The sequence below is a fragment of the Phocoena sinus genome, chromosome 7 (genome assembly GCF_008692025.1).
Source record: "Phocoena sinus isolate mPhoSin1 chromosome 7, mPhoSin1.pri, whole genome shotgun sequence".
In the NCBI taxonomy this organism is placed as follows: domain Eukaryota; kingdom Metazoa; phylum Chordata; class Mammalia; order Artiodactyla; family Phocoenidae; genus Phocoena; species Phocoena sinus.
This window is the reverse complement of record NC_045769.1, coordinates 50,910,314-50,982,402: the sequence shown is the minus strand read 5'-3', so window position 1 is coordinate 50,982,402 and position 72,089 is coordinate 50,910,314. Positions and strand designations below refer to the sequence as shown.

The 72,089-nt window shown below is 37.0% G+C and overlaps 2 protein-coding genes across 4 annotated transcripts in view; both read left to right on the top strand.

Moving 5' to 3' along the window:
- The window catches only part of DUSP19 (dual specificity phosphatase 19), a 22,134-nt gene extending 19,919 nt beyond the window's left edge, over nucleotides 1-2,215 (top strand). The window contains exon 4 of the mRNA XM_032638657.1: nucleotides 1-2,215. This exon is cut by the window's left edge and continues 1,457 nt beyond it. The gene's annotated coding sequence lies outside the window, so the exon portion shown is untranslated.
- A 16,185-nt stretch (nucleotides 2,216-18,400) lies between these two features.
- NUP35 (nucleoporin 35) lies at nucleotides 18,401-54,796 on the top strand. Of its 3 annotated transcripts, none has more exons than XM_032638262.1 (10): nucleotides 18,414-18,504; nucleotides 21,243-21,277; nucleotides 21,705-21,875; nucleotides 23,909-24,036; nucleotides 26,818-26,878; nucleotides 48,225-48,366; nucleotides 51,006-51,075; nucleotides 51,828-51,956; nucleotides 53,018-53,182; nucleotides 54,147-54,796. In XM_032638262.1, exons 3-10 carry the CDS (start codon nucleotides 21,716-21,718, stop codon nucleotides 54,222-54,224), a joined length of 933 nt encoding a protein of 310 aa, XP_032494153.1. In that variant the 5' UTR covers nucleotides 18,414-18,504; nucleotides 21,243-21,277; nucleotides 21,705-21,715; the 3' UTR covers nucleotides 54,225-54,796. The 3 variants fall into 3 exon arrangements, with proteins under 3 accessions (XP_032494151.1, XP_032494153.1, XP_032494152.1); XM_032638261.1 differs by lacking the exon at nucleotides 21,243-21,277 and adding an exon at nucleotides 20,368-20,473; XM_032638260.1 differs by lacking the exon at nucleotides 21,243-21,277 and having other exon boundaries at nucleotides 18,401-18,504.
- The last annotated feature ends 17,293 nt before the right edge of the window (nucleotides 54,797-72,089 follow it).

Below are 72,089 nucleotides of genomic sequence, written 5' to 3'. Positions count from 1 at the left end.
ACACTGAGCACATCTGTGCATTTGAGAAAGCAGGCTTTCTTATGCTGCCAGGAGCAAAAACTAGAGGTGATAAATGCAAATTATGTTTCAAGATTGCTTATAGCCTGACAAGATGCCATCATATGCAAAGCTATGAACTTTGCTTCTATTAAGAGGCAGCATAAATGTAATCAACCTTCTGTGAGCTGTTTGAAGCCTAACAAGGCAGACAGAATCCTCTTAAATACGAGACTGGTGTATAATACTGTATTTATGGTCAATATTGCTGAGGGTTTGCTGGGTGAACCTTTTCCATTCACATGAAAGCATTTATTTAAATACATTTTCCTTTGTTATTGCTGTTTAGTTTTCAGCCATTGAATGTTGTGAATATGAAGCCTTAAATTGAACTTATTCCTTATGGATAGTTTATTATTTTTGTCTGCAGTTTGCATAGTTTTTTCCTGTAGTGATCTGGTTACAGTACAAACATGTATCTTCTGTATCATCTACAGGAGTGCTTTGAGCATCAATTTTGTTTTCTCTTAACTGATAATAGTTTGCTGTATGTAAAATAAATCAGTAAAGGTAATTGTCTTTTAAATTAGGGGTACTGTGTAAGGCAATGATGGGTCATACATGGAGCATGTTTATTGGGCTTCTCATGGATATGTCACTGTGTCATACCTAGTTATTTATAAAAAGGAACTTTATCATTATGATTCTCTGTCCCACATATTATAAACAGATCTCAAATATTCATCTGTTTCAAGGAAGTGGAAAAAGTATTTCAAGGATTTTTGGCCTCTATATTAAAATAGATTTTCCTATTTTAGAAAGTCCCCTTCAAAGGTAATTTCTCCAAAGATTCTGGAATGTAACAAGTATAAATCAGAGTATTGTCTTAAAACCTTACCCAGTGAATTAACTCAATGAATTAACACCTTTATAAGCAAAACCACAATACGTTAAAAAAAATCAGAAATGTAGCACAGAGAATTAATTGATTTTGCCAGGTGACTTTAACTAGTTGCTTTTTCTGCCCAAATCATCCTGAACATATTTAGTCACCCTGTAGTTATTTAAGAATTTAAAGCAGAAGATTTTAAAGTTTTATATTCTTGCGATACATACAGTGACATTTTATGATTAACGCATTTATGGTTCGTTTCCTTTGATATACTTTTAAAAAAGCTTATAGTTAAGCTTTTCTACTTCAAGTGAAACTTTGACTTACCGTTTTGTATCCATATTTATAACGTGCCCCTTATTGTTTCTAAGTATTGATATACTTTAATAAAAATAATAAATTTACTATTTCTCCCATTAATATCTTTAATTCTTTGAGGTTATTTGTTTTAAAAGACAACAATTATTTGCTGTTAAATCCTGGATTAAACAAATCTGTTGGCAAAACACAAAATTATACATTTTGGAATATAAATTAGTTTAAGGTCTGTGGAAATTTGATCCTCCAGCCATCTCAAGAAGTGAAAAGCTAAAGTCAGATCTTGTAATTGGAATTACTGTGGATAAATTGGCAGTGAAAATTCAATAGAATATTCTAGTAGTTTAAGTCAAGAGATACTGAATTACTCTCAGACTAAACTGAGATTTACTATCTTAGTAAAGCCTTCCCTGACCACCTTATTTCAAATTGCTCCCATCCCTAACACTTATATCTACCTTTCCTGTTTTATTTACTGTATATCCCTAATTTTCCCCCAAATTTTATATATATATATATATATATATATATTATTATTTATTTTTATTTTTTTTTGTGGTACACGGGCCTCTCACTGTTGTGACCTCTCCCGTTGCGGAGCACAGGCTCCGGACGCGCAGGCTCAGCGCGTCAGTTTTGTCAACAGTTTTGTTTTGCCTGGCATCCTAGAGGGTGGATTTCCAGCAAGTTTTTCCATATCTCTGCCATTCAGTGAGCCATAGCTTCACTCTGCAACAAGATCCAGATTTCAACCCTGGGAGTCTTCTTCCTTGAACACTCATCCCCAGGGGTGGTGGCTGCTCTTTCTGTCTGCTATTCCTGTGTTGTTTACTTCCCCCTTTCTTACCAATCCCTCATTACTCCAAATCCTATTATGGTTAATAAACTTTTATATCAAGCTTTTCTGGCCCAAGTTATTGTGTGGTTTATCTCTCCTGATTGACCCAGACTGTCTAGCCTATAATTTACAGTCACATTTTTTAATAATTGTCCTTGTGGAGTGTTTCTGATAGCAGGTCAAGCTATGTTACAACCATACAGATTATGTAATAAAAGCTGAAATGGCAACTAATGTTGTCGGTAATTTTTTGAGAGTCTAATTCTATCAATATAAACAGTGTTCAGTGTAAAGTATAAACACAATGACCTGATTTTGTTAATGCTTCTTGTCTACAGAGTGATGAATTCTTCAAAGTTGAAAAAAAAGCACACAAATAGTGCAATTTGCTTTTGTTCTTATGTTTTCACCCACTCTTCCCATTTGTATATCATACCAGCAGGAGAGGAAATTGCTTTCTTTGCTTGCGAGGAGTTCCCACTCCCCTCTTTCCACAGTTCAGTTATTCTACTAAATTTGTGAATCTACTTAATAATAGTTGTAATTAGTGCTAATGCAACTTCATGAACTCTGGGGGGTAAATGAAGACAGCTAATGTCTCACCACTAGAGATTTGTTTATATTTACCTCTTATAAAAGCAAATGCAAGCTTTTATAAGTGCTCACAAACAAAAAGTTCCCTATATTTTCCCCAGGATTGGCATACAGCTTGCTGTGTATAATTTATAGCATTCTCCCTTTCCCCTTTAAAAAATCTGGTATAATAATTGCCTATCTTCAGTTTTATGACACTCTAACAGCATGTCTTAAATATGACTGATCTTGCTTTGGGAATATCATTAGCAGTTTTTCTCAGTATTTCTTCAACGCATAAAAAGAACTTTTTTTCACGCTCAGGGGCTCCCCTGAAGGCTCTACTTTTTTATGCAACAACTATTTTTTTTTTTAGCATCTTTATTGGAGTATAACTGCTTTACAACGGTGTGTTAGTTTCTGCTGTATAACAATGTGAATCAGCTATACATATACATACATCCCCATATCTCCTCCCTCTTGCTTCTCCCTCCCACCCTCCCTATCCCACACCTCTAGGTGGTCACAAATATGCAACAACTATTTATTGATCATCTACTACATGTCAGACACTGTGCTAGGTGCTGGGGATATGAGGATAAGCAAAACAGTCAAAAATCCCTGCCCCCATGGATCTTGCATTCAAAGTAACACCACTGTGTAATAACCAGACATATCTGCATTGCTCTCTCAGTCTTCTGCTGGTTAGGTTTTCCCCCGTTTTAAAATGTCTGAACCACGGAGGTCTTTCTTAGGAGAGATGGGCAAATGGCCAAGGGCAGAGTTTTCTAAGGATCTCCCAACACGACTGCTCCTGGTCCTACTGAAGTAAATAGCAGCCGTAAGAAGAAGTACAAAAACTCCTCCTCACTAGCATCTACCTACAATGATAACATTAACAATAAATCCCAAAGTTTAAAGAAAACAATTTCCTAGAAATCACTAGAAAAAATGTTGTCTACAGATACCAATTGTGTATTCCTTTTGTTATAAGACAGAGTCCTAAAATCATATTTTAAAAACTTCCTTCCCCAATGTGCAGCCTATTTTTTTTGGTTTTCATCAAGCTACACACACACACACACACACACACACACACACACACACACACACACATTCCTTTTATAAGTGATTTTCAAAGACCTTTATTCTTTTTCTTCTTTTTGGCCGCACCACGCGGCATGTGGGATCTTAGTTCCCCAATCAGGGATAGAACCTGTGCCCCCTGCTTTGGAAGCACAGAGTCTTAACCACTGGACCACCAGGGAAGTCCCAAAAGACCTTTATACTTTAAAAATATTAATCAAGCTGATATTTAAGGAAATAATTGATACTCTTTTCTGTTCTGTCAAGGTATAGGGTCCTTGGATGACCATATCTGTATGGGTAAACTGTTAACTGTCCTCACAAGAAAGTTGAAAGAATCAGCAATTGAATGTTTATAAACTTTTTTGTTTCTTTGAAAGTTGTTACAATTATTATTACAATAGGATTAAGTTGCAAATGTTGAAGAAGTTACAGTGATAGCACCTAGCTTAGTAGTGGGCACTTGATTTAAATAAAAAATTGATGTACATTTCCGAATGATGAGTAGCTTAGAAATGAAATTATCTCACTGTATAGTCCATATCCTTGGAATAGGTTAAGCACTTATTTGTATTTCAAGAAGGCTCTTTTTTTTTTTTAGTAAGTACTAATATATTCTACAATTCTCATTAATTCCAGACAAAAGAAGCATTCATTGAAACTTTACTTAAGAAGTAAATTTCCTTTTCAGTAGGGTTAAGAAATTGGGAAATCACTAGAATTCAATTCTGTGATCTCTTTCCATTCAGCAAGGATGGACAGCTGTGGACCTTGTTCACAAATAATACAACAAGCTGGCCAAATGCCACAAGTGTATGGCTCCTTGACATTGCAAATTCATGGTCAAGTTGAGGCTCAACTCCACTCAGACCGGTCAGCGATTGGTCTTCCCATTGCACTACTTTGGTCAGAGGAACCTGGAGCAATTAAAGTCATTGTCTTTTATTATCTGTTAACTTTTTTTTTTTTTTTTTGCGGTACGCAGGCCTCTCACTGTTGTGGCCTCTCCCGTTGCGGAGCACAGGCTCCGGATGCGCAGGCTCAGCGGCCATGGCTCACAGGCCCAGCCGCTCCATGGCACATGGGATCTTCCCGGACCGGGGCACGAACTCGTATCCCCTGCATCGGCAGGCGGACTCTCAACCACTGCGCTACTAGGGAAGCCCATATTATCTGTTAACTTGATATCATCTCTCCTAATCAATGGCTCTACAACTGAGCTGTATGAAAATGTGTTTTCTAAAACTGTATAGTGCTATACTAATAATATTATTATTTTGTTATTCTAAATTGGTCAGGAAAAACATTTTAGTCATTCTGTACATACTTCGGAAACTTCTCTGCTTTTGTAAAATATATGTTGATAGCACAGGATGTGTTAGTCTTCCCCTGTAACACAGAACATACCAGCCTCTCCTGATTCTGTAGCACAGAGTGTGCTAGGTCTCTCCTAGCCCATAGCACAGGGTGTATCAGTCTTCCCTCAGTCTGTAGCATGGAGTATTCTAATCCTCCCCCAGTCTATAGGATAGTCCCTTGAATTATCTTTACTTTAAATGATAAAGTGTTAAGTTGTATAATATAATTCATAGTTAATGAACATGCAGATATTCCAAACAACAAAAAAGTTTTTTGTTATTAGTGTTAGAATTTTATTTTCTCTTGTAATTTATAGAACCTCATACAATGCAACCCAAAGTAGACTTAGAACTAATGCTCTTAACAAATGCTCTTAATAAATTTTGGGCTTCTTAGGACTATTGGGTTATGCTTAGTACTACATACATACTATTTGAATGGATCTCAAGTAGGATAAACTGAAAGAAATACACACCAGGACACATCATAATTAATCTTCTGACAACTAAAGGCAAAGAAAAATCCTTGAAAGCAGACAGAGAAAACAATTTGAAATGACAATTTGAAAAGCAAACAAAAGAAAAGCAAGACAAAAGAAAAGCAAACAAAACAAAAGCAAACAAAAGCAAACAAAAGAAAAGCAAAAGAAAAGCAAACAAAACAAAAGCAAGACAAAAGAAAAGCAATTTGAATGACAACAGATTTCTATTCATAAGTCATGGAGGCCAGAAGGACATGGCATCATATTTCTCAAAAGCTGAAGGAGAAAATCTCTCAGCCTCAAATCCCATACCTGCCAAAAACACCCTCTAGGAATTAAGAGAAAATCAAGACATTCTCAGATGAATGAAAACTAAGAATTTTTGGCCAATTGAACTACCCTAAAAGATTGGCTTAAAATAATTTCTCTGAACAGAAACAAAATGATAAAAGAAGAAATCTCAGGAAAAAAGAATATGATAAAAATATGAGTGAATACAATAAACTTTCCTTCTCCTCTTGAGTTTCTACATTATATTTCATGGTCGAAGACAAAATTATATCAAAATCTGATATGCTTCTAAATATATGTAGAGAAACAATTATATTATAAATGGGTGAGGGTAATAGCTACTTTTGCCTGATAAAATGGTGGACTTTACTGATTGATTTTCAAATGTTGAGCCAAGGCATAAAGGTTTCTATAGTTCATTTGAAATGGTAACTTATGTCAAAATTTAACACCCATTTAGCATACTCCCAGAAAAATAAGAAAAAGAGAAAACGTTCTCAACTTGATAAAGAGCAGCCATAAAAAAAAAACCTATGGCTAACATTATACTTAATGGTGAAGGACTACATGCCTTCCTGCTAAGATTGGTAGCAAGGCAAGGATATGCATTCTCACTATTTCTTCAACATATTGCTGCAATTTCTAGCCAGAGCAATAAATCAAAAAGAGAAAATTAAAGGTATACAGATCAGAGAGGAAGAAATAAAAGTGTTCCTTTTGCAGACAGCACTATTGTCTACATAGAAAGTTCCTAGGAATCTACACAAATCTATAATTAATAAGTGAGTTCAGGAAGGTTGCAGGATACCAGATACACAGAGTAAAGTCAATTATTTTTCTACATACTAGCAATGAACACTTGGTCACCAAAATTAAAAATACAATATTAGTTACAATCACTCCAGGGTGGGGAGAGAGAGAGAGAGGGAGGGTGATAGAGGAGAAATACTTAGTTGTAAATGTAACAAAACATGTATAGGACTTATATGCCCAAAACTATAGAATGCTGATGAAAGAAATCAAAGATCTAAATAAATGGAGAAATATACTGTCTTCGTGAATTGAAAACTCACCATAGTAAAGATGTCAATTGTCCCCAAGTTAATATACAAGTTTAATGCAATTCCTATCAAAATTCCAGCAAGAATGTTTATAGATATAGATAAGATTATTCTAAAATGTATATGGAAAGGCAAAGAACAAGAATAGCTACAACAATTTTGAAAAAGAAGAATAAAGTATACTTTATATAAAGTACTAGCTATAGTAGTATTTATGGCATAGCTAAAAGACATTATACAGCTACAGTGATCAAGACTGTGTAATATTGGCAGAGAGATAGGCACATTGATCAATGGAACAGAATAGAGAACCCAGTATTATACTCATGCAAACACTCTAATTTTTAACACAAGTTCAAAAGCAATTTAATGGAGGAAAATAGCCTTTCAACAAATGCTGCTGGAGCAATTGGACATCTGTATTTCTGTAGGGAAAGAAAAAAAGACAAAGAACCTTGATGTAATCTCATACCTTCAACAAAAATTAACTCAAAATGGAGTATACACTTAAATGTAAAAGTATAAAACGTCTAGAAAAAAATAGGAGGACATATTTGCGCCCCAGGGCTAGGCAAAAAGTTCTTAGACTTGACACCAAACTCATGATCCATAAAAGGAAAAATTTATAAATTGGACTTAATCAAAATTAAAAATTCTGCTCTATGAAAGACCTTGTTAAGAGGATGAAAAGATGAGCTACAGAGTGGAAGAAAATATTTGCAAACCACATATCCAAAAGAAAAGACTAGTATATAGAACATATTAAAAACCTCTCAACACTCAACAGTTAAAAATCCATTTAATTAGAAAATGGACAAAAGACATGAAGAGATATTTTACAGAAAAGGATACACATATGGCAAATAAGCACAGGATAAGATGTTCAACATCATTAGCCATCAGAGAAGTGCAAGTTAAAATCACAACCAGTTATCACTACATACCTATCGGAATGGGTTTTTTTTTGCTTGTTTTGTTTTTAGAAAATTGTTTCCATACCTTATTTTATTTTATATTTTATTACTTTTTGGCTGTGTTGGGTGTTCATTGCTGCGTGTGACCTTTCTCTAGTTGTGGCAATTGGGGGCTTGTCTTGTGGAGCATGGGCTCTAAGTGCGGGGCTTCCATAGTCGCAGCACACGGGCTCAGTATTCGCAGCGCACGGGCTCTAGGACACGTGGCCTTCAGTAGTTGTGGTGCACGGGCTCTAGAGCACAGGCTCAGTAGTTGTGGCGCACATACTCTGTGGCATGTGGGATCTTCCCAGACCAGGGATCAAACCCGTGTCCCATTGATAGGCGGATTCTTAACCACTGCACCACCAGGGAAGTCCTTGGAATGGTTAAAATGAAAAATTGTGACCACACCAAGTGTTGGTAGGGATGTGGAGAAACGGAATCACTTATATGTTGCTGGTAGGATTTTAAAATGGTACAGCCACTCTGGAAAACAGCTTGGCAGTTTCTTTAAAAAGTAACCATTCGACAACCATATGGCCAAGTAACTGCAATCCTGGGCATTTTCCCCAGGAAACAGATGATGTATACTAATACAAAAACCTGTGAATTTTATTTGTAGTATCCCAAACTGTAAACAACCCAGATGTTCTTCCATGGAGGTATGTTTAACCAAACTGTGGTGCATCCATACTATGGAATATTTATTACTCAGCAATAAAAATGAACGAACTACTGATACTGCAAAAGCCTGGATGAACTCCAGAAAATTATGCTGAGTGAAAAAGCCAATCCCCAAATATTAACACTGTGTTATTCCATTAATACAGCATTCTGATATGTTGTATTACATATGTATCTACAAAATTATAGAAATGGAGAATAGATTAGTGGTTGTCAGGGGTTAAGAAGGTGGTTGCAACAGAGGGGAAATGGGCGTGGTTATAAAAAGGCAACAGCAGAGATCCTTGTGAAAATAGAAATATCCCTTATCTTGATGTATCAATATTCAGTATCCTGGTTGTGACATTGTACTATATAGTTTGGCAAGATGGTACCATTTGGGGAAAGCCAGGTAAGGGGTATATAGCATCTCTCTGCATTATTTTTTACTTCTTGTGAATCTACAAACATCTCAAGATAATAAAGTTTAATTTAATAAAAACCTTAACAAAAACCTCCAAGTACCTGACTTCATGAAGCTTACAAGCAGGGGGGGTTAGATAATAATTTTTAAATTACAGAAGTATATAATTCAAACCATAACCTTGTCTAGTTATAAGGGAAAACTTTCCTGACTTTTGAGTGATGTTTGAGATCAGTGCTGAAAGATAAGTAGGAGTTAACTGAGCATGGGGGAGTGGGTTGTTGAAGATCTTCCAGAACTGAGGGAAGAACACATGTAAAGACGCAGGGGTGGGAAAGAGCATGACACATTGGAGTAATGAGAAGAAGGCTGAGAGGCTGGAGCGGTGAACAAGAGGGTGTGAGATGGTGTCAGATGAGACTGAGTGGTTAGTCCAGATCAAGCAAAGGCTTGTGGGCAGTTTCAGGATTTTGGTCTTTTAGAGCAGTGGAAGAAATGGAAAGACTTTAAGCAGGAGAGCAATTTGCTCAGATGTTATTTTTAAAGGATAACTCTAGCTGTGCTTTGGGGCGTGGATTAGGGAGGGGGAGTAAGACTAACCAGGAAGCTAATTCCAGGTATCAGATGGTAAAGCTGGGATTTGGTTAAAGCAGTAAAAGTGGAAAGAAGTGGATGCACTTGAAAGGTATTTAGGAGGTAGAATTCACAGGATTGGATTGCTGTTGTAAGGGGGTTTTAAAAACCATTTCAAGATTTCATTCTTTAAAAGCTAGATGATAGCTGGTGGTGCCATTCTCTGAGATAAATATTCAGGTTTTACATTAAAGACCACAAGTTTGGTTTTTTTTATTTGATTTTGAAGTGCCTTTGAGATATCCAAGTGGAGATGTCCCATAGACAATTGGATATATAAATTTGGACATCAGAGAATGATTTGGGTTGGTGGTATGAATTGGGAGTCAATAGGGCAATGGATGTGAATGCCATCATATAGAGAAAGAGTTTAGAGTAAGACCAGATCATAAGACTGAGCCTTGGGAACAACATTTCTAGGCTAGGTGGGGGGAGGATAAGCCAAGAAAAGAGACTTAGCCACATGGTCAGAGAGGTAGGAGGGAAACCAAGAGAGTCAAAGAAATTAGGGAGAATTTCAAAGAGTGTTTACTGTTAACTAATGCCACTGTGAACTAATGCTGAAAATCTTGGATTTAGCCTTATGGAGGTCTTTGGTGACCTTGGCAAGAGCTGTCTGGTGAACTAATTGGGGAAGAAGACAAGTTAGTTTGTTAAAAGCTATGTAGTAAGCTGAATGACATATAGGAGCATTAGGATAAATTTCAGTTATTGAATATATATTATATATAATATATATCACTGTGTGAATAAGTCAATGCATTGTAGCTACTATTATTTCCACTATTCAGATTAAAAAACTGAGTCCTAGAGATGTTAATGTCATATAACTATTAAGTATTTAAAGTCAAGATTTGCACCTGTCCTCAGCAAAATGCTACTTCTCTAAATGAAGACATTATCAAGTAAGGAAAGATTAATTTTTTCATTGATTTTTCACTCTTATGTTTTCCAATAAGCTGGGACAGAATGTATGACCTTTGAATACCCTAGAATTTAGGCTTATTGATTGAAAAAAGAATTTAATTATGGAAAATGTAAAAATACACAAAATTATAAAGAATACCATAATCAATTAGCCATCAACAATTATCAGTTCATGGCTTTTCTTGTTTAAAGGATACCCTCAGCTATCATGCTCCTCCCCTGCTTCTGCTCTCCCTTATCTCAGTAGATTATTTCAAGGAAAATCCGAGTCAAAGATTTTTCTAAAGTCAATCCTATTTTTTTTCAGTGTTGCCCATTTTTCCTGCTGAAACTTCCAAGGGGCTTTCAAATAACCAGTTAAGCCTATCTGATAGTTCAAATATAAAAGCAGAAAATAAAATTTTATTTATAACATATTTATACTTATAAAATATAATATATACCACCTGAAAGTTATGTTTTTTAGAGCAGTTTTACATTAATAGCAAAATTGAACAATAGGTACAGAGATTTCCCATAAACCTCTGCTCCCACACATGGTTAGCCTCCTCCTTTATCAACATCTCCCTCCTTTATCAACAATGGTGCACTTGTTACAAGTGGTGAAACTACACTGAAATATCATTATCACCCCAGATCCGTAGTTTACATTAATTTGTATTCACTCTCGGTGTTCTACATTCCATGGGTTTGAACAAATTTATAATGACATGTATCCACCATTATAGTATCATACAGAATAGTCTCACTTCCCTAAAAATCCACCATGTTCTGCCTATTCATCCCTCCCTCCCAAAGTTATGCAAGTTTTGATGTTACCTTTTTACTTCCAACCGGTGACAAAAACCATTTAATTGATTAATAGACAACAAGTGAGTCAGCTAAACTGATGTATCTTTTGATGTTTCATACACCCTTTCTGCCAGCTGTTTATTGTAATGAAATGATCAGAAAAAACTCATAAGTTTCCAAATGTATTATTTATTTTAACTTATAAAGGCACAGCTTTGGTCATCATTACTTAGAGCAGTGAGATAATGCTAATAATGAATAATGGATTTGTATTTTTCTGGGTACAATCCCTACATCTTAAACACCATGAAGCTCTTTTGGAGATCACTTGTCCATGGGTCCTAGGAAATCATGATTCCTCTGTGTGCTTTATGTGACATCACAGTCTACATGATGGACAGCCCATGCTACATCAGCTGCCAAAGGCTGAAATGATCAGAAAAAGAGTGAGAAGATGTCGCCTCTCCTCGCTCTCTTTACAAAGGTGACAAACTCTATTCTTTCTCTAAATTCTTACCAAAGGTGGATACTGTTTTTCTTCACTTCAATTAAAATAATTCTTTGTTTTTATTTTTAAAATAGTCTAGGAGTGGGATTTAAGAATTTAGGTTTATATACAAATACTGCATATTAATAGACATTTATAAATAGGTTGATGAGTATTCGGTATGTATGATAGATACACAGCGGTTTGACTGAAAACATATCAAATATATTGAAAATAAATAAATTTTGAGATTTCACATATTTCTCACTTTTTAAAAATTTGTTTTGTGTTTAGAAGAAAGTTGAAATATATATAGCCCAGAGCTAATTTTCAGGTTGGACTCTCTATAGCCCTAGGTACTTTACCCAAGTGTTTCAGGGGTTACTTGGAGGCGACAGTTGACAGTTTGGGGGTAAGAATACTGAGTTAGTGGGGCTTGCATTTTTCCTGTTTTTTATTTTTCCCCAATCAGAGTGGCTCTGTTGTATGTATTATCTGCGCAATACCTTGTTAAGTGAAAGCGTTCTCCATCTAAGCTTGAAAATCAGTGGTCTACAAAAATAGCACTTTGATGGAATCATATGTCACTGGAAGGCAGCATTCAGGGAACCACAAATCCAGAATAGAAATAGGGAACAGGTGTTCCACTTTATGTGACATTTTATTTACTATGTTCAGAAAAGAAAGTAGGAAAACAAGTATTGCTGTTAAGATAATAATATTCATGTACAGAAGACTATGATGAACGTGCAATATTTCTGTAGAGTGTAGTTTAACAAGAAACACAAAAAGGTAAAATGGTGCCATACAATGTTACTCAGTCAAGATAATCCAAGTTATAAAAATCTCATTTTACCAGAAAAAGGATAAACAGAGCTACAAATAGGTCTTCATTGTATAATATATATAAGCCCTTCTAATAGAATTAATGTGCAAAATTATTATTTTAAACATCTGAAAACATGCAACATTGCATCAAATATGTTATATCATATAATTACATTTTATTCAATGTTTATTATTATTAATTTAGAGCTTATCATTAATTTGTTCATTTATTTACTTTTTCAACATAGGTTTATTGTAAAGTGACAGAAATACAGAATAGAAAAAGTTATGATCCTGTCTCCAAGAAAATTCATCTAACGGGGCTGAAAAGAAAACTTACAAAACAAATATCTTGGAACAAATGAGTTGCAGAAATGTGTTGTACATTTTGAAATGAAATGATGATTGAGGGCTGGCAGGGCTGGGGCAAGTTTCATGGTGGAAGAGAGCTGCTACTTGTGAGAAGGACAGGGATTTGCAAATTGTGGTGGAAAGCAAAGGGATGCTAGGCAGGGAGATTGCTGTGAGCAAGGAATACAGTGTGAAGATCTTTCACAAGAGGCTGAAGGCTTGCAGGGGGGAATGATGGGAGCATTGATTGGAGCAGAAGGTTAGGGTGAGAGGGTGAAGAGACTATTTTCAAAGCCATGGTTCTCAACCTCCCTTAGTGAAGGCAGGGTGACAATGTATATTCCTTTTAGGGTACCTATTGAAATCACTAAAAAAGATGCTCCTACCCTCCTCTTTCAGTTTGTTCGGGCTGTTATAACAGAATACCATAGACTGGGGGACTTATAAACAACAGAAATTTATTTCTTCACAGTTCTGGAAGCTGGAGAGTTCAAGATCAAGGCACCAGCAGATTTGGTGTCTGGTGAGAGCCTGCTTCCCGGCTTACAGACAGCATCTTGTTGCTATATCCTCACATGGCCAAAGGGGATGGGGAGCTTCTGGGAACTCTTTTATTTTTTTAAATAAATTTATTTATTTATGGCTGCGTTGGGTCTTCGTTGCTGCACGCAGGCTTTCTCTAGTTGTGGCGAGCGGGGGCTACTCTTCGTTGTGGTGCACGGGCTTCTCATTGCGGTGGCTTCTCTTGTTGTGGAGCATGGGCTCTAGCCGCGTGGGCTTCAGTAGTTGTGGCATGCGGGCTCAGTAGTGTGGCTCACGGGGCCTAGAGCGCAAGCTCAGTAGTTGTGGCGAACGGCGTTAGTTGTTTCGCGGCACGTGGGATCTTTCTGGATCCGGGCTTGAACCCGAGTTCCCTCCATTGGCAGGCGGATTCTTAACCACTGTGCCACCAGGGAAGCCCATGGGAACTTTTTTATAAGGGCACTAATATCATTCATGTGGACTCTACCGTCATGACCTAACCACTTCCCAAAGGTCCCCACCCCCAAATAACATCATACCGGGGGTTAGGATTTCCAACCTATAAACTTTGGGGGACACAAATATTCAGTCTATAGCACTTTCCACCCCAAGAGATTCTTTATTTTTTAAAAAAATTTTTTTTTGGCTGCAGCCGGTCTTAGTTGTGGCACGTGGGATCTTCATTGAGGCATGGAGGATCTTTCATTGCAGCACGTGGGCTCTTGGTTGCACCGCCCAGGCTTCTATCTGGTTGTGGTGTGTGGGTTTTTCTTTCTCTATTTGTGGCGCGCGGGCTCCAGGGCGCCTGGGCTCTGTAGTTTGTGGCACTCAGGCTCTCTCGTTGAGGCACACGAGCTCAGTAGTTGTGGCGCCAGCTCAGTTGCCCCATGCGCGGCATGTGGGATCTTAGTTCCCCGACCAGGGATCGAACCTGCATCCCCTGCGTTGGAAGGCGGATTCTTTATCACTGGACCACCGGGGAAGTCATCCCATCCCCACCCCCAAGAGATTCTGATTTTCCTCTTTCATTGCTGCCTGGGTGAGAATGTATATGGTGTAATGGAGGACACTATTGGTTGGCATGTGCTGCACACGTGAAGTTTGTGGCGTTGGGCTGCTGTAGGGAAGAGGAAGTCAGTGAGGGTTTTGGACAGCTGACTAATGTGTACAAGGAGGGGAGCATTGGCTAGTGGTGTGTTAGATTTGGTGGGAGAGACTGAAGGCAGGGAGATGTTAAGAGTTGACTGCAATTGTCTAGGCATTGAGGAGAGAGAAAGAATAGGATTTGGTATTTGAATGTTTGATGGAAGGGAAGGTGGAAGCCAGGAAAAGCAAAGTGGACCAGGCACTGTACTAAGCATAACCACCTTTCAAAGTAGGTATTGTTTCTATTTTACACAAAATAAAATCTATAGAGAGGTAATACAAATTGAAGTAATACAGGATTTAAGTGGGAAAGTTAGGCTTCGAATTCAGGTCCGTCTTACTTTAGATTCTGCTCTAACATACTGTGCTTTTAACTTTGGATTTCTGAGACTAATAGAAAAAGGGACAACTGGAATGGGGATGATTTTAGGGATAAGATGAGCTTGTTTTTGAGGTTTGATGTGCTGGTAGATTGTTCATCAAGCATCTGGAAAAGTATCATTTGGCTTAGAGAGAGCTGGGGCATATAATATTTGGGACTTTTTTCATAGATGGGACAATTGATGAGGACTCCAGGAGAGACTATAAAGAATTGAAGAAGAGAGAGAGGACAAAGGCTTGACTACTAATAATTAAGTGTCCAGGTTAGAATGAAGTAGGATCAGGTATAGAAAAGCCAGAAAAAGAATAGAAAGTTATGAGGTGAAACAGAAAGTGTAGTACCACCAAAAACAAGGAAAACACTGTATAGAGGAAAAGATTGTCAAAGCTGTTGAATACTGCAGATGTCAAGGAGACAGGCTTAATCTAGCCATTAGGACAAAAATAGTTGGGGTCAGTAGTTTCAGAAGAGGATTCACACAGGAGCCAGTGTGTAATGAATTAAACACTAAGATGGTGAAGTTAGGGAAATAGATCATCTACTAAAGTCTGTAGTCTCTTATTTTGAGATACTGAGAAAAAGAGAAAATGTGAGAGGAATTAGTGTATGGTCACTAGAAAAAAGAGCAGTGTCTAGGGAAGGTTTTTTGATAGGGAAAACTGGGCATCTTTATAACTCGGTAAAGAAAGAGACAATTGAAAGAGTAGAAGTTTGAAAGGCAGGTGAAGAGAGGAAAATGACTTTCTTAAAGGAAAAAAAAGTTTTCTTTGAAGAATACTAAAAATAGTAAGTAACGCCTATAATCAACCACTAAAAATTATATAAGGTAAATTGAAGGCCCTTCTTAAGTCCTCTAATTTACAAAGCCCTCTCCCATTTTACCTTCCCTGTTAGTGGTTTGGCAGAAATATATTCTAGGTTTTTCCTTTATTTAAACAAGCATCTGCCTTTCTCTTTGCATCTGTTCCCAAAAGCACACTTTTTGTTAAATTAAAATAAAATGATGCTGTATAATGTTTTCAAATTGCTTCTTTCATATCAATCATGGAGATTTTTCTAGGTCAATACACACAGTCACATACCAAATCCATTTTATTCCTTTTAACAGGTGCATAATATTCTTTTGTTTGGCCAGACCATAATTTATATCAAAATCCCTTCATTGATGAACATTTTTTGGTACATTATTTCTAGAAAGCGGGTTGCTGGGTGTGGTGGGCTGAATGGAGCCTCCAAAGATATCCACACTCTAATCCCAGGAATCTATGAATGTTACTTTGCAGATATGATTATTAACTTAATCACTGCAACTGGATATTGCAATGGGGAGATTATCCTGGATTATTTGTGTAGGCCCTAAATGTAATTACAAATGTCCTTATAAGAGGGAGGCAGAGGGAGATTTTACTATAGAAGAAAAAGGCCATGTAATGACAGAAGCAGAGAGAAGCAGTGTCAGAGAGATAGAAGATACTATGCCACTGGCTTTGAAGCAGGAGGAAAGGGCCAAAAGCCAAGTAATATAGTTAGCCGTCGGAAGTTAGAAAAGGCAAGGAAACAGATTCTCCCCGGAGCCTCCCGAAGAAACCAGCCTTGCTGAAACCTTAATTTTAGTCCTATAATACTCATTTCAGGTTTCTGGCCACCAGAGCTATAAAAGATAAATTTGTGTTGGTTTAAGCCACCAATTTTATAGTAATTCAGTATGACCTCATCTGAACTTGATTACATCTGCAAAGACCCTATTTCCAAATAAGGTCATATTCATATGTATTGGAGGTTAGGACTTTAACATATGTTTGGGGGGACACAGTTCAACCCATACACCTGTTAAAAAAAAAGTCAATTCATCTGTAAGGGTTTTACATTTTGATTTCTGGGAACTTGTCATTTAATGCTGGAATTATTATTGCCTCACAGAAATTACACAATTCTTGGCTGGATTTGGGATTTCACGAAATCCCGGAGGGAATAGGGAGGATGGGTGGGTATTTTGAGGATAATGAGTCTGGTATGGATCAGAGAGTGTCTCAGAATATATACATGTAGCACATCACTTTTATAAAATTAGTGAGCAAAACAAAACAACATCTTTTTTCCTTTCATTTATTCTTGTTCGTTTTTTAATTTTTATTCTATATTGGAGTATAGTTTATTAACAATGTTGTGTTAGTTTCAGGTGTACAGCAAAGTGATTCAGTTATACATATACATGTATAAATTCTTTTTCAAATTCTTTTCCCATTTAGGTTATTACAGAGTACTGAGCAGAGTTCTCTGTGCTATACAGTAGGTCCTTGTTGGTTATCTATTTTGTTTTATTTTATTTTATTTTTGGCCGCCCCACACAGCTTGTGGGATCTTAATTGCCCGACCAGGGATTGAACCTGTGCCCTCTGTGGTGAAAATACAGAGTCCTAACCACTGGACTGCTCGGGAATTCCCTATCTATTTTAAATATAGCATCTATTTTAAATATAGCAATCCCAAATTCCCAGTCTATCCCTCCCCCCCTACCCTTTCCCCCCGGTTACCATAAATTTGTTCTCTAAGCCTGTTTGTCTTTTAAATAAGTTCATTTTAATCATTTTTTTTGATTCCGCATATAAGCGATATCATATGATACTTGTCTTTGTCTGACTTACTTCGCTTAGTATGATAATCTTCAGGTCCATCCATGTTGCTGCAAATAGTGAAATAACATATTTTCACACACACATATATAGAATATGTGTGTGATATTTGAATACGCTCTAAAGAAAAGCAGCAAAGTAGGGGGAGGAGGACAGTAGGGATGGCATAGGGAGGAATACAGAGGATTCTGCAGCGTGGTGACTTCACGGGTGTTTATTATTAGCCTTCATTATTTAAAACCTTTTGCATGTATTAATATATAATAAAACAGCAAGTATGAGTTAACGCTTTAATGTAAAATTGTGCCTATATAACACAAAATTTTAAAAAATGGCATAGAGATGGTAGAAAATATGTTTTGAGAATTGAGGTTCATGCAACTAAGGCCGGAAATCTACAATGGAAAGCGGCACATCTGTTTCTTCAGGCCAACTTTTCCAGGTGGTACTTGGAAAAGCTGACGGATGACAGAGCACTGGGTAAACTCACGCTAATTATGAAATCGTGAGTAAAATAACCTGTGCTTCTATAAAACTCAAGCACCAAAAAATCAGGAGGCTCACAAGGTGAGCAGAAGAATTCCCAGAACCGCAGTTTCCACATTGTTTCATCACCCTACCAGTAAAAACCCTCTCGGAGATGTCGCGTCTCCGAAAAGACTGTTTCCCCATGCCAAAATGCCGGCTCCGGCGTCACAACTTAGGTATAGCGCATGTCCGGAAGTTACGCAACCCCATAAGGCAGCGCGCCCCTATCCGTGGGGAGAATTTCCGCCATTTTTGAAAATCGGGGAGGTGCGGGGCCAAGTGTCGCTGCTGCTGCGATGGCAGCGTTTGCTGTGGAACCCCAGGTGCCCACGTTAGGTGAGTAAAAAACTGCTTTTCCTCCCTAGGACTGCGATGCACACCGTAATCTTGGAAGCGGGCAAGCCTGAAAGGCAGTAGTCATAGGGCTCTCGTCTCTAATTTCAGCCTCAGAGGGGCAGCCTCTGGCTCGCACCCAACTTCTTAGTCCGCCCCCTACTCGAGGAGTCTACACCCAGCCGCTACCAAGGCGGCTCCGGGAAAATGCGGGCCCCGAGGAGGGCGAAGAAACGGCGGTCTTGTGGTGACTCAGCTGTTTTGTGCCCCCTTACGCCGGAGCCAGACCTATCCATACCTGGGACTCCGCCAGCGCGGTAGACGCGATGCTAGGTTCCGGGATCCGGGGAGAAGTTGGTGGGAAGGAACTCACCTGTGAACACCTGGGTGGGCAGTGCCCTGGAGTGTGGTTACCTTTCACCGCTGTTTGGTCACCTAGGCTTCTAGTTCCTGTTTGATTCCTTCCTTCTCCCGGGCTTTGCAGAAGAAATATGTTTTTAATGGAAGCTTGAATCGTGCGACATTTAATTAACCAGGTGATGCAGGCATTGAGATATTAGCCTTAATAGGAGGCCAGGAGTTCGCTCGATTTCCCCCGGCTTTATCTTGGGAAAATGACTTAAGTATTGTAGGTGGTCTTTTCCTCTAATCGGTCACGTCATGATTTTTAAAAAAAAATTCATTACCATTATTTAATGGGGGCGGGCATTGTTGAGATGTGTTGTCTTCAGAAAATCTTGCCAAGTTAGCAGGATGTCGATTTTGTGTGTGTGTGTCTGCTGAGTTTTGTGAGAACCGTTGAATATCTTAGAACAGAAAATAAATCGTCTACTGTCATAGAGATGTATTTGAAAGTTCGGTTACAACTTTATGAGTTTGAAAGGAGAGCAAGCAAGCAGGTTATGTATCTGTAGAATGAGTTTTATTAGAGTTGAAGGATATATAATGCTTGCCATGTTTTGTGCAGAATAAGTTTCTTTTGAGAATAGAGTAACGTGTTTTAGCATTAGTTATAAAAAACTAAATGCATAATATCAACAGAGATACTCAGCTACATTTAAAGTTGGTCTAGGTATTATGTCTTGTATTATTTTAGAGGTCAAAAAACTTTTCGTTTCCAGTTCCAAAGTTTTCTACTCAACAAAAACATTTTGGAGTGTATGTTTTTTTGGGTTACAAATATGAATAAACCTTTGGTCAGAAATCTGACATTAGTTGTATTAATTGTTCAAGTCCACATATTGCAGATATTCCAGACGAGGAATGAACGTTTTCCCAGCACCTAATGGTACAGTAAAACTAATGGTTACTTCAACAAACAATGCTAGCTGAGTAAGACACTGTACTTAACATGTTAGGAGTACAAGACTGAAATGGAATTTAAGACTTTCCAGATCCATTGGTATAGCTCTCTAAGTGAAAGGGTTGGGTGGTAAGTAACAGTTCAGTTAAGAGCCCTTTGTGCCCTCCTCACTCTGCTGCTTTCTACTGTATCACAATATACATTCGGATGTGTCAGAAATTTTCTTGACTTCATTATTTCTATACTTGCCATATATGTATTTTTTTTCTTTTGGGGCTGGGAGAGTGAATGTAGTTGGTGGTACCTAAAGCTTTGTAATACATTTATTACTATGGGTTTATAAATATATGTTCATAATATGCTTTTGTTTAGATTTTTGGTTTGATTTTAGTGGTATGTTCTTTGGAAATATGTAATAGTACTGTGGTAACATTGTAACTAGCACTTTGAAGTAATTACAATGTAGTATAGTTCTTCACACCTTATTTCAGTATTTGCTTTATTCTTTTCCTGAATTTCTTTTCCTTTTTCCTTTTTTATGTGTTTGCATTGTTAATATCTAGGTCTACTATGATTAGAAATAAGAGGAAGAATAAATAATTGACAGCATTTGGATAGCAAGAAACACATTTTTGAGGCTGTTTAGAAGTTAAGGAATAGTTAATAAAGGTAATATAAATAACATACCAAATGTTTGACCTTTCTGAGTACCATGAATCACATTCAGGCTTGTCAGATAGTTGAAAAATTAAATTTTCATAAGCAGAAATTGCAAATTCTACATGTACACATCAGTTCCTCAGTTTTGGCTATTGTAAGATACTATTAGAATAATAATAACTAATATTTGGTGAATACTTACTGTATGTTAGGCACTTGAGATAAGTGCTTTACTTGCCGTAAGTCTAATCAAAGCTCTTTGGGTGGGTACTACAGTTACGTCCATTTTACTGAGACTGGAACCGAGGTCTCTTGACTCCAGAGCCCATGTTTTCCTTACTGGGCTATTTTGTTCTGAAATTAGAGGAAGTTATAGCTTCCTTATTTTTTCGTAGTTGGAATAATAATAATACCTACCCTATAAATTGTGAAAAATAATTTTGAATTGATGATTGTGAAGTATCAGTTCTTAAGTTGGTTTTATGTTGGGGAGACTTTTATTGGTTATTCTTAACTTTAAAATGAATGGTTTTAAAAATGACCCAAAACATAACCTTTCCAAATCTTTTCAATATAATTCTTAATTGGTATGCCAATCATCACATTATTTCATATGTGCTTTAATGTGTTCATGATTACACTTTTATTACAAAAATGACTGACGGTTGTATATGGGGAAAGAAAAACGGGACATACAGCACGCTAAACCTGTTGTGTTTGATTTGCTTAGACTTTGTGTAACTAGTGCACCTTGTTCTTGTTTTCCGTTGTTACATAGTAGAAGCTGATCCAGAAATGGAAAGAAGTTATTCTGTATGTATTAGGGATTTTTTTTTTTAGATAATAAGCTAAAATTTTAAAATTTAAAAGTAAGTGTTGATTCTTAAATCTATGAAGTAATATAAACAAAAACAGCTGTCAAATATTATTTGGTTAATACAAAATGTTTCACATTTTTCTAGAAATAATTTTTATTGGTTTTTAAAATAATAAAATTAACTATGGTTCTGTAATACTTAACAGTTTTGATTAAATTCTCAAAATTGTTTATGCGGAACATATGTATATGTATAACTGATTCACTTTGTTATAAAGCAGAAACTAACACACCATTGTAAAGCAATTATACCCCAATAAAGATGTTAAAAAAATTGTTTATGCTGGATTCTTGCATCTTTTTGTTAGATATTGTTACATTAAAGTCCTTTCTTTGTATTATTTTATTTTCTGATTCATTTAGGATCTGAACCAATGATGCTGGGTTCACCCACGTCTCCAAAGCCAGGGGTTAATGCCCAGTTCCTACCTGGATTTTTAATGGGGGATTTGCCAGCTCCAGTGACTCCACAACCTCGATCAATTAGTGGCCCTTCAGTAGGAGTAATGGAAATGAGATCACCTTTACTTGCAGGTAGGTAAATTGCTTAAAATAGTTGTATAGTACTATCAATACATGTACAAGAATTTTAAAAAGGGTAGTGATGCAGCGTTCACCCTCAAACCACATTTATTTAAAAAAATTAAGCAGTGTCTCTATTTTTTATTTTAAGATTATTGGAATAGAGGTGTAAGCAATATAAGTTACTATAATTCCAAGAACCACTCACTAAAAATATGCATACTACATTTTATTCAATCTAAGATGCCATTGATTGTAAAACTCACCATTATTATTATTATTTTTTTTTTTGTGGTACGTGGGCCTCTCACTGTTGCGGCCTCTCCCGTTGTGGAGCACAGGCTCTGACACGCAGGCTCAGCGGCCATGGCTCATGGGCCTAGCCGCTCCGCGGCATGTGGGATCTTCCCGGACCGGGGCACGAACCCGTGTCCCCTGCATTGGCAGGCGGACTGTCAACCACTGTGCCACCAGGGAAGCCCAAACTCACCATTATTTTAAGTACCACTAAGAAAGAAAAACACTAAATATGATAGAACAACATTTGCCAGTTTTTGTAAATTGTCCCTGTTTCGGAGATGTTAGTGTGTGTGGGTGGGGGGAGGGGAATATGGTCGTTTAACTTCAGCTGAATTCAATTTAAATAATACATCTTAAATGTAATAATAGCAAATAGTCAAAAGAAGTGTAATTTGAAAATCTGTAGATAATTCTACTTCTAGTCATAGTGAATTAAGAGTCTCACTTATAGTGTGTTTAGTGAAAGGACTTACTCCACAAACTATGATTTGCAGTTGCCAGCACAAAATGTTATGTGAATGAAACATATCTTTTACAGGACTCTTTTAGCAAACAAATATTGGAAAAGATAACTTGGAAGTTTTGACTGTGAGTAGTGAGAGCTACAAAAATGATTGAATTCCAAATGTGAGCTAATATCCTTTTAATAGATGTTTAAATGAAAATTCTTCTTACTTTAATTGTCCTTAAGGTATTATTTCAGTTAAAGTGGTTTATTATCATTTTTTTTTTTTTTTAGGATTGATCAGGGAGAATTATAAGTTATATTTGAAGTGATTCACTTAAGAACGTTATTCTGGACAGATTTTTGTTTTTTACATATTTCAAGTGTATTATTTTATTACCGTAGCTATCATATATTGAGTGTTTATGAGCCAGGCAGTATGCTAAGCATTTTATATGTTATTTTCATTCTTTTATCAGTCTTAAAGGGTAGTTAGTAGTATCCTCCAAAAGAGGAAGCTGAGGCTAAATGCAGTATAGAACTTGCTGAAGCTCACTGGTTAGTGACAGCAGGAGGTTAAAGCCCAGGTCAGTCTTGTTCTATAGCCTGTGCTCTAATCTAAATACCTTATGCCATACTGTCTAGGCTCAGACATTAGTCTTACAGAGGGCCTGGACTGCTTTGCTACTTGGCATTGTTGATTCTCTGACTTAACGAGGATCCCTTTGTATCCCCCAAAGTTGGTCCTTTTCCTGTATGTTTATTATGTACTTAAATATATTTCTACTGTGAGAAACAAGAATAGGAATTTGACAGCCAAATTCCACATTATGAGATTATATTCAAGTGTATACAAACTGGAGCTGTTTAATACCTGCTTTCAAGTGAGAAATAGGATCAAATTTTATATTGAAATGTTAAGCATCTTAACATCTAGAGAAAACAAAAGAAAAGCATCTAGAGAAAACAAAAGTTGCATGTGTTTACTAAAAACTAAAATTTCTATTTACTTATTCTGGAACCTTTTATTCAAAGTGCAGTCTGTGGATCACCAACATTGGCATCACTGGGAGCTTGTTAGAAATTCATAGTCTCAAGCTCCATCTCACATGATCTGAGCCATAACCTGAATTTTAACAAGATGCCCAGGTGATTCTTCTGTGTATTAAGATCTGAGAAGAATTGCTGGGAGACAGGAATTTAAGTCATTATTTTAAAAATATTAATTTAAAAGATCTTACCAGAAAGATGGAGGATTTCTTTATTTTCTCACCTGTCTATATTTTTTGTGCATTGTTAGGTGGGTCACCACCACAGCCAGTTGTACCAGCTCATAAAGATAAAAGTGGAGCTCCACCAGTTAGAAGTATATATGATGACATTTCCAGCCCAGGACTTGGATCAACACCTTTAACTTCAAGAAGACAGGTGATACACATATCCTCATTCAGGACCATACCTGTCCTTATTTCATGTTTTCATGTGGTTTTACAGGGAGGGTCAGTAATTTGAAGTGTTTGCCTGAGGTCTGTTTTAGTGTAATTCTATTGCACAGAATAAGCATTAGGGATAGTTATCCTAGAGTCTAATTAAATTGTGTTTATCATGAAATGTACTTAAAAATGTGATAGAACTTAGATAATTTTCTCGTATAGATAATTCTGTGGTTTTTAAAGGTGTGCCTATTCACCTGTCCATGCCCCCAACCTCCTTAATAAACATGTAGAAATGATTATCATTTAAATTGTTTAAAAAGTTCAATATTTATACATAATTTTGTGAAAGAACAAGTGAAGGTTCGGGGTTTATCCAGATCTAAGGCACCTTGTAATGATTTGAGGTCTTTATTTTAGGGATGGTTTTATTAATATAAGACCAATATCCTTTTAGAGCTGTGTTCACTGTTTACTTATTTTACTGAAAACGCTTCCTTCTGCATGTTTATGAGCTGATGGTTTAGTGTGTTCCTGGTGTTGGTGTTCTGATGGTGATGTTAAATTTTGGTTGGTGTAGATGTAGGTGTTCTGATGGTGATGTTAAGTTTTGGTTGGCGTAGATGTAGGTGTTCTGTTGGTGTTATTTTCAGTCAGATTATACAAGGTAGAGATTCTCTGTTTTAATGGTACTGATAGAACAAAAAAGTATGTAATATTTATGAAGTACCTACAGTGCACATGGCCTGATCTTATAACTTCTCATGTATTGTCTCATTTAATCCTCACAGTGAATCTGTGAGGTAGCTCTTACGAGCTTTATTTTATCATTGAGGAAACTAGGACACGAAAAGCCTAAGTAATTTGTCAAGGGTAAGGCAGCTAGTCTAGCAGAGCCAGATTTTAAACCTAGCAATCTTGAATCTAGAGCCAGTGTTTACAAGAGCAGTGTTCTGCTAATACACACTACTGTGATTTCTCTTGATTGTCAGTTGAAAGGTAGTGTGGATTTTTCTTTTAAGTAGGAAGTTTAGTAGCTTTTATAGTCAAAAGTTTTCTCTCCTATTACTATTAATGCCTAGAAGGATATGTAAACAAAGTGTATCAGCTAAACTGGTAAGCTCTTTGTATAACGACATTTCTGCTGTTTGATTTGGAGAAATATTTTATGGCCTTTCCCTAAATCAAATATAGCATATTTTTTGCCAAGTTTAAGAAAAGTAGAAAAATCTTTCAGTAAATTTTGATTATAGGCTTGATATGCATGGCATACTAGGCCTGTTTGTCAAGCAAGGCAAAATTAATTCATTGAGTTAAACAGATTACTTTCTTTTTCCATCACTTCTACACGTGCCCTCCTGTCGAGTGCAGTAGCTACTAGCCAAGTGTGGCTGTTGACACTTGAAATGTGGCTAGTCCTATACTGAATTGAGGTATACATGCATACTATAAAATTAACAGCTGCTTGTGTGGCTTGTGTCATATGTGGACAGTAGTGTTATAAACTTAACTATGTCCATGGGGCTTCCCTGGTGGCGCAGTGGTTGGGAGTCCGCCTGCTGATGCGGGGGACGTGGATTTGTGCCCCGGTCCGGGAGGATCTCACGTGCCGCGGAGCGGCTGGGCCCGTGGGCCATGGCCGCTGGGCCTGCGTGTCGGAGCCTGTGCTCCACAACGGGAGAGGCCACAACAGTGAGAGGCCCGCATACCGCCAAAAAAAACACAACAAAACTTAACTATGTCCAGAATATTCTGGTCTGGAGTATTTTTCTAAAGGTTGATAGATAAATCTGATGTTTAGTTTGATATGAGGATCTCTGGCTTATAAGTTTATGCCAGTTTTCATTACCTCTCTCATAATACATGAAAAGAAAGGTAGTTTATAGTTATTGCTATGTTCAAAATGTTTAAAAATCTTGTGGGTCATAATTTGTAGAGAAAGTTTTTGATTTGAAAGTTGGTAAGAATGTTATTAAAGTCCAAATTAGTTTTGCCACCTGACACTTTGGTTAACCTCTCTCTAATCAGGAAAGAAGTTATCATTAAGAATTGAACAATGCATTTTGTATCCCTCCTAACAATCTCTCAGCATTTGGTCTGGTTGCTGGATAATAGCCAGATTTTAGATTTTCTTAGTTCAGTCAGAATCTGTTAAAAAATTTTCTCTCTATATGTTTACTTCTAGAGAAAGAGTCTGTTTCTCATTCTGGATTAGATATTTCTGTTTTTGTTTATAGGAGGACTTTTAACTACTTTAATCTCTAGTTTTCTCACATTTAAAGGAATTAGTCTTTGTTACTTTCTACTAGTAAAGGCAGAGATATGCTGTCTTTTACTGTATAGACTGATTTGAATCTATAGTATTTCATGGTTTGTAAATGTCAATTTAGAAATATAGTTTTGCCATCTATTTTTCAACGTGAACTTGATGATTTGAGGAATCACCATTATCTCTGTTATTTCAAATATTGTATCTTAGGAACTAAAAACAAATAGCAGTGTTACTGTCTACTAAAAATAATGTCTTTTTATCTAATGCAACTTTTCTTATATTAAACATATAATATGCTAACAAGTCTGGCATTTTAGATTAATACTGTTCAGCTTAAAAAAAATAAAAAAACTTAGAGAGTACTCTTCAATTGTGAGCTAATAGGCATTTCCAATACCTGGTAGACATTCAGTTGTCTGTTGAATGTAGTTTTTCAACACTTATTGTGTTTGTGTTATGGTTAGAACTTTGCATTTTTACTTTAACACTTCTGTTTTCACGTAGGCAAACATTTCAGTAATGCAGAGTCCTCTTGTCGGAGTTATGACAACTACTCCTGGAACAGGTAAGCAATGTCTTTTAACACCAATGACTATTCTTTACTCTTTGAATGAAGATAATATAAGACCTTTGTTGGTCATTGCCAAAATTTTGTCTTTTATATTTCAAACTTGGAGACTTTCTCAAATGTCAATAACTTCCTTCAGCAAGGAAATATTTATTTGTATATTATTATTTTCTGAACTTATAGATGAGATATTTTACTGAAAAATATTTAAAAATTTAAAAATTATGTATTTAATAGTGTCTCCTGAATTGTTAACAATTAATTTTAAAAAAAGTAGTTGCAATTGAGAAGAAGAAGAATACAGAGACTGAATAATAAAGATGTTTTGAGAGATATTAGTGCATAGCTATAAATCTAAATGTCATTGACTACAAACAGCCACTGATTATATCTCATTTTTCTTTAAGATTAATGGTCTTTTTAGTCACGGTTAGCATCATCATAAGCACATCTCTTCTAATATTTATATATTTATAATCTATCAAATGTTCATTCAGTAAATATTTGAGCACACCAAGTATCAGGCCTTGGGAAACTGAACAAAATAGATAATCTTTGCCTTTATGGAGCTTATATTTATTTATAGAATTCACATTTATAAGTAAAATAGTTTGTTAGAAGGTAATATATTTTATGGAGGAAAATTAAGCAGCAAAGGGAAGTAAGGAATGAGGGCTTATATTAACTAAGGTAGTGTATTAGTTTTCTTTTGCTGCCATAACATATTACCACAAACTTAGAAGTGGTTTAAACAGTTCAGTGTACTGTTTTACAGTTCTGGAGGTGAGAAATCTGAAATGGTCTCAATGGGCTAAAATCAGGGCATTGGTAGGCTGTCTTCATTTATGGAGGCTCTAGGGAAGAATCTGTTTTCTGCCTTTTCCATCTTCTAGAGGCTGCCCACATTTGTTTGTGGTCCCCTTCCTCCATCTTTAAAGCCAGCAACATTGTATCTCTGACCATTCTTCTGCAGTCAAGTCTCCCTCTCTCTCTTTTAAGGACTCTTGTGAATACTTGGAGCCCTTCTGGATAATCCAGGGTAATCTCCCTATTTTAAGGTCAGCTGATTAGCAGTCTTAACATCTGCAACGTTAATTCTCCTTTGCCATGTAATGTAACACTCCCAGGTTCCAGGGATAAGGACATGGACATCTGGGGGTGAGAGGAAGCATTATTCTGCTTACTACAAATAGTTATAGGAAAAGTAACATTTGCTTAAAAACATTTAGGGCAAGTTTTCTAAACAGAGGAAATAGCAAGTACAAAGGCGCTGAGGTGGGATTGTGACTGGGGTGTTCAAACAAGTATAAAGTATATACTGTGAAATGGAGTGAGTGAGGGGGCGAGTAATAGGAGTTGAGGTCAGAGAGGTAATATGGGCTGATGCAACAAGGCTTTGTAGGTCATCGTAACAGTTGGTCTTTACCCAGAAAAGGTGGAAAAAAATAGGATGAGATTGGTCCTGTGATGTGAATAGACTTTGAAATAAGGAACAGGGTGGAAGCAAGGAGACCATACAGTTGGCTACTGCATTAGTCCAGGTGAAAGATGGTGGTGGTTTAGACATAAAGGAAGGCAGGAAAGAAGGAAAGGAGGAACAACAGCAAAAACAGATGGAACAGAAGAAACAAGAGCAAGACAGTAGGTTTAAATGAACCAAATGGACAATTATATAAAACGAAATGTGCTAAACACTCCTGTTTAAAGGCAAGATGGTAGCAAAAATAATATCCAATGACAAGTTAGATCTTTTTATCCTCCAAATCTTGATTTCTTCAAGCAGTCTGAGTCATCATGGCAGTGTTCTTAAAGTCTAGATTTCTACTACTGGTTTGTTCAAGGCGATTTCTATTATGTTCCTCAAGTTTCTTCCAGCCTCCACCCACTGCCCTATTCGAAAGTCATTTCCACACTTACATATTTGTTACAGCAGCATCCCTTTTGGTACCAAAATCTGTATTAGTTTTAAATTGTTGCCATAACAAATTGCCAAAAACTTAGTGGCTTAAAACAACACACATTTATTACATCATAGTTTCTAAAGGTCAGATGTCTGGGGACAGCTTGGTTCTTTGCTTTAGAGGTCAGGTGTTAGCAGGGCTCTGTTCTTTTCTGGAAGCTCTGTGAATGAATCTGCATCCAGGTCGTTGGCCAAATTCAGTTCCATGTTGTTGTAGGAATGAGGTCTCTGTTTCTTTGCTGGCTGTCACCTGTAGGTTGTTTTCAGCTTCTAGAGGCTGCCCTCATTCCTTGGCTTATGAAGACAGCAATGGCAGATCAAGTCCTTTTCTATGATTTGAATCTCTCTGATTTCTCTCTTCTGTCGTATCTCTGATTTGACTTTTCTGCCATCTGCTGTTAAGAGCTCATCTGATTACTTTGGACTCACTGGAATAATCCAGGGTAATTCTTTAAGATCAGCTGATAAATAACCTAATTCTGTCTGTAAAGTCCCTTCACAGCAATACCTGGATTAGAGTTTGATTGAATTACCAATCAATCAAACCAGAGGACAGAAGATTTGGGGTGATGTCTTTAGATTTCTGTCTGCCACATATATATAATGGTGAAAAATCTAGGATGTCACCTCTGTCTCAGTTACATACTTGAGGTGAAATGTTCTAGGGGAATTAGTTCAGGTTTTAACAATCCTAATTTGATCAAATAGGCAGATGACAGTGCTTTGTTACGTGATAATGCTTTGCTACGTGACTATTTGTTATAATATTGACTATTTGGTTGAGTCAGTCAGTGATCCCAGAGACATTGAAGATGCAAAAGCACATAATGTTAAGTAATGTATTTTATGCTTTAAAAGATCTCTTAGTCGCCTGAAAAGCATGCATTGTAATATTCTGATTGATGTCAAGTGGAAGAGTACAGGATTAAAGTTAATTAAACCTCCTTTTGTTAATTTATTTTTTCTAATTCTGTAACTTCTATGAGGTTTTTGTAATTTTAGAAATCATGTGTGAAAATATAAGAACTATCATAGGAAAAGGTAACTGTCATAAATTGGCCACTGGGAGCCACTGCTACTTCTTATTTGAGTTTAAGGAATTTATGTAAAGTCTTAATGGGGCATAAGTGAAAAAGAATACTTTCTTTTTTTTAAGAATACTTTTGAAAAGATGTGATAGACATGAGTACTGTCATGCGTGGTCAATACCTAAAGAAGACATGGAAAAAGGGAGTTGAGAAAATTGAGGTAGAAAATGAAGACTTTTCACTTAGAGCTAATTTTTTTAAAATTTTAATTAAATTAAATTAATTAATTTATTTATTTTCGGCTGTGCTGGGTCTTCGTTTCTGTGCGAGGGCTTTCTCTAGTTGTGGCGAGCGGGGCCACTCACTGTCGCAGCCTCTCTCGTTGTGGAGCACAAGCTCCAGACGTGCAGGCTCCGTAGTTGTGGCTCATGGGCCTAGTTGCTCCGCGGCATGTGGGATCTTCCTAGACCAGGGCTCGAACCCGTGTCCCCTGCATTGGCAGGCAGATTCTCAACCACTGCACCATCAGAGAAGCCCTAGAGCTATTTTAAACTCTTATATTTAGTGTTAAATAAATGAAAATTTCTTGTATGATTTGTAAATTTAAACTTTCTGAGATTGACACCTTTTATAAAGAGACATCACAGGATTTAATGGCATGAATTGCTATTTTATGCTTAGGTCTTTGTATCCAAAGGTGACTTTGGTTAGTTTATAATTCTGAAAGTGAGGTTAAAAATCTCTTTTAGAATCTTATTTCTGGTGTAGAAGAACCTTGGTCATATAACAAAGTGGGAAATCTAGATTAAAGAATTTCAAAAACTTTTTTCAACCATTATCGCCTCTGATAAACAATACTGAATATTTGTCCTCTCTTTCCCCATCCTCACCCCTCAATTTTCTTCTGCTACTATTTAAATATTACGCTACTTTTCATCCTATTTTTATTTTAAAAAATTTATTTTTATTTTTTCTTTAGTTTTTTTTTTTTTTAACATCTTTACTGGAGTATAATTGCTTTACAATGTTGTGTTAATTTCTGCTGTATAACAAAGTGAATCAGCTATACGTATACGTATATCCCTTCCTCTTGTGTCTCCCTTCCATCCTCCCTATCCTACCCCTTTAGGTGGTCACAAACCACCGAGCTGTTCTCCCCGTGCGATGCAGCTGCTTCCCACTAGCTATCAATTTTACATTTGGTAGTGTATATATGTCCATGCCACTCTCTCACTTCATCCCAGCTTACCCTCCCCCACCCCCGTGTCCTCAAATCCATTCTCTATGTCTGCATCTCTATTCCAGTCCTGCCCCTAGGTTCATCAAAACTTTTTTTTTTTTAGATTCCATATATATGTGTTAGCATACGGTATTTGTTTTTCTCTTTCTGACTTACTTCACTCTGTATGACAGAGTCTAGGTCCATCCACCTCACTACAAATAACTCAATTTCGTTTCTTTTTATGGCTGAGCAATATTCCATCGTATATATGTGCCATATCTTCTTTATCCATTCATCTGTTGATGGACACTTAGGTTGCTTCCATGTCCTGGCTATTGTAAATAGTGCTTCAATGAGCATTGTGGTACATGTCTCTCTTTGAATTATGGTTTTCTCAAGGTATATGCCCAGTAGTGGGATTGCCTGGGCGTATGGTAGTTCTATTTTTAGTTTTTTAAGGAACCTTCATACTGTTCTCCATAGTGGCTGTATCAATTTACATTCCCACCAACAGTGCAAGAGGGTTCCTTTTTCTCCACACTCTCTCCGGCGTTTATTGTTTGCAGATTTTTTGATGATGGCCGTTCTGACCAGTGTGAGGTAATACCTCATTGTAGTTTTTTTTTTTTTTTTTTTTTTTTTTTTTTTTTGCGGTACGCGGGTCTCTCACTGTTGTGGCCTCTCCCGTTGCGGAGCACAGGCTCCAGACGCGCAGGCTCAGCGGCCATGGCTCACGGGCCTAGCTGCTCCGCGGCATGTGGGATCTTCCGGACCAGGGCACGAACCCATGTCCCCTGCATCGGCAGGCAGGCTCTCAACCACTGCGCCACCAGGGAAGCCCGTATTTACAGGTTTTTTCTTTTTTCTCATTGTAGTTTTGATATGTATTTCTTTAATGATTTGTAATGTTGAGCATCCTTTCATGTGTTTGTTGACAATCTGTATATTTACTTTGGAGAAAAGCCTATTTAGATTTTCTGCCCATCTTTGGACTGGGTTGTTTGTTTTTTTGATATTGAGCTTCATGAGCTGCTTGTATATTTTGGAGGTTAATCCTTTGTCAGTTGCTTCATTTGCTGATATTTTCTCCCATTCTGAGGGTTGTCTTTTCATCTTGTTTTTGGTTTCCTTTGCTCTGCAAAAGCTTTTAAGTTTCATTAAATCCCATTTGTTTATTTTTGTTTTTATTTTCATTTCTATAGGAGCTGGGTCAAAAAGTATCTTGCTGTGATTTATGTCAAAGAGTGTTCTTCCTATGTTTTCCTCTAAGAGTTTTATGTGTCTGGCCTTACATTTAGGTCTTTAATCCATTTTGAGTTTATTTTTGTGTATGGTGTTAGAGAGTGTTCCAATTTCATTCTTTTACATGTAGCTGTTCAGTTTTCCCAGCACCACTTATTGAAGAGGCTGTCTTTTCTCCATTGTATATTCTTGCCTCCTTTATCAAAGATAAGGTGACCATGTGTGTGTGGGTTTATCTCTGGGCTTTCTATCCTGTTCCATTGATCTGTATTTCTGTTTTTGTGCCAGTACCATACTGCTTGATTACCGTAGCTTTGTAGTATAGTCTGAAGTCAGGGAACCTGATTCCTCCAGCTCCATTTTTCTTTCGCAAGATTGCTTTGGCTGTTCGGGGTCTTTTGTGTTTCCATACAAATTTTTTGTTCTAGTTCTGTAAAAAATGCCATTGGTAATTTGATAGGGATTGCCTTGAATCTGTAGATTGCTTTGGGTAGTATAGTCATTTTCACAATGTTGATTCTTCTAATCCAAGAACATGGTATATATCTCCATCTGTTTGTATCATCTTTAATTTCTTTCATCAGTGTTTTACAGATTTCTGCATACAGGTCTTTTGTCTCCTTAGGTAGGGTTATTCCTAGGTATTTTATTCTTTTTCTTGCCATGGTAAATGGGAGTGTTTCCTTAATTTCTCTTTCAGATTTTTCATCATTAGTGTATAGGAATGTAAGAGATTTCTGTGCATTGATTTTGTATCCTGCAACTTTACCAAATTCATTGATTAGCTCTAGTAGTTTTCTAGTAGCATCTTTAGGATTCTCTATGTATAGTATCATGTCATCTGCAAACAGTGACAGCTTTACTTCTTTTCTGATTTGGACTCCTTTTATGTCTTTTTCTTCTCTGATTGCTGTGGCTAAAACTTCCAAAACTATGTTGAATAATAGGGGTGAGAGTGGACATCCTTGTCTTGTTCCTGATTTTAGAGGAAATGGTTTCAGTTTTTCACCATTGAGAACCATGCTGGCTGTGGGTCTGTCATATATGGCCTTTATTATGTTGAGGTAAGTACTCTATGTGCCTAGTTTCTGAAGAGTTTTTTATCATAAATGGGTGTTGAATTTTGTCAAAAGCTTTTTCTGCATCTATTGAGATTATCATATGGTTTTTATCTTTCAGTTTGTTAATATGGTGTATCACATTGATTGATTTATATATATTGAAGAATGCTTGCATTCCTAGGATAAACTCTACTTGATCAAGGTGTATGATCTTTTTAATGTGCTGTTGGATTCTGTTTGTTAGTATTTTGTTGAGGATTTTTGCATCTGTGTTCATCAGTGATATTACCCTGTAGTGGTTTTGGTATCAGGGTGATGGTGGCCTCATAGAATGCGTTTGGGAGTGTTCCTCCTTCTGCTATATTTTTTAAGAGTTTCAGAAGGATAAGTGTTAGCTCTTCTCTAAATGTATGATAGAATTTGCCTGTGAAGCCATCTGGTCCTGGGCTTTTGTTTGTTGGAAGATTTTTAATCACTGTCTATTTCAGTGCTTGTGATTGGTCTGTTTATATTTTCTATTTCTTCCAGGTTCAGTCTTGGAAGGTTGTGCTTTTCTAAGAATTTGTCCATTTCTTCCAGGTTGTCCATTTTATTGGCATATAGTTGCTTGTAATCTCTTAAGATCCTTTGTATTTCTGCAGTTTCAGTTCTTCTACTTTTTCATTTCTAATTCTGTTGAATCTATTTGAGTCTTTTTTTTTTTCTTGATGAGTCTGGCTAATGGTTTAGCAATTTAGTGTATTTTCTCAAAGAATCAGCTTTTAGTTTTATTGATCTTTGCTGTTGTTTCCTTCATTTCTTTTTCATTTATTTCTGATCTGATCTTTATGATTTCTTTCCTCCTGCTGACTTTGGGGTTTTTTTGTTCTTCTTTCTCTAATTGCTGTAAGTGTAAGGTTAGGTTGTTTATTTGAGATGTTTGTTTCTTGAGGTAGGATTGTATTGCTGTAAACTTCCTTTGTAGAACTGCTTTTGCTGCATCCCATAGGTTTTGGGTCATCGTGTTTTCATTGTCATTTATTTCTAGGTATTTTTTGATTTCCTCTTCGATTTCTTCAGTGATCTCTTGGTTATTTAGTAGTGTATTGTTTAGTCTTCATGAGTTTGTATGTTTTACAGTTTTTTTCCCGTAATTGATATCTAGTCTCATAGCACTGTGGTCGGAAAAGATGCTTGATACGATTTCAATTTTCTTGAATTTACCTAGGCTTGATTTGTGACCCTAGATATGATCTATCTTGGAGAATGTTCCATGAGCACTTGAGAAGAAAGTGTATTCTATTGTTTTTGGATGGAATGTCCTATAAATATCAATTAAGTCCATCTTGTTTAATGTGTCATTTAAAGCTTGTGTTTCCTTATTTATTTTCATTTTGGATGATCTGTCCATTGGTGAAAGTGGGGTGTTTAAAGTCCCCTACTATGATTGTGTTACTGTCGATTTCCCCTTTTATGGCTGTTAGCATTTGCCTTATGTATTGTGGTGCTCCTCTGTTGGGTGCATAAATATTTACAATTATAATATCTTCTTCTTGGATTGATCCTTTGGTCATTATGTAGTGCCCTTCTTTGTCTCTTGTAGTGGTCTTTATTTTAAAGTCTATTTTGTCTGATATGAGAATTGCTATGCCAGCTTCGTTTTGATCTCCATTTGCATGGAATATCTTTTTCCATTCCTTCACTTTTAGTCTTTCTGTGTCCCTAGGTCTGAAGTGGGTCTCTTGTAGACAACATATATATGGGTCTTGTTTTTGTATCCATTCAGCCAGTCTATGTCTTTTGGTTGGAGCATTTAATCCATTTACATTTAAGGTAATTATTGATATGTATGTTCCTATTCCCATTTTCTTAATTGTTTTGGGTTTGTTATTGTAGGTCTTTTCCTTCTCTTGTGTTTCCTGCCTAGAGAAGTTTCTTTAACATTTTTTGTAAAGCTGGTGTGGTGGTGCTGAATTCTCTTAGCTTTTGCTTGTCTGTAAATGTTTTAATTTCTCCATCGAATCTGAATGAGATCCTTGCTGGGTTGAGTAATCTTGGTTGTAGTTTTTTCCCTTTCATCACTTTAAATGTGTCCTGCCACTCCCTTCTGGCTTGCAGAGTTTCTGCTGAAAGATCAGCTGTTAACCTTATGGGGATTCCCTTGTATGTTATTTGTTGCTTTTCCCTTGCTGCTTTTAGTATTTTTTCTTTGTATTTAATTTTTGATAGTTTGATTAATATGTGTCTTGGCATGTTTCTCCTTGGATTTATCCTGTATGGAACTCTCTGCACTTCCTGGAGTTGATTGACTATTTCCTTTCCCATGTTAGGGAAGTTTTCAAATATAATCTCTTCAAATATTTTCTCAGTCCCTTTCTTTTTCTCTTCTTCTGGGACCCCTATAATTTAAATATTGGTGCGTTTCATGTTGTCCCAGAGGTCTCTGAGATTGTCCTCAATTCTTTTCATTCTTTTTTCTTTATTCTGCTCTGCTGTAGTTATTTCCACTATTTTATCTTCCAGGTCACTTGTCTGTTCTTCTGCCTCAGTTATTCTGCTATTGATTCCTTCTAGAGAATTTAAAATTTCATTTATTGTGTTGTTCATCATTGTTTGTTTGCTCTTTATTTCTTCTAGGTCCTTGTTAAACGTTTCTTGTAATTTCTCCATTCTGTTTCCAAGATTTTGGATCATCTTTTCTATCATTACTCTGAATTCTTTTCTAGGTAGACTGCCAATTGCCTGTTTATTTGTTTGGTCTGGTGGGTTTTTACCTTGCTCCTTCATCTGCTGAACATTTCTCTGTCTTCCCATTTTGCTTAACTTACTGTGCTTGTGGTCTCCGTTTTGCAGGCTGTACGTTCATAGTTTCTGTCATTTCAGGTGTCTGCCCCCAGTGGGTAAGGTTGGTTCAGTGGCTTGTGTAGGCTTCCTGGTGGAGGGGACTGGTGCCTGTGTTCTGGTGGGTGGGGCTGTATATTGTCTTTCTGGTGGGCAGGACTGTGTCCGGTGGTGTGTTTCGGGATGTCTGTGACCTTATTATGATTTTAGGCAGCCTCTCTGCTAATGGGTGGGGGGTCGTGTTCCTGTCTTGCTAGTTGTTTGGCATGTGGTGTCCAGCACTGGAGCTTGCTGGCCATTGGGTGGAGCTGGGTCTTAGTGTTGAGATGGAGATCTCTGGGAGAGCTCTTACTGATTGATATTACTGGGCCCCAGAGGTCTCTGGTGGTCCAGTATCCTGAACTTGGCTCTCCTACCTCAGAGGCTCAGGCCTGACACCAGGCTGGAGCACCAAGGCTTTGTCAGCCACATGGCTCAGAAGAAAAGGGAGAAAAAGAGAAAGAAAATAAATGCATAAATAAATAAAATAAAGTAATTAAAGTAAAAACATTTTTTAAAAGTATTAAAATAAAAAAGTAATTAAAAAAAAGAGAGCAACCAAAGCAATAAACAAATCTATGAATGGTAACAAGAAGTAAAAACTATACTAAGATAAACATAAAAATTAGTTGCAGGAGCAAACCCCAAGGGTACAGCTGCTCCCGAAGTCTACCACCTCAATTTTGGGTTGATTCGTTGCCTCTTCAGGTATTCCCCAGACGCAGGGTACCTCAAGTTGATTGTGGGGATTTAATCTGCTGCTCCTGAGGCTGCTGGGAGAAATTTCCCTTTCTCTTCTTGTATGCACAGCTCCTGGGCTTCAGCTTTGATTTTCGCCACAGTGCTGCGTGTAGGTTGCCCTCAGGCTTCTGTTCCTGCTCAGACAGGACAGGGTTAAAGCAGGGGCTGATTAGGGGGCTCTTGCTCATTCAGGCCGGGGTAGGGGTGTGTTTGGGTAAGGTAGTTAGTGACAGAGGCCGTGACATTGCCACAGCCTGAGGCGCGCTGTGTGTTCTCCCAGGGAAGTTGTCCCTGGATCATGGGACCCTGGTAGTGGCGGGCTGCACAGGCTCCGGAGGGGGTGTGCGTAGTGACCTGTGCTTGCACACAGGTTTCTTGGTGGCTGCAGCAGCAGCGTTAGCATTTCATGCCCGTCTCTGGTGTCTGCTTTGATAGCTGTGGCTCATGCAGTTTCTGGAGCTCGTTTAGGCGGTGCTCTGAATCCCATCTCCTTGCACACACCATAACAATGGTCTTTTGCCCCTTAGGCAATTCCAGACTTTTTCCGTGCCTCCCTCCTGGCTAGCTGTGGCTCACTGGCCCCCTTCAGGCTGTGTTCATGCAGTCAACTGCAGTCCTCTCCCTGGGATCTGACCTCCCAAACCCGAGGCTCAGCTCCTAGCCCCTACCCACCCTGGCTGGTGAGCAGACAAGCCTCTCGGGCTGGTCTCCGCACCGATCTTCTGTGTGAGAACCTCTCCACTTTGCCCTCTGCATCCCTGTTGCTGCGTTCTCCTCCGTGGTTCTGAAGCTCCCCTCCCCCGCAGTCTCCACCAGTGAAGGGGCTTCCTAGTGTATGGAAACTTTTCCTCCTTTACAGCTCCCTCCCCAAGCTGAGGTCCCATCCCTATTCTTTTGTCTCTGTTTTTTCTTTTTTCTTTTGCCCCACCCAGGTACGTGGGGAGTTTCTTGCCTTTTGGGAGGTCTAAGGTCTTCTGCCAGCATTCAGTAGGTGTTCTGTAGGAGTTGTTCCACATGTAGGTGTATTTCTGATGTATTTGTGGGGAGGAAGGTGATCTCCATGTCTTACTCCTCTGCCATCTTGAAGGTCCACCTTTCATCTTATTTTTAATTAAAATTTTTTTTTTCTTGAGAAGTTCTTTATCTATCAGCTCTCTTCTCAGGTGGTATACCACTTATATGTACTGAACTAGAATCCTTATTTGTGTTAGCATATTATTAATGGGGTAAGTGTGATATTTAGATTATAGCAGTTTTTGGCTGCTTTTGTTGATGCCAGGAACTCAGAATTCTGTTAGCGTTCCCAGAAGGCGGATAAAGGACTAATTTATCTGTGAGGAATCTTTCCCTGACACTTCTTTTTCTGATCTGGCTTAGCTGTTCCTTGTATGTGCTCCTATAAAGCTCTCTCTGCTAGGTTCTTATCTTTCTCCATTACTGGGTTATGAGCCAAAGGGTAGAGATTCCTTCTGTATATCTTCATTGTTTACCTGTGACAGAGCTGGGTATAAAGGGACCTCAGTAAATGTTGGTTGACTGAACAGATTGATGGATATAAGTTGTGAGTTGAATGGTGGCCCCCAAAATGATATGTTCACATTCTAACTCCTGGAACCTTGAATATTGCTTATGTGGCCAAAACATGATTAAGTTAAGGATCTTGAGAGGGGTAGCTCTCAAGGACAGTTTAGTGAGTTAAGGAGAGAGGAAAAGAGGGGAAGATAATCCTGGTAATTACCTGGATGGGCCCTAAATCCAATCACAAGTGTTCTTAGAGGCACAGGGAAATTTGACACAAACAGGAAAGACACAGAGGAGAAGGTCACATGAAGTGAGGCATACTTTGGTGTTGTAGCCATAAGCCAAGGAACACTAAAACTTACCAGTGTCGCCAGAAGCTACAGGGGCCAGCAATGAATTATTTCTTAGTGCCTTCAACAGGTGTTTGACTCTGCTGAAAACTTATTCTTGTACTTCTGGCCTCCAGAGCTGTGGGAGAATAAATTCTATTGTTTTAAGCCACCCAGTTTGTGGTAGTGTGTCACAACAGACAGAGGAAACTCATGTATGTATATTGTGTTTTGAGGCAATGACATCCCAAAACCAAATGATGATTGGAATATTTGTATCCATCTTGGCATGGCATAGTTTTTCTTTGATAATATTGAGTCACCACTAGCCTTAATCTAGATTATATTGGTTTCTTATTACTGCTGAAACAAATTATCACAGATTATAGTGGCTTAAAACGACTCAAATTTATTATCTTGAAATTCTGGAAGCCAGAAGTTTGGAATGGGTTTCAGTGGGCTAAAATTATTAGTGGGGCTTCATTCTTTTCTGGAGGCTCTAGGGGAGAATCTTGGGGTTTTTTCCTGTTTCTCAGCTTCTAGAAGCTGCCCATATTTCTTGGCTCCTGGCTCCCTACCATCTTCAGTGCCTGCGATGGCTAGTTGAGTCTTTATTTCACATCATTCTTTTCCCTCCCCATTTATGGATCCTTGTGATTGTGTTGGGTTCACTGTGTTAATCCAGCATAATCTTCTTGTTTAAGATGAGATGATGAGCAATCTTAATTCCATAGCATCCTTAATTCTTCTTTACCATGTAATATAACATATTCACAGTTTCTGGGTATTAGGACATGGACATCTTTGGGGGACCATTTTCTGCCTACCAGATAAAGTTTTTAAAATTAGTCACCAAAATTTATTTAGTTTCATGCCAGACTAGCCATAGTGCCATTTATTGGTCTCTAATTTTGGTGGGATAGTATTTTATATTTTAGTCAAAAGAATAAATGCAGATTGTTTAAAAAAGTCAAATAGTACTTAAATACTTATAATGAAATGCAGCAGTCTTTAGCTTTATTCCTCACAACTAGCCAGTCCAGATCTTAGAGCTCTTCCTTTTGGAATTTACCTCCACTTAACTAAATGAGATGCTGTATTAGCTTTCTGTTAGCACTGTGACATATTACCATGAATTTAGTGGCTTAAAACAACTCAGATTTATTCTCTTATAGTTCTAGAAGTCAGAAGTCCAAAATCAATTTCACTGGGCTAAAGTCAGGTGTTGGTAAGACTGGTTTTCTGGAGGCCCTAGAGAGAATCCATTTCCCTGCTGTTTTTTGTTTTGTTTTTTTCCAGTTCCTAGTGGCTACCTATATTCTTTGGTTTGTGGCCCCTTCTTTCATCTTCAAAGTATATTGTATCACTCCAGTCTCTTTTCCATCATCATATCACCTCTCTTGTAAGGACAGTAGTGGATATCTTGGGGGTCCACCTGAATAATCCTGGTTAATCTTCCCATCTCAAGATCCTTAATCATAAATGCAAAATCTCTTTTGCTATATAAGGTAACATTCATAGGTTCCAGGGATTAGGATGTAGTCATCTTGGAGGGCCATTACTTAGCTGTATATGATTATACTGCTAATTCTTTTTTTTTGGTGTTTTTTTAAAAAAATTATTTATTTTTGGCTGCGTTGGGTCTTTGTTGCTGCACGTGGGCTTTCTCTAGTTGTGGTGATCGGGGGCAACTCTTCATTGTGGTGTGAAGTCTTCTCATTGCTGTGGCTTCTCTTGTTGCAGAGCACGGGCTCTAGGCACGTGAACTACAGTAGTTGTGGCACGTGGGCTCAGTAGTTGTGGCTCACAGGCTCTAGAGTGCAGGCTCAGTAGTTGTGGCACATGGGCTTAGTGGCTCTGCGGCATGTGGGATCTTCCCAGACCAGGGCTCAAACCTGTGTCCCTTGCATTGGCAGGTGGATTCTTAACCACTGAGACACCAGGGAAGTCCTATTGCTAATTCTTTCTTTTCTTTTTTTTTTTTTCTTGCAGTACGTGGGCCTCTCATTGTTGTGGCCTCTTCTGTTGCGGAGCACAGGCTCCGGACGCACAGGCTCAGCAGCCATGGCTCATAGGCCCAGCCGCTCCGCGGCATGCTTTCCCGGACCAGGGCACGAACCCATGTCCCCTGCATCGGCAGGTGGACTCTCAACCACTGTGTCACCAGGGAAGCCCTTTATTTTCATTTTTAGTATTGCTATATTTATCTTAATGTAGGGGAGATAAGATATAATTATCTTTAATTACCTTATCTGAATATAATTAAAATATATCAAACTTTATTCCTTTGTCAGTGTATTATTATGATTATGTAAGCACTGTTTAGTTTTGCACCAAGTAGTATTATTATAATTTATTCTTCCTGTAAAATGTTAATTTTTTGTTAGTTAATAATTGTTTCTTTTTTCCATTTGTCTAATTTTTCTGTGTGCCATTTGCTCATATTTTAAGCAAATATTCTGCTGCTATGATACATATATATCTTTTTAAAAATGCTCATAGTTTCAAACACATCTTTGTTTTGTTTTAAACTGAGAACTTCTCATTCTCAGCTTCTTTTTTGGCTGTTTCCTATATCAGCATGATGTACAGCTATCATCTTAGGACTTGCCTTAGCAAGTTTCTAGAGTTGAGCTATTTTTCCTAGTTAACATGTTTTCTTCTTAGTTTATTTCCTAATTTTGGTGAAGAAATATATGAGTAGCTTTCTAAGAAAGCTTGCATGGGAAATTAAATTTAAGACCTTAAGTTTGAAAATCTTTTTATCTCCCTTAAAATGGATTGCTAGTTTAACCAAGTATAGAATTCTAGGTTGGAATTTTGGAGGCATTATTTCTTTGCCTTCTAGCTTCTAGTGTTCTGCAGAAGTCATTTGTAGTGATGATTCCTGAGTTGTTGTATGGGGATTGGTTTCAAAAAATTTAAGATCTCTGTAGGGTTAGTGTTTTCAGTTTTACAACTGTGCCTTGGTCTGGGACTTCCACTTATTTTTCTGGGGAATTGTGGATCCTTTAAATCAAGACACTTACCCTGAGTTCTGGGAAACTTCCCTGTATTTGATAATAGCTTTCCCTCTGTTTTGTCTGTTCCCTCTTTCTGGAATTTCTTCTGTTTGTGAGCACTGCAAAGATTTCTAAATTTCTACTTTTTCTCTGCGAGAGTGTGTTTTATATCTGTATTCTACTTTCTGAAAGATGTCCACAATCTCAATTTCCAACACATCTAATAATTTTTTATTTTATTTTAATTTCCAGTAACCTTTTTTTTGTTGTTGCTCTCTTAATGTACTTAAAATGTAGTATCCTTTTCTTGTTTCATGGGTAAAATAACTTATCAGTGAGGTTCATGTTGGTCTTTTATTTCTGCTCATATTGTCTGTTTCCTTTTAGTTCTTTTTTTTTTTTCCTCTCTTTTTGTTTTTTTCACCTCTTCTGCCTTTCTTGGTGAAATGAGGCACTAAAAAGCTACTTGGAATCCATGTGTGTATGTGTATTAACAATGGTAGGAAGGGGGACATTGGTGGAGAGAGGCTGTTTTGTCTCTTTTTGGGCTTCACTGTAGGAGGATTGGACAGTTAGGTAGATTTTTGTTTGGAAAAATCTCTGATTTTAGTATATATAGATCTTTCTCTTAAGTTTCCCAAAGAAGAATTCTGTAATATTCAGTCTTAATGTCTAAGCTGGTGTTCTGAATATAGAAAGGGAGAAGTCTTCTTTTCTTTTTTTTTATTTAAAAATTTTTTTAAATTAAAAATTTTTAATCTTTATTGAAGTATAGTTGCTTTACAATATTGTGTTAGTTTCTGCTGTGCAGCAAAGTGAATCACTTATACATATATCCACTCTTTTTTAGATTTCATTCCCATTTAGGTCACCACAGAGCATTGAGTAGAGTTCCCTGTGTTATACAGTAGGTTCTCATTAGTTATCTATTTTATACATAGTAGTGTGTATATGTCAATCCCAATCTTCCAATTCATACCATTCTCCCCTTGGTAACCATAAGTTTGTTCTCTATATCTGTGACTCTATTTCTGCTTTGCAAATAAGTTCATCTGTACCACTTTTCTAGATTGTAAATGTAAGTGTAAGTGATATTATACAATATTTGTTTTTCTCTTTCTGACTTCACTCTGTATGACAATCTCTGGGTCCATCCACGTCTCCATAAATGGCACTATTTCATTCCTTTTTATGGCTATGTAATATTCCATTGTATATATGTACCACATCTTTTTTATCCATTCCTCTGTCAATGGGCATTTAGGTTGCTTCCATGTCTTGGCTATTGTAAATAGTGGTGCAAGGAACATTGGGGTGCATGCATCCTTTTGAATTCTGTTTTTCTCTGGATATATGCCTAAGGGTGGAATTGCTGGGTCATATGGTAACTCTAATTTTAGTTTTTTAAGGAACCTTCATACTTTTCTCCATGGTGGCTGTACCAGTTTACATTCCCACCAACAGTGTAGGAGGGTTCCCTTTTTTCCATACCCTAGAAGTCTTCTTTTCAATATGCAGATTTTTACTTATTCTTTTACATAGTTTTTCTCCACTGTGACTGGACCCACTGAGTCCTGAGCCACTGAGATTCCTTTTCCTCAGGGACTAAAACCTTGGTCTCTTGGTGGTGGAGTGGCTGGGTAAGATGAGGAAGGGCTTGCCATTTCATCCCGTATTATACACTCTTAAACTAGTTTTCCTTAATTTCAACGAGGAGCCTCTTTCACACCTTTCACAGTTTCTGTGTTCTCCAAAACCTGGGACTTTCTAGATTGACTGTCATTAGGTGTCTGACAGGGATTAGAGATGAATAAAGTGTTCAGTTCGCCATATTGTTTTGGTTATTGTTGTATTCATTGTTCAATATTATTCTGGGTACAAAGACTTTGTCAAACTGAAGAGTCTAAGGAAACAGTACCTACAAGATGGCTCTCTCTTCAGGTGCCAGCTGCAAGTTTGGGGGTCCCCAGGACCACCCTCACTTCAGACCTGCTGGCTGCAAATTCAAACTTTCCCAAGCCCACTCTAAGGTTGGATAATTCACTGGAAAGACTCAGGACCAACTGAAAGTGCTATACTTAAGGTTACAGTTTTATTATAGAGAAAGCAGACAAATTAGAACCACCTAAAGAAAGAGATGCATAGGCTGAAAACAAGAACTTCCGTGGCATGTTACCCTCCTGGCATTGATATATGGCACTACACAGAGTATTGGCTAGTAGGGAGCTTACTGGAGCCTCCATGTCCTGAGTTTTCATTGGTGTTTCATTACATACAAATGACTGATTGAATCACTGATCAAGTGGCTAAACTCAGTCTCTATCCCTTCTGCCTAGAGGTGACCTTTTTTACAACATGGATGGTCTTCATGGTTGGTCTTTATGGCGTGACCTACCCTCACTAGGAGTCACCTTGTTATCATAAACTATCAGGTGCTCTTGAGGTTGAGGGGCCTGCCACAAGTAACGAAAACACTCCTGTCGCTGGGGAAATTCCTAGGGTTTAGAGGTTGTCTCCCAGGAACCTGATAAAGGCCAGACATCTCTCTGGGCTGAGGCCAAATTCTTTATTATACATTGTGCTACGTTGTTTCATGGTTAGAAGGTAACAACACTGCCAGGAACCTCTTTTTCTCCCAAGTTTCATATGCCATGTGTCTGTTTAAAATTCCTACTCTTTTAATCTCTTTTATTTTCATTTAGGTTAGTTGTCTATTTTGAAATAATTGAATGTGGTCTTCAATTGAAGACATTTTCATAAAGGGTAATAAGTTATTTTGCCCTCCACTTCAGTCTGATCTTAAGAAGACGGAGTAGTGATTTACAAAGGGAGACACATTACAGTTCAATTTGATGTGGTTTGCTAGGCACACTTCATTTTCATCTTATAAAGCATTGCATGTGAGTACCAGAAGTCTGATTGAAAGGAAGTAAAATCAGTGGAGCAATGAAATGTTAACAAGGTGGGGGGCAATTATGCTAAAGTTATGTAAATAGTTTTAGATTATGTATAAGTAATTATGTTTTTCAGAGTAGTTGACAGGGCAAAAATTAGATTGCTTATTCGTTTGAGACTTAATTTTGATTTGTTTTATTTTTAAAAGTCATAATGGTAGTCTCATTTTGAGATTTCCATTTAATTTCTTGCTTGAAGGTTATTACATAATGTAGCAGAACTAAATTGTACCTTCTTAATGGTAATGCAGAACATAAAAATTTTGAATTGGCTTTAGGTTTTATACTAGAATGCCTTTTACCATCTTTTTTGTGTTAAAGGCATGTCTTTGTAGTAAGAACTAAACTTATTTAAGCTTATCTTTTGCGTGCTTCTCTTTATTTCCTAAAATGGGGTAGTTGATAAGTTGGTTTATTAGCAGACATTTGTCAAAGTGGGGTGGTTCATTTTAAATCAGCCTCATTTTAGAAATGTTTTGTACCTATTAAATGCATCCGTGGTGATGAGGAAAAGAAGAATTGCTAGGAAAAAGAAAAATTGCTAGATGTATTATAGCATGTATGCAGTTTGACATTCTTTTCAGTTATTTACTTCGTATTGTCTCTTTTAAGCATGAACTCAATTTTAAAATTAGATAAATCTGTAAGACTGAGCCATGTAATGTACTAGGATTCCATGTCCTTCTTGTATATCTTTCTGTTTTCTCTAGAGTTAATAACTGTTACATACTTTCTTTTGCTTGATTACTATTGTAAAAATATTTGAATATTTGTTTCTTATTGCTAAATTCTTTTTTGCCTGGTTACTCAACAGCTGAATATAAGCAGTCAGTTTTGAGCATCTTTATTTTCTAGTAGGGTCTAGGATAGTGTTCTGAATTAAATAGATTCTTTAATAAGCCTAGTAGATCTGAGGTGATCTGAAATGTATTTTTATTTTCCCTTAAGGAAAGGCTACATTAATGGGTTAAATTAGATTAATTCTGGTCTCTAAATTTGACTCCAGATGAAGTAAAGGGATTCAAGTTGTATGGCATAAAGAATTAAGAATTTTGAAATCTTTAGATGACCATATTTTTCCTCTTTAGTTAGAATCACATTGTTGCATTGTGGTTTTTGATTGATGCCTTTGGCTTTTAGTTCTGTTGAGGGTATAGTTTCGGTTTACTACTGTTCGGAGGCAAGAGAATGGACATCATTCCTGGAAGTCTTTTATTTTAGGTTTGACTGAATATATTTGTGCTGTTGATGCAAAAGAATAATTGTACTAAGTGCATCATTTATAGTATTGAAGTTATATATTGTTAAAACAGTTAAAAAAAAAAACAGTTAACTTTTGTGAGTTCTTGTCTACCTAAAGTTTCATTTGATTCTTGGAGTAACATGTAAGTCTTCTGTCACAGGTTAATTTATGGATATAGTAAAGGGAAACTAACATTTAGTAGAGTTAATGAGATATAATTGACATTGTGTAAGTTTAAAGTATACAGTGTGTTGATTTGATACACACTGTGGTCATTTTGATATTACAAAATGACCAGTGTCTTAGCTGACATTTTTCATCATGTCACTTAATTACCATTTCTTTTTTTGTGGTGAGAACCTTTAGATCTACTCTCTTAGCAGCTTTTAAGTATATAATACAGTATTATTAGAGGTAATCACCATGCTGTACTTTAGATCCCCAGAACTTATTCATCTTATGACTGGACGTTTGTACCCTTTGAACAACAACTCCCCATATCCCCCAGCCTCCGGCCCCTGGTAGCCACAAGTCTACTCCTTCTGTGAGTTCTGCCATTTTTACATTCCACATATAAGTGAGGTGATAGAGTATTTGTCTTTCTCTGTCTGACTTCTTTCACTTATCATCATGAACATCATGCCCTCAACATCCATCCATACTGTAGGAAATGGCAGGACCTCCTTCTTTTTCATGGCTGAATAACATTCCATTGTATATACGTGCCACATCTTCTTATCCATTCATCTATTAATGGACCTTTAGATTGTATCCATATCTTGGCTCTTGTGAATAGTGCTATATTGAATTTGGGAGTGCAGATGTCTGAGATCCTGTTTTCATTTTCTTTGGATATATGCTCAGAAGTTGGATTGCTGGATCATATGGTAGCTCTATTTTTAATGTTTTTGAGGAACCTCTATACTATTTTCCATAGTGTGTGCAACAACTTTATTGTCCCACCAACAGTGCACAAGGATTCCTTTTTCTCCAAATCCTCACCAACACTTATCTCTTTCTTTTTTTTTGATGATAGCTGTTGATGAGGTTATATCTCATTTTGGTTTTGATTTGCATTTTCCTGATGATTAGTGATATTGAGCACCTTTTTTGGGTACCTGTTGGCCATTTGTATGTCTTTGGAAAATGTGTATTTAGTACCTCTGCCCAATTTTTAATTGGATTGATTTTTTGTTTGTTTTTTGCTATTGAATTGTATGAGTTTCTTATATATTTTGAATATTAACCCTTATGTATATACATGTTCCTTTTCACCTTTCTCTTTATTTTTTTTTTCCTGTAAGATTTTCTGTTTTCTAACATACTAGGTATTTACTTGTCTTTCTTCCACTAGAATTTAAGCTCTATTAGAGATTTTTCCCCCCTTTGGTCTAACTTGTTCATTACTGTATTTTTAATACCTAGAATAATGCTTGGTGTACATTTAAGTGCTGAAAAAATATTTCTCGTATGTGAATCATTATTACTACTCCAAAGATGAAATAGTCTCTGCTTCTCAGAAATGTGTGGTCTCAGTAGGACAGAGCCTCTGAGATAAAATGAACACGTAAAGTGTTTAGCTTGGCATGTTGGACGTGAAGTACTCATTAATTGGTAATTATTGTTGAAGAATAAGAAAAGAAAGAACAGAATCAGACATTTCAGATAGAAATGACCTCAATAAAAGAAAACTGCGTTCACATCTTAGGGACTAGGGTAGATACTGTTTAGGGGTATATTGAAAAAATAAGGTTGGAACTATATTGTGGAGAACAACCAAGACATTTGGATTTTGTTGGATTTTGTTTTGTGTGTAATGAGGAGTTACTGAATCTTTTTAAGGCAGAGGTGTCATAATGAAAGTGGTAGGTTTGGAATATGAAGTCCTTGAGGTTGACTGGAGATCCTTCTGCTGTAAGCTTAACTGGAAATTAATAAAACATTTAGCAAATTTATAATAAATAATAAAACATTTGCAAAATGATAAATTATGCTCAAATTTTAATGACTTCCTCTCAAATTGTGTGGTAGTATATAATTATCATTTGATTATAGTGTGTATTTTGAATTATTTATGGAATTGCCAACTTTTAATATACTTTCCCATTTAAAACTAAAGCTTTGATATTTTAAATCAAGATGTTTATATTGGTAACTAACTTACTAAATATACTAATATAGGGCAAAGTGTGTTTAGTCCAGCAAACATTGGTCAACCACGAAAGACAACATTATCTCCTGCCCAGTTGGATCCTTTTTATACTCAAGGAGATTCTTTGACATCTGAAGATCACTTTGATGACACTTGGGTGACTGTGTTCGGGTAAGGTTTCTAGATTATTTACTTAAAAAAAAAAAGCCCTAACATTTTCTAATGAGTATTATCAAACATAAAAAAACTAAAACAGTGGCACAGCAAACACCCATATGTACCGACCACCTAGATTCTGCAGTTGTTAACAGCTATATTTGTTTTATCTACTATTAATTCATCTTTTTTGTCGTTGGTATATTTCAGAGTAAGTTGCAGACATCAGTACATACCACCTTGACATTTTAGCATGTATTTAAGTAGTGTTTGATTTTTGTATTTTAAGTAATGTTTAAGTAATGTTTTATTTTTAATAGTTTTTCCATCATTTATCTGTATGCCTCTTCTCAGATTATCTTCTCTTGAGCACATTTGCTGGATATTGGAAGAGGGTTGGTTGTCCCTTTAGACTTAGGAAGCTCCTTTCTCTCTTTGTTGTGACTGTGTCTATGCTTATATTGGACTTAACCAGTTTTGAACTAACAGATTGAATTTCATTTGTATATATACGCATACTATGTCACAGGGTTGATACTTTCTAGCTACAGAATATTGAATATTAATAGAAATTGTGCATGACAGTCCTAGTTGAATGGAGTTTTAGATCTAATAAAGTACTTTAAAGCGTCTTAGAGATCATATTGTGTCATTTACATATGAAAAACCTGAGATATAGACAGATTAAGTGATTTACTCAGAGGCTTACATCTAGTTATTAGTAAAGCTTCATCGAAAACCCAGGTCTTTTATTTTCAGGCTGTGATTGTTTATACTGTACTACATAAGGTTGGTTTCTGACAGTGTGATGTCATACTGTTACTGGACCTTACTATATTTAGTTTTGGGGTTTAAAAAAATATAAAAACATATGAGCTCCTTGAAGGAAGAACAATGCCCAGTAAATAAATATTAGTGGACTTTATATATTCAATTTATTTAAAATTCAGAAGAATGTGTAAGAATATGGTGAAAAGTTTTCCTTCCCACTTTTTCCCCCAGTTAGTTTTTCTCCCTTGTAAGGCAGTAATTGCCACCTGTTTTTTGTGTAACCTTTCAGAGAGATTCTTTGTTACTGATTCTGTTTAGGTAATAAGCAGGGTCATTGCTTTCCCTTGTTCTCCAGAAAGGGCATGCTCAGCCATATGTCCATAGCAGTTGGGCTGACTGCTGCTGCTGCTTTTTTTTTCTTCCCTTTTATGTGTTTAAATTTTTGTATTCTCTTGTGAAGTAAGTGGCTGTATGTTTTTGAATGTGTCTGTCCACTCTCAAGTGTTTTTCATGTTCAGTAGTAATGGTGTCATTTTTAAGATTCCTCAGTAATTAGATAAATTACTTGAAGTACTTCTGTTAACCCTTCATTTTTAAGATGTACACTTTCCCAGCTATTTATTTTCTGTTGGTTTTATGTTTCAGTAACCCTGCATATAAGTTTAATTGCAAGCACAGAAACATTTTCTTCTAAGGGATAAAATATTTTATTTTGATTATTTATAGGGAAGTACATCTAAAATACATTATATATCTTCTTCCTTTGATAATTTAACTTTTTCCTGCTGACTCAGGGTCATCATGAAATATCATTTATTGTTGTAGGGTGATTCTGTGACAGGATATTGGACTGCTTCTACTCAGAGTGGTCCTAGACTCTTGGAATTATGTTTTATTTCTCAAGTGCCTGCATCACTTGCAACCATTATTTCTCCCTTTCGTTTTAATTTTTTTTTAGTTCTGCTTTGTAGGCACCCTGACTCATTTCTTGTTTTCTTTGGGATTAGTAACCTTATATCCAAATTTACGTAACATAAAATAAATTTCCAGTCCTGAATGCAGTGAGTATTTTAGTCACATAGATTTTAACGTGTGGAGTTTCTCATTTATTTTTGTGACTTACATTTTTTCCTTTAGGGTTCTAATCCAAGCTCCAGATAACTGAAGTTACTGGTTAAGGAAACTCCAGATTTTCAAGCTGAAAATAGCTTTATTATTTGGACTATAAAAGTTATATCTCATTGTAATATTCAAAGCATACAGAACTTTATAAAGAAGAAAGTAAAAATCACTTAAAATTTTCCCATACAGAGATATGGCTATTAAAATTTTGGTAACAGTCCTTTTAATTGATTGTTAACCATTGATATTGGTTCTGACTGTATTTTTGTTTCAGGAATACATTTCTGAATTTTCAGGTAGTGCTCAATATATATTGATATGATTCTATATAATTTAAAGTTCTTTCCTCTTTAATAACCATAGTAGTATATCGCAACATTTCCCTTTCTCTCTCTCTCTCTCTCTCTCTCTCTCATGGATGTGCACACACACACACACACCCATGTAAAATAAGTTATTTACAGAACTGTAACTTCATAGTACTTTTCTAAGGATTATGATAATGACAGTGAGAGTAGAAGGTGGAATTTGGGGCTGGAGAAAAGTGGCTGAGTCAAAATTAATTTTAACATAATTTGCTTTTGGGTGATGGGCAATTGAATAGATTTAGCTAATATAGGGGAAAATAGGATGTTTAGGGTCTCTTACTAATGTACTAGACAGTTAGGGGGAGTTTATTGTGAAACACTTGTAAGGTAATTTGCATTTGTATTATCGAAGTTGACTGTTCAGACAACTTTTTGTCCCCCCGCCAACCCCAGGTTTCCTCAAGCATCTGCTTCCTATATATTATTACAATTTGCACAGTATGGAAATATCTTAAAACATGTGGTAAGTCTTAATTCTTTTCATTTCAAGATTTAAGCTGAGGAAAGATAACCTGTGAATTGAGGGAAAACTGCTGCTGAATGTTGTGTTTTTTTTCCAAACTTAAAAATTTTTCTTTTTTTTTAAAGTTTTCATAGGATGTATCTATCTATTGGAGTTTGGAAGGCTGGTAGTTGCATAGTGTTTGATAAAAAGGGATAAAGAGAGAAGATAAGCAAGAGAGTGAGAGTTTCAGGTTTCCCCCTTTTAAAAATAGTTCACAGTCTCTTAAAAAAGATCATGCCAAGTTTTCCAATTTGAGCTTGTTTTATTGGGGATAAAGGAAAAGGGAGATGTTTCTTAGAGTTCTTAGAGCTTTTTTAGCTTGCCAGTTATAAATAACAAATCTTTTTTCTATTACTAGAAATTGACTTAACTCCTATGCAAAATCAGATTGATGAATACAGTTTTTAAAAAATTTCATAGCAAGTGTTGATAAGACCTTTTTATAAGAAACATTATCTTTTGAGAATTACTTTGCTTTCAGAGAATATTTGTCACATATTCTTTATATAAGAGATTTGAGAACTATTGAAATGTATTGAAATAGTTTAATAGGATTTTTGTTGAATCCTAGTATACAGCTTTTTACAGGGCATCAAATAAAAAGTGGAAGCAGATTTATTTCATATGTTTTTGTTTTCTAATAGAACTCATTAAGTTTAAATTTTGTATACTTTGTATTTTAATTTAAGAGAAAACTTCATTTTTTGCAGATGTCTAACACAGGAAATTGGATGCATATTCGTTATCAATCTAAACTGCAGGCCCGGAAAGCTTTAAGCAAAGATGGGAGAATTTTTGGAGAGTCCATCATGATTGGTGTAAAACCATGTATAGATAAAGTAAGTTATTGCTGGTGTAAGGAAAGCAGTTTAATTTATATGTAGTGCACAAGTCTAAGTACTAACATTGGTGGTTATGTCACTTTGCTTCACTGTGCCTCTTATTTTATAAAATGTGATGGATGATGTTACAGCACTCTTTTTTGGTAAGTCAAAGATATTTAGTCACAAAACTTTAGAGGTAATACATGCCAACCCCTTCACTCTACAAATAAAGAGGCCAAGGAGACTTAGGTAACTTACCCAGAGTTGTTAAGGTGAAGCCTGCATTCTAGGTCTTTTAACTTTTAACCCATTCCCTTTTTTGTGCAAAGCAACTTCAAATTCTTTACCTCAAAGGAGTGGTGCTATTTCAGAATGAAATATTTCATAAGAATGGTAACTGAGGGTTAACTTCTAAAAGCTGAAGCTTTTTATTAGTCATTTCTACTTTAAAATATTTAAATATTATTATATATTTGTATACTGATAAAATAATCCTGGGCACAATTTAAACTTCGTGGCTTGTAAAATCATGATCATTCTTTAAGTAACTGTATGTGAACTTCTGCTACCTACCAGGCACTGTGCTTGGGACTTATGTATACACACTAGTGCATGAAGCAGACATGGCTCCTGTTATCATAATCTAGGATCACTGAGTAGTTGTGTAATTATTACATTGTGCTGTAGCAGGTGTTTGCAGAGGCTAGAGGAAAATTTGGGGTTACTAAAAAGCACTGGACTTTGATGCCCCACACCCCTCAGTTTCCCTAAGAATTCTTTTTTTTTTTTCTTACTAATTTTCCGTAGTGTTTGTTAGGAGATTCTTACTCTTGAGAGTCTATAGTTTTCTTGAGGATATTTGAGGTCGTTCAAGTGAGATTTCTGGTTGAGCATTAGATCTCATATGCTAGCTGAGAAGCACATATTGTTTTCTCAACCCTAAAGTTATTTGAATGTTTAATTAGATTAAATAAAGTACGCTACTTTTAATGAAGTTTTCTTTGTAAGTAGGACATAATATGGATGATATGTATTATGTTAATAAACAGAGAAGTTCTTTGTCTTTATTTCTCTAGAGCGTGATGGAAAACAGTGACAGGTGTGCTTTATCATCTCCATCTGTTGCCTTTACACCACCAATCAAAACCTTAGGTACACCAACCCAACCTGGAAGTACTCCTAGGATTTCTACCATGAGACCTCTTGCTACAGCATACAAAGCTTCTACTAGTGACTATCAGGTATTTTAAAGATTGGATAAAAGAATATACTTTAAGGGCTGCAGTGCTTAGCATGTTTAACTTTTTCATTGGATTGATTTGTATGCCATTAAATATTTCCTACTGAAGTTGATTGGCTTGATGAAACCTATAAACTTTGCATTTTTAAATTTCCTATTTTAAAAATTAGAATTTTAGCCAGTTGGAAATTTATCTTGAGTTTTTAAAAAAATTCTTTGCCATTTAAAAAAACATTTTGAGAGTTAATTAGTTTAGTTTTCTCTAAGGTATGTTGCATACGTAAAAAGTTTCTCTTGTGGACGTCTCTGGCATGAGGGAATGTTAAATCCCTGTTAAACTGATAACTAAGTTTGATGGTGTTGCAAATGAAGAACCTCAGATTGGAAGTAGCTTTGGTTATCAAAAGAAAACATTGACCAGTCCCCGTTTCAAAACTTCTTATTTCAAAAAAGTTTAAAGGGAAAGTTCATTATATTCATTGAAGAATGCTAGAAGTATTATGATTGTCTTTCGGTATGCTATTGTTGCCTGCTTAATTAGCCAGTAGTTGTGAACTTGCCTAGCTGCAGACACAGGTCCTGAGATAGCAAATAAAACACTTTAGTAGGGCAGTTTGACTTCCCTTGAAATTTGGGGATCATTCTAGAACTGGTTTAATTTTTCCCTTTAGTTTTTCTTAAACTAGTATTTTAAAGTCCTTATCTCTTTTAGCTTTTGTGTTGTTTGTTCAGTTTACTAATTTAAGGAGCAGATGTAATTTGCCTTGCCAAAGGAATACAATTTTGTTATTCTTAAAAGCATAAGGATGTTCCAAGCAAGCCTATATTTTAATTTTTAAATACACAATTTATTGTTGCAAATCCACTTTAGTGTTTGGCACTTTTAAATTAGCCATTAACTGAAGAATTGACTATGATACTAAAGAAACCATAACTTTACAATTGTGTGTGTTTTTTTTTAATAGGTTATTTCTGACAGACAAACGCCAAAAAAAGATGAAAGTCTTGTATCCAAAGCAATGGAATACATGTTTGGCTGGTAATACAGTAAGAGCTAAGAACTCAACTACAAAGGAGAAGGTTGCCACAATAAAACAGACTTAGCAGGGTACTGCTGGGTTTCCTTCGGTTAGTTATATAACCACTCTTGACAGTATCGAATAGCTGTCTCATACTTCCTTTAGAAGCCTTTTTCTTAAAGGATACAGCATATTTGTAGCTCGCACTTTAAATGATGCTTGAGATACATTTTAAAGAAACAAAAAATCCCTGTATATAAGATTTTGTGCTTTCTGTGATAGTGCATGCTTAAGTGCAAAACACTCACTGATTATTGTAAATTATGTAATTGAGTTTGTAGTGAGGCTTTGTAGTCTTCATGAGTTGGTGAGGTGAATTTCATGACGGGTAACTGTACAGCTGATTCTAACAAGACAAAAAGATTATAATTAATTTGAATTATGGTCTTTTAATTTAGATGGTATTTAATATTTTAATTATCCTTGTTTATATTTGCCCTGTCATGAATTGTCATCTTTCAGTCTTGTAAAACCAACACAGCCTTTTAAAAAACCTACCGAAGTTTCTTGATAATAAACTTGTCGATTATTATTGAGCAGTTTTTGAAAGGGTGATTTATTAATTAGTACAAGAAGTTTGAAGTCTTTGCAGAAATAGAGAAAATATGTCATGAACCTCCATCCACCTGTAATCCAGCTTTAATAACCATATAACCATCACTATTTTCTTAATTTCTAATATCCAGTCCTTTTAAAAATTTCCCAGTTGTTTCCAAAATTTGTTAAATTTTATGTTTGGTTTGTGTGAGTCTCTGTTGAGACTAGGTCTACACGGTGTATTTGGTTTTGTCTTTGGAGTGTCTTGAAGTTTAAATTAGAGTTCCCCTGCTCTTCCCCACTGTTCGGTACACCATGATTTGTTGAAGGAACCATGTGAGTTGCCTACAGAGTGCACCACAGACTGAATTTGATCTAAACAAGAATAACGTTCTTGCAAGAATAGCGTTCTTGTTTAACTAGTTCTGTCATTTGTCCCATATCCTAGAAGTTATATCTAGAGAAGGTTAATTAGATTCTGCAATCTCATTTTTTTTGAGCAAGAATACTTGATAGTAGTATGGTGTACTTTATGTCAAACGATGAGGCATTTAGTTCTGGTTGTCCCACTTTTAATGGTCCTCAGGTTGTTCATTGGGCATGTGGACAAAAGCCAAACACCATCATTGGAAAGTTCCCCATAAACTTTTTACATAATGTATTTAAAAGCATGCATTAATGATACTTGCCTGAATCAGTTATTTCATTAAGATTTGCAAAATGAGGACTTTCCAAACCTATCATTCCTGTTGCATTTATTAGTTGGAATTCTTTCATATAGAAGAAACTTGTCGCATCCATCCATTAGGGCTATTTGGTTATCATGGAATACATTCATACCAGGATAGCAGGATAAATATTTAATTCGTTTCCTTTATCAGTTTTCAGAGTTATTTTTGGTGCTCTGGTGACCTCCACTGCTGTCCTGAATTAAAATTTTTTTTCCTTTGGTATCATTATGCACTTAATGGCTTTTTTTTTTTTCTTTTTTAAATTCACTGTTGCAGTCACTCGCAGTCATCACTCTTTTATTCAAATTATCCTCCTTATCCTCCTCATCAAGCTGGCACTTGTATGAAAAGGAGGTTTTAATTGACATGATATTTCACCATAACACATGTATCTAGGTAATCTGCATCTTTCTTTATCTTTAATATATATCTATAAAGAATAAAGTAACACATTGTATAGAAGGTTTTGATATCCTTTTTAAATCACAGCAAACTACCATTGAAGACTTGTTTAGTTCTCTGAGATGAAGTGAAACTAAGGAATGTACTGGCATGGATGAAAATCCATTTATCATTACATTTGTAGAGTATTTTTCATCTGAAACTTTTAAAGTCTTTTCCACCTTAAAATAGGAGTATATTTTTTATCCTGTTTCTTTACATACAGAACTCAATTATTCAAGGTAGATCTGGATAGTTTTCCTATTAAACTGTTGGATTTGTATTTGAGTTATACACATTTTTGTAAAAGGGCTGTGGGTTTTATTTTAGAGAGGGCATTTTATTTCCGTAAACCTCTGTGGAGCATGAAGTTTGCTTTCTGGCTAAAAATATTTGTTTGCTATGTTTGGATTCGTTATTTTTACCCAGTATTGTATCTTACCTGTCTTTGTATCCATCACATCCTTTATTTAAAAAGAGCCAGGAAATACATAAATATATCAAACTAACACTTTGTATACCTCAGACTTATACAATGTTATATGTCAGTTGTATCTCAACTTAAAAAATACAATAAAACCAACAAAAATACAAAACAAAAGTAAAAGCCAGGAAAATCTGAGGAAACAAACTGCCACATTTTCCAGTACTATACAAAAACAGTAGAATCTGTGAAGCTGGAAAAGTTACCTTGAAACAAGCCTCATTTTAAAGTTCAGAAAAGCTGATTTCACACAAAAATAAGTAAGTAACATAAAACTGTAGTCATGGGACTTCCCTGTGGTGGCACAGTGGTTAGGAATCTGCCTGCCAGTGCAGGGGACACGGGTTTGAGCCCTGGTCTGGGAGGATCCCACGTGCCGCAGAGCAGCTAAGCCCATGTGCCACAACTACTGAGCCTGCACTCTAGAGCCTGTGAGCCACAACTACTGAGACCACATGTCACAACTACTGAAGCCCACGTGCCTAGAGCCTGTGCTCCGCAACAAGAGAAGCCACCGCAATGAGAAGCCCGTGCACCGCAACCAAGAGTAGCCCCCGCTCGCCACAACTAGAGAAAGCCCACGTGCAGCAACAAAGACCAAATGCAGCCAAAACTAACTAAAAAAAAACAAAAAAAAGTATAGTCATGCAAAGTTGTTAAAAAAAAAAAGAGGATAACGAACAAAATTTCCCATAGACATTGAAAGCACACCAGAAAGGCATGCACATAAAATAGATCAAAATTATGACCTGTTATGTAAAAATAGGTTCTAAGATGTTTTGGAAATGCTGCAAAATATGAAAGGATACTAAAAATCAGAATTTGAAGAACTTGGGAAAATACTAGAAATAAAGGAAAAAAATTTAGAAATGAAGACTAAACGAGAATACACACAAAAGTAGATGAACAACAGATAATGCCTTTTGGAAATACAGTGCAAAAAAGGATGATGACTTTAGAAATCAGAAAGAAAAGGTATAGAAAGGATTTATAGAAAAGTGACATTTTAGAGATTAAAAAAATATAGTGAACAAAACTGTATGAAGAATACTTTGCTGAAAAAGAATATTTGGAGCTATATACTGGAAGAACATCTTGTCTACTAAGAATATTTTCCCAGATATAAACTGGGTTTGGCTATCTAGACAAACAGTGACTTAGAAAAGCAAGACTTAAATACAGTACTGTGCCAGGAGAAAATGATACATTTAAGATATTTGCGGGAAAAAAATGTGAGCAGATTTTATATCTAAGAAAACTGATCTTTTAAAAAATTGAGGTAGCAGTGGTTTATAATCTGTTTTATGTGTACAACGTTATAACTTGACTTCTGTGTACACTACAGCATGCTCACCACCAAAAGTCTAGTTTCCATGCAATTGACCCCATTTACACATTTCCCCTTCCCCCACCCCCCTTTCCCCTGTGGTAACCACCAGTCTGTTCTCTGCATCTACATGTTTTTTTTTTTTTTTTTTTCGGTACGTGGGCCTCTCACTGTTGTGGCCTCTCCCGTTGCGGAGCACAGGCTCCGGACGTGCAGGCTCAGCGGCCATGGCTCACGGGCCCAGCTGCTCCACGGCATGTGGGATCTTCCCGGACCGGGGCACGAACCCATGTCCCCTGCATCAGCATGTGGACTCTCAACCACTGCGCCACCGGGGATGCCCTACATGTATGTTTTTTTTTTTTTTTTTTTTTTTTTTTTTTGCGGTATGCGGGCCTCTCACCAATGCGGCCTCTCCCGCCGCGGAGCACAGGCTCCAGACGCGCAGGCCCAGCGGCCATGGCTCACGGGCCCAGCCGCTCCGCGGCATGTGGGATCTTCCCGGACCGGGGCACGAACCCGTATCCCCTGCATCGGCAGGCGGACTCTCAACCACTGCGCCACCAGGGAAGCCCTACATGTATGTTTTTGATGAAACTGATTTTTAAGTAAAAGTCATTGCTCAGACAGTATCAGTATGCAAGAATTCAGGAAGTTTCCTTTGAGCGCTTCCTGAGAAGTGGACTAGAGAATGTGCTCAGACAAGCTAAATAACTAGGAAGATGTTGACATAAAAGTCTGCGGTGAGCATTAATTTTGACATCACATCACTAGACCAAAGTGCTGACCAGGTTTATTGCTTGAAGCTCAGCCCATTGGGTGGATTTTCCCCTCATCACTGTCATTCAAGTCCACTCTGAATCTAATATGGCAGCAGTCAGGTTTTGGCTTACAGCAACATATCAAGCCGTTCTGTCTGAATCAAGCCTGGATTTTTTCCTCCTGTCAGCTGATGGTAGTGAACTCAAGTCATAGATTGTGAGTTGAGGGAGAGGTGTTCAGTGTCTTGGAGGTAAGTGACATGGGCTTCTGGGTCACCTTGTCATGAAACTTGGAGCCTGTGGACCTCATTGTGCCCCAATCTGAATGTGCCATAGGTTACTGTTATGCTGGCCCGGTCTCAGGGCTTTGTGGATCTGACAGTACCGAGCTTATGAGGGACAGCTCTGGTCATGTATTTCATATGCTCTGATGTAATTGATGATTAGGTGTTAAGTCACTTGTCCCAGTGCCCTCTCTCACTCTGGGCTCCACTAGAATCTTCTAAGTAATCTGAGAAATGGTTTGAAGCACTTTCTCATTGATATTGGGTTGTCTCCAAAATCCAGAAGCTTACCAAAAAGAGATTTACCAAGTGCTGTGTCTCTTTTTTAATGGTAGGAGGAGCAAGGTGCAACAATTTATCCTTTAGGAAGAGGTGTCTTAGCGTGCCCCAGACCACTGGACTCATAACGTCACCAATGTGGTAAACCTGAATTTTTGTGGTTTACCTTCTACCCTCTGGCATACATGTACCTTACCAGAATGTCCAGAGTATTTCCCACTTATTTCTTGCAGGTTCAATGAACATGATGCCATCAATGCAGTGGACCAGCACAATGTTCAAATGATCAAGAGTTCTCTGACTATATATTGTGACTGGCCTACTGTGAGACAGACATGGGCTAAGTTTCTGTCACCTGGCTTCCTTATGACCCCACTTTTAACAGGAACCATGAGAACATTTTGATTCATCATGTCAACTAAGACCCTGAATTTAACAGCCCTTGGAAATATCACTGTATTCCTCTTCTTCAGTGCACTCTGAAAAATGAGGAAGACTTGCTGTGGCATTGAAAATTACTTCCTCAGTTGGAGGTGGGAGAAACTAAAATACTTTCTGTATCTTATTGAGTTTTCCTTCTTTTCAGTGTCTTTCCTTTAAGTCTTTATTTCTTGTATTCAGTCTTGTGTGCCTTCTGGTTTAGTCTTCATTTTGAAATGATTTTGCCTTTGGTTTTTGATTCTTTTCTGAATTCTGTACATCATTTTTAGGTTTCTAATTCTGATTTATGTTGTTATTTCATGCTTGTATCATTTTATTGATGTCCTTTAGCTCAGTTTGAAACAAGTTTATGGGTTTGATCTTTTTAGGCTTATGTCTTTCTGGCATGCTTTCATTGTCTCTAGGGATGTCATTCTTCTCTTTTTTTCTCATAATAACTTTGTATGGGATTTGACCTCACTACTTTGGTCTTACTCATTTTTATATGAAATGAGTTTTCCTGAAATTTAAGAAAGGGTAAGCTTTTAGGAAGCCTTGCTAACTTCACAGTGGTTCCTTTTGTGTGTATGTGTGCAGAGTTGTTGGATGTTTTTGTAGATGAAGAACTATGGTTTTGTTACCAACTATATTTTTTGGCAATTAGAGTGAAGAAATGTAGAAATGTTTTTAGGAGATGAAGTTCTGCAAAGAAACTTGTTGGCTAAAAAGATAGTAATTTCTAGCTTGAAGGTTTGTGGTTAAATTCCCTCATTCCCTTCTGAAATGTTGTTTTGCCTTTTCTCCAAAATGTCTTAATCAGGTTATATAAAGTGTTGTAAATCTAAAGAGTACTTTTCCTTTCCTTCCTTCCTCTTGCTACCTGATCCTAACTCTTTTAAAGTTATTATCATTCATTTGTCAAACGTTTATTTTGTCTTATTCATTATGCTAGTTGCTAGAGATTGAGCAGAAATAAGGCATGGGGCTTTGATCTTTTTTCTGGAACTCAAGATGATTAATTTACTTAGTGTTCCCCGCATTCCCCTGCCATTTTTTACTCTTGTTTACCCAGTTACCTTAGTCTCACTGCCTTTCTTGATTCTCCAGCCCCTATCTTTTCCCACACTATGAAGAAAGAATAAGAGAAAAATAGAAAGATACTAGAAAAAAAAAACTAAAAAGCTTCCATTGCATTTTGATTTTTAAAACAAAGTTTAATTTTGATGCACAGCTTTATTCATCTTCTAACATGCAAGTAAAGGAAAGTTTATGGCCATAAACAAATCTTGAGCTAGATGACATTGTGTTCTGATTGTAAGCTTTGTGTTTTCCAGCTCATCTGTATCTCAGATTTCCAGTGTAACTTGAATGGCAAATGCTCTCTGTATTTCTTCCCTTCTGTTCATAACACTGGATACTCTCATGTTATGATAGTAGGGAGAAAGGTGAGTCTCTGTTTCTCCAACTTCCTGTGAATTGGTTGGCAATAGCGCTGTGATTTAGGGCATGAAGACACTCCTGTGAATTACAGACTTAGCCTTAAATATGAATACTCTTTTAAACCTCAAGTACTTTCCAATACATTTTTTTATCCCTATAATAAGTAGGAATAGACTAAAAGTAAAATACACTAGTATATGTTGTGCAGACATTGTAGGTTCAGACAGGCTTGAAAAGGGCTGAGAATTCTATTTGATGTAGAAAGCTGATTGAAGTTAAAGTTCTTAATGAGCTTGTAAGACTTTTGGATGTTAATGAAGCAAAAGTGTAGGTATTGCGACTCAGATCCAGTTTTGGAAATTCACCTCACATTAGTAAATAAGTTGAATCAAAATTATTTTAACTTAAAAAATTTTGACTAGGTCATTAAAAGGAAATGACTCAAGGTGAAAATAATCCCTCTGACATAATTTTAAATAGCTTTCCAAAGTGGATGTCTATCTGATACTCATTTTCTTGACTCAGTGTCCTTACATTAATTTCAGTAAGCATTCTGATATCCTATGCAGTTCACATTACTGTACTACTAACTGGTCGATTAAAGGATAGTGGTTAGGGGTTTCCCTGATGGCTCAATGGTTAAGAATCCGCCTGTCAATGCAGGGGACGCGGGTTTGAGCCCTGGTCCGGGAAGATCCCACATGCCACGGTGCATCTAAGCCCGTGTGCCACAACTACTGAGCCTGCGCTCTAGAGCCCGTGAGCCACAACTACTGAGCCCACGAGCCACAACTACTGAAGCCTGCACAGCTAGAGCCTCTGCTCTGCAGCAGGAGAAGCCACCGCAATGAGAAGCCCGTGCACCGCAATGAAGAGTAGTCCCCGCTCGCTGCAACTAGAGAAAGCCCACACACAGCAATGAAGACCCAATACAGCCAAAAATAAAATTAAAAAAAATATATATTAAAAAAAAGGTAGTGGTTAAAGTTACTGGAATCTTAGAATTTTCTTTTTATAAAGATTAAAAGCTTAGATTATGGACTGAGACTATTTTTAAGTCCTGTCTGATAACTGTATAACCTTGGACAAGTTACTTAACCTTTTTGTGCCTCAGCCTCATCATCTATAAAATGGTGATCATGATAGTATATTCTTTATAGGATTGTTAGGATTAAAGGAATGAATACATATAAATCACTAAGAATAGTGTCTGGCATGCACTAAGCATCCATTAAACATTATGTAGTTAATGTTTGCTAATTACCCTTATTAAAAAAATGAGTATGCCATGGATTAAAGATGGGTGCAAACTTTTGACATTCCTCCCCATTGAGACACAGGATCTATTTCTCCTTGTGTGTGTGTGTGTGTGTGTGTGTGTGTGTGTGTGTGTGTGTGTGTGTGTTTAACCAATATAGTACAGGGGAAGTGATGCTATGCCAGTTCCAGAACTAGCCTGTAAGAGGACCAGCAACTTCCACCTTGGTCTCTTGAAGTCCTGATCTGCCAGGTAAGCAGACCCATCACCCTGTGGGAGAAATATGGAAAGGGCCTGAGACTACATGGAATGGAAAAAGGACTTAGCTAAACTAAGCCTTCTAGTTGACCAGGGCACCAAGTATGTGAGTGAGGCTGTCACAGACCCTTCCACAGAGCCCAGCTGCCAGCTCAGTATCACTGGGAGTCCATTCATAACATGTGGAACAGAATTACCCAGCCAAAACTTGTGTGAATTCCTGATTCACAGGATTGTGAGATATAAAAATAAATGATGGTTGTTTCAAGCTACTGAGTTTTAGGGAGGTAGGTTATGGAGCATTTGGAACAGAAGGTAAGAACACAGAACACATGTCTTGCCTAAAATCACATAGAAATACACTGATAGCAACTGGACAGAAACCCAGATTCTTTAGAGTGCAGTGTTGTGGAATTATAGTGTATTTTCTTTAAAACTTAGGTTATTTGATTTTTAAATCATTTAAGATGCACTGAAGTTGAGAAGTGGTTTTTTTTTTTTTTTTTTTTTTGCGGTATGTGGGCCTCTCACTATTGTGGCCTCTCCTGTTGCGGAGCACAGGCTCCGGATGCACAGGCTCAACGGCCATGGCTCACGGGCCCAGCCGCTCCGCGGCACGTGGGATCTTCCCGGACTGGGGCACGAACCTGTGTCCCCTGCATCAGCAGGTGGACTCTCAACCACTGCGCCACCAGGGAAGCCCGTGAGAAGTGCTTTAAATGAATCTCCTGGGTTCTAATTGCAGCTCTAGAAATATCTACTGTGTAATAGAATATTTGAAAAGAAAATATTAAAAACAACATAAAGCAAATGAGTTATTTTTGGTCATATAAAGTTTCTTAAAAATTTACAATATACAAAGGATCATCTCAAATCACTGCACATGTTTGTTCATTGTGAATATTTAAACATCATTAAAGTTTGATGAATTCCTCATATAAATAGTTATTTTGTTTGTGCCAGCACTTAATCTAGGTTTAGGCATAGGGAAATTCTTGGGACAAAAAGGCATCTCTGGCCCAGGACATATGCATGCTTTAGCTCCAAGTCTGCAATCTGTGAGAAACCTTAGGGCATTGTGTGCTGAAATAGAGATATTGACACTGGGAAGGGACTTAGAACTTATTTCTGAGGTGGGTCAGTGCAACAGGTGTCTTTGGAGCCTGTGGGTTGTATCTTAAATTATCAGGTTATTTCTTGATTAAGCAGTAGAGATATTTTATAAATTTAAGCCATCTGTCTCTTCCTGGCTGTTTCTTAAAAGTTGCTATAAGTCTTGCAGAGGTAGTTTTTGAAGCGTAATTTCAAAGTGGAATTTAAGTAGTTAGATTTTTTATTGTTGAAAACATCGTTTGTGTTCCTAATACTTAAGAAACATTTGACTTAAACTACCTCCATCTTGTGGTGACTGTCAGAAGTGTCCAAAATGAAAAGGTTTTAGAGTAGACTTTAAAAACAGAACCTGGAAAATCTGAGATAAAATGCCATTGCTGTATTTAAGCTTTGGAAATAAAGACTTCTTTTTTACATCTTTGTTTCTTCTTGCCTTTTTTTGAGGTTTGGTGTTAGTCTTACTGTACATCTCTGTTTTTATCACAAAGGATCAAAAATATTTTTTAGAGGGAATGGACAGGTATAAATAAGTCATTTTTTTTCAAAGTTTTCTTTTGATCCAGAATAAAAGGAATATTGATCTTGATGAATTAAAATATGGAAACACTGAGTAATGTCATTGATCTAGAAAGGAGAAATTAGTAAGGATCAAGGAGATAATTCAGTATTTCAGGTACTCTATGGCAGTTTACATGACCTACAAAAAACAGAACGTATACGTGTAACCTTATCCATCAGTCAATATTTGGAAAACTTTGTTCAACAACCAATTCAAGTAATATTTATTGAGCTCCTAATGTGTACTACAGCCTTGGGATACATCAGAGGAATAAAGACACTCTTGTGGACCTAATATTCCAGCAGAAAGATACAGCAAGAAATAGTAAATAAGTTGTAGTGTAAGTTAAAGGGTAATAGGTGCTATGGGGAAAAAACAATCAAATACTGGACTATCAAACAAGGCAGTGATGGTAGACCTCATTAAGAAGATGAGATCTGAGCAAAGACTTGATGGGGATGAAATTTTAGAGTGGAATCTGGGGAAGAGCCTCTGGCAGAGGAAACAACAAGGGCAAAGGCAGGAATTTGCCTGGTGTGTTCAGGGAACAGCATGGAGGAAGCCAGGGCTGCGTGAGCAAGGGAAGTGTAGGAGGAAAAGAGATCAGAAGTAGCAGAGGCTCAGATCACACAGGATCTTCTAGACCTTTTAGGACTTTTCCTTTTCCTCTCTATAGTAGACACAGTAATGGTCCCCAAAGACGTCAGTGTCCTAATCCCTAGAGCCTGTGACTATGTTACATTACATGGCAAGGGGAACTATGCAGATGTGATAAGGGTATGGACCTTGACAACAGGTAAACATGAAAAGATGCTCAACGTCACTAATCACCAGGGAAATGCAAGGGAAATGCAAATCAAAACCACAGTGAGGGGCTTCCCTGGTGGCGCAGTGGTTGAGAGTCCACCTGCTGATGCAGGGGACACGGGTTCGTGCCCCGGTCCGGGAAGATCCCACATGCCGCGGAGCGGCTGGGCCCGTGAGCCATGGCCGCTGAGCCTGCGCGTTCGGAGGCTGTGCTCCGCAACGGGAGAGGCCACAACAGTGAGAGGCCCGCATACCGCAAAAAAAACCCCTACAAAACCACAGTGAGATATCACCTCACACCTGTTACAATGGCTGTTATCAAAAACACAGTAAATTACAAGTGTTGGCGAGGATGTGGAGAAAAAATCCGTGTGCATCATTGGTGGGAATGGGAATGGAAATGGGTGCAGCCACTATGGAAAACAGTATGAAGGCCCCCCCAAAATTAAAAATAGAACTACCATATGATCCAGCAATTCCACTTACAGGTATTTATCTGAAGAAAACAAAAACTAAGTTGAGATATATGCACTCCTATATTTATTGCAGCATTATTTACAATATCCATAATGTGGAAACAACCTTGCAGCATTATTTACAATATCCATGATGTGGAAACAACCGAAGTGTCCATTGACAGATGAGTGGGTAACGAAATATATATATATATATATATATATATATATATATATATATATATAATGGAATATTATTCAGCCATAAGAAGAATGAAATCTTGCCATTTGTGGCAACATGGATGGAACTTGAGGGCATTATGCTAAGTGAAATAAGTCAGACAGGGAAGACAAATACTGTATGATCTCACTATATATGGAATGTAAAAACAAAAGAAAACAACAAAAACCCAAAACCAAGCTCATAGATTCAGAGAACAGATTGGTGGTTGCCAGAGGTTGGGTGTGGGAGGGCAAAATGAGTGAAGAGGGTCAAAAGGTACAAACTTCCAGTTATAAAATAAATAAGTCATGGGGATGTAATGTACGACATGGAGACTACAGTTAATAATACTGTATTGCATATTTGAAAGTTGCTGAAAGAGTAGATCTTAAAAGTTATCACAAGAAAAATAATTTTGTTTAACTCTGTGTGGTGATGGATGTTACCTAGGCTGATTAGTGTGAATCTTTCACAATAAATACATTATGTTATACACCTGAAACTAATATAATGTTATATGTCAATCATACTTCAATTTAAAAGAAAAGAAACCAACCAACCAAACAAAAGGGTTGGATCTTGAGATGGGAAGAGTATCACTGATGGTTCAGGTGGGCCCAATCTAATCAATTAACTTTTAAGCTCAGAGGATCCCCTCCTTCTCCTAAGTCCGAGATAGAGCCTCTGGGAATCTGAGAGGAGCCCTCAGCTGACAGCCAGAAAGGAATGGAGACGTCAGTCCTACAACTACTGACTTCTGGCAACAACCTGAATGAGCAAGGAAACAGATTCTCTCCTAGAACCTTCCAAAAGGAGCACATCCCTTGATATTTTGGCCTTGTAAGACTGTGAGAATCATCTGAGCTCACTGGACTTCCTGACCTATCGGAACTGTAAGGTAATAAATTTCCGCTGTTTTAAGCCACTAAATTTGTGATAATTTGATTTGGCAGTAATAGAAAACTAATACACTCTGAGTGAAACAGCAATTGGATACTTTTTAGTAGAGGAGTATCATGATAGAACTTATGTCCTTTTTACTAATTATGTAAATTTCTGTGTTCTCTTGACAGCACAGGTGGTTTTTACAATTAATCTCTCTCTAAGGGTAATCACCTTTCGACTTTGGTAGTTGAAAGTTGAGTAATTTATACCCTTGATTTCAGACACTACTTTGATGGTTTGAAAAGCCTTTTACATTTTCTGAATTTCATCATTAATATATATTTTCTTTTCCAGGAAATCCAGATTAACATGATCTGGAACAATTAAATGAATTTAAAGTTACTTCATTCATTTAGGGAAAAATGATACCTATTATCTATAGCAAAGCCAAGCTTGAATTGTCTCTGAAGCCAATCTTAATCCTCCTCCTTCCCTTTTTTCCCTGTTTTTTACATTTTTTTCTTCCCATAAACTAAGTTTTTGATAAAAACCAAAGTTACTAAAGATTAAGAGAAGAATAAAAAGCTATTAAGGTTGTCCTTAAGCTCCTGTCTCAATGTTTCTAAAATTTTGGGTACATTTTCCACAGCATTCCATTTTGGCTGTCTCAGGCAGAAGCAGCATATGAGTTTTGTGAGTCAGTCCTAAGTAAGTAACTGTTTGTTTTCTACAGTTGTATAGAATAATAGCTCAGTAAAACCTAACTTCATTTGAGGCATCACATTTCAGGTTGGGGACCACAGAGCTTCTCCATAGGCTATGGATAAGAAGTTGTAGTTTGTTTTTTTAAGAAGTTGTAGTACTAAGAGAATATGACAAAGGAAAACCTCTAGACCAACGTGCAGGAAGGCCTAAAATGGGACTTAGCAGAAACTAATAGAATGTTCTTCAAAAGAGGTTTCCTCAAAATCATCTGTATTCAATATAGTATACACATTGACGGAAGCTAATCCTCTATTGTGCTTCAAAATAAATTGACCAACTCTGTGCACGAGAAGAGCACTAGCTTTAAAAAAATATTTTAAAGTGATAGAACTATAATGCATAAGCACTCTTAGGGAGAAACTCCCATCTCTCTGGAGAGGAGCGATTTAATCCTTTTTTTTTTTGTGGTAGAGTGCTGGGCAAAATAGATGTGCTGCTTTCCACAGCTTTCTTTTTTAAAAAAAATTATTTTATTTTTGGCTGCTTTGGGTCTTCGTTGTTGCCGCGGGCTTTCTCTAGCTGCCGTGAGCGGGCTTCTCATTGCGGTGGAGCATGGGCTCTAGGTGCACGGCTTCAGTAGTTGTGGCATGTGGGCTCGGTAGTTGTGGCTCGTAGGCTGTAGAGTGCAGGCTCGTAGTTTCTGGCTCATGGGCTTAGCTGCTCCGCGGCACGTGGGGTCTTCCCAGACCAGTGCTCGAACCTGTGTCCCCTGCATTGGCAGGCAGATTCTTAACCACTATGCCACCAGGGAAGCCCTCCCAGCTTTCTAAACTAAAAAAGGTGGAAGTTGCTTTACCTAGGAGTTGCTTATGCATTGTAAATTGCACCAAACATTAAGGCACTTGGTTCTCTAAGGGTCCATAAAGCCTGGTCACACTGAATCTTTTGCATAATACAATTTCTTAATAGCAGGCAAGTTCCTATTCCTACTGAAACCCTAACTCCAATGTAACATTGTCAAATTTAAGTAAATCTACAAATTAAGACTTTAGTAGGTTGCCCTTCTAACTCAGTCCTAGGGACACCATGATCAATTACCTATGCCAAAGATATATATTTATGCCAAATTATTCTGATTAATGCTTTGACTTTACAACCCTTTATGGCAACCACATCAACCTGTTTTTGGCAATTCAGTGTTGCAACTCGGTCCCTGTCACTCTGCCACTACCCCTATTGAGTTCAAGGAGCGTGGTTCAGTGGCAGCAGTTTCCTCTGTCTTTCCTGGCTTGCAAAAGAACAGCCACCACAGAGCTTTGAGGATGGTGGGATTCCCCTCGTGAATGTATATTGCACAGTCTTAATGAAAAGGAGTGTCCTCTGGACCCTTCCAGGGGATATATATTTAGGGGGTAGATGAGCAAGTCTCATATGATAAATTCACTCTTAACATTCCAATCTACCTAAGCCTTTGGAGATTCTTCCTCTTCAGTGTTCTCCAAAGTGTTTGTCTGGGGACCCCTGGGGGTTGCTGAGAGTCTTGCTTAGTATCCGTGAACTCAAAACTTTTTCGTAATAATAAGACATTATTTGCCTTTTCTCCAGTCTTACATGAGTACGCAGTGGAGTTTTTCAGAGGCTACATGATATGTGGCGGTAATATCTCTATGAAGGCTAATGGAATGTGTGATTGTGTATGCTTGTGTTTCAAATTTGGGGACAGGGGTATTCTCAATAATTTCTAAGAGTGTAAAGGGGTCCTGGGACTAAGTGTGAGAACCAATGCACTATAATATTTCAAGGAAGTTCTCATTTCACCTTTATTTAGTGTGAGCTGCCTTTGATTTCATAGGTTTTTCTCAGTTGTATTTTTAATTGTACTGGCTTCTGCCATAATATTTAGTTTTTTATTCCATTTGCTTTAGGTTTTTTTTCCTGGCTTCTTAAAGTAGAGCTTAAGTTATTGTTTTTAGATCTTTCTTCTTTTCTAATATAGGCATTTAATGCCAATACATTTTTCTTTAAGTATTGCTTTAGCTGTATTCTACACAGTTTAAAATGTTGGATTTTAATTATCATGTAGTTAAAATTTCCCTTGAGACTTCCTCTTTGACTTATTTATTTATAAATGCATTGCTTATTTTCACATATTTGAGGATTTTTCAGACTCCTTTCTGTTATTGATTTCTAGTTAGTTCTGTTATGGTTTGAAAATGTAATTTTATGATTTCTATCTTTTAAAATTTGATACTATTTGTTTTACCGGCCTTGAAGATGATCTGTATTGTTGTATGTTCTGTATACACTTGGAAATAATTGGGAATAGACCATATATTAGAATGTTTCAGAATAATACAAAAGAAATGGCGTATGCAATGGTAGATAGATCACAAAAGAGCCCAGTTATTCACCTTATCCCCCCACCTCCCCACAATGTGACTTTGCAGTTTCTTGCATTGCAGAGTGGGGTCCATTTCTCTGCTCCTTGAGTCTGGGGATGGTGTAGTCAGTTGCTTTGGTTAATGGAGTCAATGGAAATGATGGTGTAAAAGTCCCAAGTCTAGGCATCAAGAACTCTTGCAGTCTTGTTTCTCTTGCAACAACCCTGCCATCACCGTAAAAGCAAGCCTAGGTTAGCCTAGTGGAGGACGAGAGAGTAGGTAGAACAAGTTGGGTCATCCCAGGTATTTTGAATCAACCCAAGCCTGGCCCAGATCAGCAGAACTGCCTGCCTGACCCACAGCTGATGACAGAGGTATGAGTGAGGCTAGCTGAAACCAGGACTGCCCAGCTTACCGACAAAGAGGAGAAACAATAAATGGTTGTTATTTAACATTCTATGTTTGGGGATAGTTTATTAAAGTGCAGCATTATTGTGCTAACTGATAATTGATACATGGTCTAAGGCCTAAACTTATTTGCTCAGCATGTTTACATGGAAACACATATATAGATGTTAAAAAAAAAAGAGTTACGGAAATCAGGTAATGAAATTCAAAGTATCACAAATTTGTGGTGACAGAAGTTCACGATTCCTCCCAAAGGCACATCTCTCCCTCATTCCACCTTTGATTACCTTGATTATTTCCCAAACAGAGACAAATGAAAGACCGTTTAGTGTAATGATTCAGAGTGTGCACTCTGGAGACAGATCTCTTCCACCCACTAGCTATATGATCTTGGGGGATGGTACTAGTGTCTACCACGTGGGGCTGTTGAAACAAATGAATTAATGTATATAAAGTGCTTAGAATAGTGCATGGCAAGTAGTAACTACAGTTGACCCTTGAACAAGAAGGGCTTGTACTTCGTGGGTCCACTTATACATGGACTTTCTTCCGTTAAATACAACACATACTACAGCAGGACACCATCTGAGGTTGGTCAAATTCGTGGATGTGGAACTGCGGATACTGAGGGCCCACTGAAAAGTTATACCCAGGTCTACTACGTGGCAGGTTGGTGCCCTTAACCCTAGAGTAGTTCAAGGGTCAACTATATTATATAAGTAAATGTTAAGCAAGCTATTCTTAGTTTTATAAAGTGCAGACTTCCTATTAGTGGGAAATTACAAAGTTTATGCACTTAAAACATTACTTCATAAAGAGGTTAGTCTTCAAGAAATAATTATTTTTTAGTAAGTTTGATAAATCTTAATGTGCTTGAAATACTTTATTCCATTTCCAGTCACAGCACTCAAAATGCTACTGAGACTTACTTGCTGGTAGAGAGTGGGGGAGCAGGCAGTAGAACAGTAATAGCACTTACAGATCAGTTCACAGAACAAGTATGCATTCTGTTAAATGTTCTAAAGCAGCCTTCCCTGAGTGATTTTAGAACCATAGAAGTTTGAGGTCAGCAATTTTGTGACTGTACGAAAAAAACCGAACCCTTGTAGCTTTAAAAACACCCTTAAAGTTTTCGCTTTGGTTTTTTGCTGGGCATAATGCTAATTATATTACCATTTAACTATAAGGCCCTTTGCATCCTGCTAAGAATAGTGATATTTGAGGCTCCTAAAATAGTTATTTACATTTATATTAAGCTTAATAGATGTGGCTTTAACGTTTGTTTTTTTTTAAAAAAAAACACACAGTCCTGTGTAAAAGAGATTATTCCAGAGTGGGGAAAAATATTTTATACGTGATTAGAATGTGAAGGGTCAGAAGAAAATATAACTGTGTTATGTAAGTATATATGTTTACATTTGTACTTTGGTCCTTTCCAAAACAGCATTTGAATATATTTGTGTGTGTGTATATATACATATATATATATATATATATATATATATATATATGTATATATACACACACACACAAAATATTACAGGATAAAATTATTTAAAAGGAACATCAACTGAAGAACATAAATAGGAAATTGTTTCTTCCTTTTCATCTCTTCCCTCCCTTTTTCCTTGTTTTTCTGTTTCAGAATTTTTTGTGTAGATTACAAAATCAGATGTTATAGGAAAGCTGATATCAACAAACTAATAATGAGGAGACTATATTAGTTCTGAGAAATGGCTGACCCATCTGGAGGTTGAACTACCTAAGCAAAGCAGAATTTTCAGGACCAAAAAGTCCTCAATAGATATAATAAATTATATTATATTAATATCTATCTAATCTATCTATCTAATATGCAGTTAACTCCAATCCACTGACTACTCTTTGGGATGAAATTTCATTGGAGCAAAGGGTTGGGGAATCCTGGAGTCGCTTTAATGTAGATTGTATAGAACTCTTCTCTACAGGGCACATATTTCTAGTTACAACACTCAGTCATGTTTTCCAAATACAAAGTCTCCTTTGGGCAATGCTGGATAGAAACTATAATTAATCTCATATGCTGAGAAACAG

What these genes read in the sequence shown, in the direction of transcription:
- NUP35 (XM_032638260.1), top strand. Translation starts at nt 18,465, where the DNA reads ATGGCAGCGTTTGCTGTGGAACCCCAGGTGCCCACGTTAG. An exon ending in CTTTAACTTCAAGAAGACAG is followed by an intron (nt 24,037 to 26,817) that starts GTGATACACATA and finishes GTTTTCACGTAG; the next exon opens with GCAAACATTTCAGTAATGCA. An exon ending in CTTCTACTAGTGACTATCAG is followed by an intron (nt 53,183 to 54,146) that starts GTATTTTAAAGA and finishes TTTTTTTAATAG; the next exon opens with GTTATTTCTGACAGACAAAC.